Genomic DNA, 58,845 nt, shown 5'->3' with positions numbered 1-58,845 from the left:
ATAGGTGTGGAATGTTAAACAGCTATAACATGTTAAGTCTTGCATTCAAAATCGTTAAAGTACAAGCAGCCTAGTAGCATCACAAAAAGGTATTAGCACTCAATATGCAATATATCTCATTTCAGAAAGAAACATAACTATTGGTTTATATTTTGTTGTTCATTTAAATTCTGGATTATATGTAGGCCTATAATCTAAACCTGTCAAGTAAATAAAGAGTAGTAAAAAAGAAAAGTATAAACATGCCAATGAAGATTTATTTTAGGCCTATATAGCATATCAATGAAGTCTAAACTAAAATATCTCAACATTGTAATTACGCAAAGTATTTGAGTATGTGTCGGCTGTTAGTTAAATTAAACCACTATTCGTTGGTAAAAGAAAAGAAAAGAATATTAGAAAATTCAGGTTGTTTATTTTCTAATCGGAAGTCGCATTGTTGAAGAACAACCGTGCTCCTCGGATCTCCGGGACAACAAGGTGCACGCACGCTCAGGCGCACGCGCGCACACACACACACTTAGCGTAGCGCAGCAGCAGGGCAGCGGGCAGAGAGGAGGACAGACAGGGACTAGCAGGTGGGCTGCTGCCGGTGTTACCCACCTCTACAGCTCTTCTTCTGCCGCCAGATACATTATTTCCGTCTTTCGTTTTGCTAACCTGCCGAGAGGAAACACAGAGGACGAGCTGTCGGAGCGAAGTCGCACTTTGAAGGACGTAGACAGAGAAAAAAGAGACACTAGCTGGGACTGATAGTTAAACGAGAGGTTGTAAAGTGAAAACGACGCGACGTGAGCTTGTTAAACTCGGTAGTAGCTGCTGTCAGAAAGCATTAGCAGCTACACCGAGTCCATTAGTTGTTGAGTGAGTGTGTCTGCCGAGGGCTGCAGGTGTTTTTCTTTCCAGAGGTGACATGCAGGCAGTGAGGAAAATGGTCCAGTGTCCCGTTTGACTCGTTATCCTTCACTCTGACCGTAAGTGACCATGAAGGACACGGGGGAATCTAAGGAACAACAACTCACGGTGAGTTTAAACTATGTCCTATTAAATGTAACTTCCTAGGCAGGGGTTTTAAATATCCCGAGTTTTAGCTTAACATTTCCATCATGTAGTCTGTATAACAGTTTCCCCTTTACTCAAACAAGCTGTGTTAGTTGTCATACATTTGAAACCATTACCATGTTACACCAAGACATCTGCTGCAAACTGGCCACTTTATTCAATAGGATTGCCCTATAGCAACTAATGCAATCCAATTGAACTTTTCTGTGTTAAATTCTACTTATATGATGCCTATAATTTGACTTTAACTTTAACTATACATTTATTTGTTGTTCCTTTACTTTTCTTTTCACTATATATGTAAAGCGTCTTTGAGCACCTGTAAAAGCGCTAACAAAATTAATCTATTATTATTATTATTATAATGTTCAGTTTTTGTTGAAATTGTATGAAATGTTGTTATAGAGGTCATAGTTAAAGTTGGTTTTGTATGTTTGTTGTATTTCAATAAGAGGTAATGTTTGTTTTACTTACAGAAAACACCTCTTAACATCATGCAGTCAACACCAACACAACTATGATCTCATAAAACATACTATATAATCACAACTTGTATTAAATGCAAAGGATATGAACAATTCAAGATTAGAAGCATCACAAATGTAGACTTAATAAAGTGCATTTCTCAGTTTTCTTGTGATATTAACTGCAAGATGTTTCTTTCTAAATTCCCCAAATCATCCATTGTTGGTGTTATATTTGATATTTCCGAGCCGTTCACTACCTGCAGTGTGTTCCGCAGCTCATATCTGAATAATTGAAGTGGCTGTTTCAGTTGCCTGGCCTCTCTCTTGTCCAGCATGTAATACCCTTTCTACAGGGTGCTGACGGAGACAGGGCCTTATTATTACCCCTTTGCGTGCCCCATTTGAACCGTCTGTCGGGCACATACATGCCAGCCTCTGGGTACATGAGACTCCTGCTTTGATTGTTAATGTATATTTTTCTCCCTTTTCCACCCATTTAAAAGCCTTCATACTCATCTCTGAATGTTTGCATAGGAAGAAACCATGCAGGGGGAGAAAGTGTAACACCAGTGTGGCCAGGCATTGTGTATTGATCCATACAATTAGTCATTTTGTATTTGTGTTCCTAATTGAAGGTTTAAACACCCTCTGAAATTACAGATGTCTTTTAGTGTTGCTGATTGTGAGGAAATGTCATCATTCTAACTCTCCACATTCACATTGCTCACGCTGCGAAGCGATTAGAAGTGGAATGTGAAGTTTAATTGGATAGTCGATCCATTCAGCCATCGGTTTTCTATACCCGTTTATCACAATGAAGGCGGCACTGCTCTCAAGGCAGGGTACACCTTGGACAGCCGATTCAGTTTCCTGTTTACAATGTTTACATGATTTGTGTCTGTGGGACTGGAAAAACAACGTGTGAAAATGAGGACAATATGTTAATGTCACAGGAAAAAATCAACCAACAAAGCTTAGTTTAAGCACAGGAAATGCTAGTGATTATCATCTGGTTTAGTGGATGAGAAATTGTACATCATGTGCTTGACATTTTAAAAGATTAGTGCGTTATGCACTTCCAGGAATTTGCTTAAAATTCATGAGGATATTTAGACTCTTAGTCACCTCCCCTAATGGAATACAGCGAATACAGCGGCTATAACCTACATCTCAAATCTCAGACATAGATAATCTCAATGTTATCTTCAAGGGTTATTTCCTAAGACTTGACAAAGCTCCTCAAGGCCACAAAAGACCTTATTCACCAGGTTTTTCACAACCTGTAAACTCGAGTTCAATGTCAAAAATAAACAGATTTCCGCTTTGAGAAAACATAGGAAACACATCTATATGCTGCAACTGGCAGATACACTAAACATGTTCTCCTGCGCCACATTTTCTTTCAGTTCAGAAGCCATCCAAGAAGCGCTCTGAACACATGTACATATTCAGGTACAGCTCCGAATCAACAGACACCAGGCGCTCATCCTTGTAAATAAGAACTCATTTATTGTAGAAGCCAGGGTTCTTATTTGCCGCCAATGTTATTCCTACTAGTCAAGGCAGAGGTCAATTGGATGTCTAACCTTTGATTTCAGCAAATTGAATACCTTTGTGTTGATTAAATACAAAGAGGACTAAGTTATCTCTGTGTGCCGCAGGTTGCCTTGAGGATCCGACCTGTGAGCGATGCTGAGCGGGAGGAAGCGGCTACGACCGTGGCTCACAGAGTGGACCAACAGGTGAGAGGGCCTCCTTTCTGCTGCTGCTGCTGTGTGTGCGGCAGTAACCTGTTCACCCCTGTGCGCACACTGTATGTTAGTGAGTGATGGGGTCAGGGCATGTGCTTGCGTGGGAGAGGGTCAGGTCTCTGTTTCAGAACTCTTGTCTGTCATGAGGCGGCACAGATAAGATATCTGCTGGGACCTTGGTAAAGCCGAAAGCTCCTTTTCAAAACCAACTCATTTGTAGAGCTCAAATGTCAAATTTCATTTGTAAATGAATGCTTCATGACTCACAACTGTAGCACACAGAGTGACCTTTCTAATGATAGAAAGCCTGCAACTCTTTCAAAGCAGACGACTGAGAGCCTCGCCATAGTGACTGCCCCGGGTTTAATTGGACATCAACCAGCGCAGAGCTGTGTTACGCTTCTTACATTACAACTGCAACTAATCATCTCTTTTACCATATTATCTCATAATTTGTGTTGCGATGTATGCCCTCTGGGTCTTTCACACACCAACCCTCACACTTGTTTTGTTATTTAAGACACTGCTGTTGTTTACTGCTTGTTCTTGCAACCACTATCTGCTATCTACTGCAGTCAACACAGCATCGCTAGCTGTAATTCCACCTATATGTAACACATTATAAGCTGATTGAAGGATTATTAGATTACTAAATCCCTATAAAACTATTAAGCGATTACAAAAAAATAATCAGCAACTATTTATTTGAATCCATAAATAAATTAAGTAATATGTTGAGAAATACATTTTAAACCAGCAACATAATCAATGTATTAATATCTAATGGAAATAATGGACCAGACTTTCTTTCAGCATTCTGTATATTTCAATGGCCTGATATGCTGACATTTTAAAACAGATGATGCCAACAACACCGTGACTGGTTGTTCATTCTATTCCCATCAGCCTTGTTTAGTTTTCTCCTGACACGAGATGAGATGCCTTTCTAATTTGTTTGGCAAGTTAACTGCTTTGATCGGAGCCAGATTTTGCTTTCCATTAGAGTAAGCCATGACTAGAATATTTCTGAATGAACAGAATGTGGCTATGATGGCCACAGCCATGCACCACCGCAGAGGGCTAGTGTGACGGACTGGATCACAGAGTGACGGCCACACACACACACACACACACACACACACACACACACACACACACACACACACACACACACACACACACACACACACACACACACAACATTTCCTGCTCTCTTCCGTTCTTCATTAAATAAGGTTAACCCATCACTAAACGTCCCTTTTCCCCCCTCCCTTTCTGTAGCGCGATGAGTGCACGCTTGTGAGTCTACAATTATTTAAACATACATTAAACTATAGTACACGATACTTGCGTGACGGGCAGTGAACGGAGTTTCGCCGCCGTCTCCCCAGCAAAGGGGAATGTGGAAAAGACGGAGGCGCATCACTTCCGTGGTTTAAATATGATGTCATGAACCATGCAATTTATTATTTCTTTTTGCGTTTATTAATTATGGGGGATGATTGTGTTATGAGATAGCTAACCTGTGTATGTTTGGGGCGGATAGTTGTTCTCATGTTTGAGGGGTTAAAATGATGTTGACAATGTGTTTTTGAATTAATTGTGTAACCTGTTGACGGTAAGCCTGTGGGGAGGGGCTATGGGTTCACAAGGGACGGTGTTGGCCCTGGAAGATTCATTCGGGAGATTGTTGCAGTGAAGGCAATAGCTACAGTAGTACGTGTTTACTCCATAGATGAGTGATAGACAACCTCATTTGGTAACTTTGATTTTGTTTATTTAAGTTATACTGTTTCAATATTGTCAAACAGTATATCTTTTGTTGTTGTTGTTAAATAACGTTTTTGGAGCTTAAATCAACCGACTAAGCCTATGTTTACATACGGACAACTAGAACCCTGTCTTATATGCTGTACATTACACTAGTAACAATGGACTTTAGATGCATCTATCTATTCTAGTAATGATAACAAGAAACTAACTACTAACACAACCGAGGTGTTTTCCCATCGAGGTCCTTGGAGCACGACAACTTGACAAAATAATGTAATGATGCTGTTAGCATGTGACCATATGAGCAGGACATGCAAGCTCCATAAGGTCCCTGTTTACCAGCAGCTCTCACTTTTCAACCGTCCCTCTTGGAGACCATTTAGCAACAACACCGGTGTGACTCGTGAGTGTGCGATATGAAGGGAGTGTGAATGATAATGAGCATCGTGACTGGGAACCTGCTGAGGTGTCTCCCTGCTCACTGTAGGCTGATTGAGGCAGTAGTGGGCATACTTATGGTGGGCAGTTGAATCCAGTAAAGTAACAGCATGGCAACAGCTGACATAGCTGCTCAGATGTGCCTTGGTGTAACAGTGCTTGAGAGAAAATGATCATGTAAGTGTGTCATTTTGTTGGAGCTGTTCATACTGATGGAGGATAGTACTAGAGAACACTTCTAGAAACAAATAATCCACGGGGGTGAGACTTGTGTGTCCGTCTTCTCAGAAGTAATTCAATTACATCATATCTTAAGGACAACATCAGCACTTATGTCTGCGACGACATAATTAAAATTGGCTTGGACACAGGGGATTAGTGTATAGCGGTAAGCAGGTAGATATGGTGCTGACACAGCAACCATAACAAGGCATTGTTATTGTCCCCAGCTCAACCAAACCTCAGCTAGAGAAGAAGTGTTTGTTGCGTGTTCCATTTACCTTGCAGTGTATTGATTTGATATCTGGATAGCATAGCTTTTACAGTAATTTGATAGGATAATACTTTATTGTCAGATCAAGTCTGGAATTATAATGTTTTAGATCAAATTACAATCACTGAAGACAATCTTTCCAAGCACCTTTAAAGTGCATTTGAGGATAGCTAAATGTGTTTACCTATTACTAGCACTCCTGTCCGAGCCACCACACATGGAAACATTAACCGTAACTTCAATCCCTCCACAAATACACAACACTGTGTACTGATTACTTTGTTTGCGAGACAGGCAGACGAGCGATGGCCATATGGCCGGGTTGAAGCGCTCAGACAGATTAGCGGTGTGCCGGTGGCTGGCTTGGCGGACTGGGTAAGAGTACACAGATCTCCTGGCAAAAAAACAGACAACTTGACGCTGACTAAGCCCGTGTGGATGAGCTCATTGGACGGGTTTTAGCTCAGGTTAAGCCTTCTACCACCTGCTCTCTTTCTCCCTCTCTGGCCTTATTCTTTCATCACTGACAGCCTCAGGGGACACTGCCTTTCATGGAGCACCTGTTATGCTCAATGGGCTTTTATTTGTCCTTGAGTGAGCAGTACACAGGTCTAAGTTATCAGAGATATGAATGAGAGGTAATCAGAGGTTTGAATGAGACATTGAACGGCTCAAGTTGAGCTTTTTTCAGTGCCTTATAGTAACTATAACTAACTAACTATATGGCTTTTTAGCCATGCTGTACAAACACAAGATGCAATATCAAAGCATGAAGTGAAATGTAATGAATCAACTTGATTTCAAAAGAAGCAGGGGCAGTGAGCTAATCTTTTGGATGAGTGTAATGTAAGAACACACAAAGTGTTCTGATCAGCCCAACAACCAGTGTTGTCGTGAACACTATGGACAGTGAAAAGGACAAATGACCACCCATGGAGACCAGATACTGTTTCGTAATAGCCATTACAAGAAGTTACAGTTGGGCTATATGTTGTATCGCTTAGTATTTTTTTAATCTAGACCCTATATTTCCATGTTGTTGTGTCTTGTGACAGGCCTATAATAAGGATGTATTAGTTTAAAGTGGTCCAGTATTGAGTGAGAGTGCTGCAGACTGACAGCCTGGGGCGATCCTGCATGTCAATGTGTATCCACGAAAAGGGCTTTTTTTGCTTATTTTTTTAATAAGCTTAGAGTTATAAAAAAGATAACAAAATATTGGATCCCACAAATATAGCTTGTGGGCAAACATAGTGCTAACAAAGTGCCATAACCCTACCAGTTATCTTTGTTATGCAATGGACAATGCACACCAATCAAGAAATCATTTTTATTATTTAATATCAAAAAGCTTGGGTTCTGTTAGAATTGATTATCAGAATAATTGTTGTTTTAAACTTAGACCAAACTCAGAGTAACCCTTGTCTGTTGGGCAGTGTTTTTCCATCCCATGTTGGAGTAAAAGCCCCAGAGAGGTGATATCATCCTCCCTTAAGAGGTTATCAGGAAGCTATGTTTATTCCCTAAGGGATAAAGACGATGGTTCAACCTCGTAAAAGAGGCACAGAGGGCACCATATTATATCACCACCGATTAAACCCTTCTTACAAAAGATTGTTGTGGAAGCTATACGTACTTGTTAAGGATTAAGAGCATACATTAGACGGGAAAACTGATCTGAATTAGCTATATACTACAGAATGCACTTAAATCCTCAAAGCAACTGTTTACTGTAGCTTGAGTACACTTGGAAACAAATCCCAAGTTCCTTCTTGCAAAACAATGAGTTTTTAAAGTCTCGTCAAGGTGTGATTAAGTCAGTGCGTTTATCATGTTGTAATGTATTGATACAAACACATCCAAATGTCTTTCTAGAAGCATTGAGGATTTGTCTTCCTTAGCCCTCAAACTTGTTAAGCATGTCTTCGGCAGGGTTGGCCTGTCAGTAGCACACAGTGGGGAATGCTTTATAGTGAGGCCTTGTCTCCATGGAGACTCATAGACAAGGTCAGGGCCATTGTTTGTTTTTATTCCTGCTTCTCAGATAGACCTAAAGTCCTACATTTAGAAGAAAAAAAGAATCTCACTTTTTTCCATGTCTGCAGATGAATTGGCTGTTATAAATGTGTTCTTTAAAACGTGATCATTTCGATTGTTGGCAGGCTTCTGAGTGCAATTCTTCGTGGGCTTTAAGTGTTAAGTAATAAAAGTCACACAAGGTATTGATGGTGGCATTTCATGGTCAGCTCCTCAGCAGGGGGAATTCTGTTGTGTGAAGATAATGGATAACTTAAGAGCCCTTTTGACAAAAAATACTTTGCCATCTATTCCTTAAAAATAAAAAGAAGAGGTTGAGTGGAAAGAGAGAATGTCAGCCATCAGGAAACTCAAACGTACCATTTGCCTCTCAGTTCCTTCGTAGAGAGTCCTTCAAAAACAATAAGTAGCATTCAACGTGCTCCAAGTAAAAGCCTACTTGATTACAGTATACCATGAATTGGCACATTTTCTGCCCATGTGGAGTACAAAGCATCTCATCTTAAGTGCTCCGTGTTGAGTTTACGCCACCTTCTACACGGGTATGTCTGTGAAAGGAAATTGCTTTCACCTTAGAGGCTGCACTGTAGTTAGCCTGATTCAGCAAGAAAGCAGCTCCGCATGGAAAACGATCTACTTTGATTGAGAAGGGTAGCTTGCTGCAGTCTATTTTTTTTTCTTTCGGTTATACATTTTTTTCAAATTCCAGGCAGCAAGGTCGAGCAGAGAACAATGCTGTGATAAATTGTAAAAGTGTAGAGTATGCCATCCTGACATTAAACACCACCAGATCTTTTTCAATCAAAGTACACCACTTTACAAAACACAGCAATTCTGATATATTTTTTAGAAAGCTTACCACCATACATGTTAATATCAATGCACAATACTGTATCAGTTCTCCAAAGCTCTATTGATTTAGAATTTGCAGTTTACAAGAAAAGATTCTTGGCAGACAGTGGCTTGGATTGCATACAAATGAGTACTACGAAATGTCACATTTTTAGTGGATTTACTTTACCCCTACAATGGCCTACATCATGATATGTATAGGTCGCCAGATTCTTGCCAATACACTGCCTGGCCTACTGCTGGCCTGATAGCGGGGGTAAGTAGATAAGTAATGTGCATCAAAAAGGTCTAAAATCTGCATAAAAACGACCCAGCTCCCTTGTTGTCTTAATGTCGCCCCACTCTTGGCTGATGGAAAATGTTCTCTCCAACACATGCCATTACCATAATAGCCTGGTAAAATATCTGGGTGAAAAAGGGCACACTTGGTCCATGCAGTGTTTTTTTTTACGAGGTGAAGTGTTGAATAGCCTCACGGCCGAACAAGGGAGAGCAAATAACTACAATAGCCATGTCCTTAATAGCAGGGAGATTTACACTCCAAACGCCAGAAACAAACCTGAACCAAAATGGCAACAGCGGAGAGACACAGAAATGGCCAAGAAGAGTTTATTTTGGGTAGCCAGAAGGTAGTACTACTTTTGCGTAAAGCTTAATAGACTGTCTGGTCCCAGAAAATGGATAGCTTTGCTGTTCTCTCGACTCCACTCTACCTCTCGCTACTCTCACTGATTCTCCTCTGATCCTAGTCCCTCCCTCGAGCCTCTTTTCAACAAGGGTAGTGTGTGTCGTGGTGTGTGTGTGTGTGGTGTGTGTGTGTGTGTGTAGTGGTGTGTGTTGGTTTTTTTGGTGATGATGTGTGTGTGTGTGTGATGTGTGTGTGTGTGTGTGGATGCATGTGTGTGTGTGTGTTGTGTGTTTGTGTGTGTGTGTGTGTGTGTGTGGTGTGTGTGTGTGTAGTGTGTGTGTGTGTGTGTGTGTGTGTGTGGGTGTGTGTGTGCTGTGTGTGTGTGTGTGTGTGTGTGTGTGTGTGTGTGATGTGTGTGTGCTGTGTGTGTGTGTGTGTGTGTGGTGTGTGGTGATGTGTGTGTGTGTGTGTGTGTGTGTGTGTGTGTGTGTGTGTGTGTGTGTGTGTGTGTGTGATGTGTGTGTGTGGTGTGTGTGTGTGTGTGTGTGTGGTGTGTGGTGTGGTGTGTGTAGTGTGTGTGTGTGTGTGTGTGTGTGTGTGTGTGTGTGTGTGTGTGTGTGTGTGTGTGTGTGTGTGTGTGTGTGTGTGTGTGTGTGTGTGTGTGTGTGAGACAGACCCCTCTCCATGCCCTGCCTGCTAATCTCGTTGAGAGGGCAGGGCGTGGCGGCTCACAACAAGCATCCTCTGAAGGAGACTAGATGTTGGAGTGGCCCTACAAGCCCTCTCTGTGAACAGCTTTTTCTTTTAAGACCAGGAGACACCAATAACTCAAAATGAGTTCATTATACATAAGAAAACCCCATTATTATACAATCTAGCTGGTATATATCAAGGAGGTTTGAATTGTTCACACCGTACTTGGTGTCTCATGAGTTATCCTGCAAAATACAGGGGGTTGATGAAAAGGAAGGAGTACTAACAGGGCTTTTACTGAAACCCCGTAAACTAATTATGTTACAGATTGCGCAGGCATAACATCCTTTCTATTTTATGGGAAAAGCCACGTTAAGAGCCCATCATTAGGCGCTGTGTTCTGTGTAACAGAATCAGGAGCACAATGTTCCCCTGCTTCCTCCATGACCACCTAATACCTACAAGCAGGAAGCACAGGCCAGCCCCGGGGCCATTAATGTGCCGTCTTCATTGGGCTCCTGGCCAGAAACACAGGTGGCGATTGTTCCATTGCAACACAGCTATTGGGGTGTAAGTTGATCCTCACAAAAAACAACAAGTGATCTCTCATAATCACTTTAAGAAACGTTTGAACTGAATGAGAGCTAAACAATAAATAGGTGTTAAAGGCCACCTATTGTGCAAAATCCACTTGTTCATGTCTTGTATACATCAACATGTGTCCCCTCTGTGTAAAGAAATGCTGAACGTTTCAGGAAAAAAGATTCTCTCACTTTTTGTCCTGATCTATTTCTATAAAAACCTGTCTGAAAATGAGCTGATCAGATTTTGGCCACTTTATGATGTCATAACGTTTTTTTGGCTTGTGTAACCATTAGCCAATCACCAACCAAGGCAACCCCCCCACCCTTATCACCTGAATCTCCTCCTAGAGCACCATTGTGTTCTTTTTAACCAGATGTCTCTCAGAGGGGCGTGGGGAGGGGCTCCTTATTTTCATTATTCTAAAGTAATAGACAGAGAATCAGCACTTTTGAAACAGGGCTGAAACAGAGGGGATTATGGGATGCTACAATGCATGATCTGTTTGCTATTTCGAGCCAAACACTTCAGAGACATGTTTGTATATATCTGAGACCTATAATATATTGATGAAAAACAGTATAATAGGGGACCTTTTAAATATGAAAAAGAATAGCTGAGTGTAGTGAGCTGGATGGATAACAGGTGCCAAATCAGGACAGAGGAAATCTGTGGCACTAGGACAGATTTGAGTGTTTACATCCCATCTCCCGTTTGCCTTAGATTTGAAGGAACCAGTGGGAGTATGACTCTAAGGGGGATTCCTGTGTAACACCCCAGTCATAACAACATGTTGTTTGTCTGGCTTGTCCATGTGACCGCCTTCCCAGAAAATAAAATGATGTCAATATTTTGCACAGTACCTATGCAGGAATTAGCAGTGGTTCCTTATTCCCAATGGTGGTAGATCAGAAAAATAGTCATTTTTTGAACAGTTGTTGTTTAGTTGTGGGTAGAGGGGTACCGTCTGCAACTTACTTTGTCCATTCAGATTCTAGTATTTATTTTGCCTGCTGATTTTTATTCTTTCTAATAACTTTAAATGGCATGGCAAACATTTGTGTAACTTCGTAATGGCTTTGACCTGCAGGTGTACCAAAATGCAAGCATTATACTTCACTCGCCCTGAAAAACTTCCTAAGCGACGGCATAAAGTGTTAATGTGTGGGTGTACTGTGTGTAGCAGCTGTCTCTGTGTGCATGGCTCTAAACAATTATGCCTCACACGTGTGTTAATATGGCTGACAAAATAATCAGTTATATAAGACTGATCAGTTAAAGCATTTATAGTTTGGGGGACATATTAGAGATGACAAAAGTGCCATTTCTGGTTGCAAACAAAGGAAGTACAATTTTACAAAAAATCCTGAATCCCGTTTCAAACATTCTAGAGGAGAGGGCTTAAGAGATATCACTTTATTGTCCCCAATTATCTTTTAGCCAAAAAAAAAAATGGAACACAGAATTAAGGTGCAGATAAGGGGTAAAACAATAAAAAAAAACATGATACAATTGTGTAAAATCTTATGCTAAAACCCAAAATACAAGCTAACATGAAGCATCATTCAAAATGTATAGAACATCCGGGTCCATCCTCCAGTTTAAGAACAGACGAGGCTCACAGCTTCAATCAAGGTAGATACATGTTTTGTAGTGACAGGAAATCATACAAAAAATGTGCCAACATATGTCAATCAAACTGTGACCCTAAAACATACGAATTGAAACAGAAACATAACAATATGGTTTCCAGTGCTTTTATACGGTTTGTTTTGCTTTTTGGGCAGACTTACTAACATCTGACATACCAAAATATACTTGCCCACTCAAAAAAACAGCAGATTAGATATAAACTGATTTATTTTAAAGGACACTTGATTTTGACACCCAAATCCCACATTGTCTGTCTATTTTTTACCCATCCAACTGCGAAGGCAAACGCGGCTACGCATCACTCATTCACCAATGGGTAATGTTTAGATGGATTTAGGAACTTCCCTCTCGATTCTATTGGCTCTAACGGTTCAAAAGAGGTGTCAATCATCAAAATCCACCGAGGGGGGCCAGACATATGGAAAATCCACCCAAATGACCCCAGGAGTGTTTTTTTGTTGCTAAATCTCTCTAAAAAGGTCAAATATCACTTGTTTTGCATCAATCTTGATACAGGGTACTTATTATATGTTATAGTTTGGATTCCTAAAGCTTTTAGTCTACTATCCCATCATTTAAGGGTGGTTTTCACTATAAGTAATGTTTTTATTTTGGACTGACACTCATTTACATTTTCTTACTATGTTCAATCTGAATTTACTTTAAAATAAAAAAAATCTATATTGATTCAGACTTTTCTACACCCAACTCACAGGTTTATCTTTGCTTTGAGGAAAAGAGATTATTAATTGACCCCTTTTAGAAGTGAAGATATAGTCATTTGTTCTGGGAAAACAGGCTTGGGGCTTAACAGGTTAAATGGTGTGTTCCATTAATATTTGTATACTGATAACTCGCCACGTTAACCTTTCATTTGTGAAGAATCCAAAGACTAAGAAAAGTCTAATAACATTAGCCAAATAGAGGTTTTTAACAACAGCAAAGCCACATTCTGTACAGTTAAACCAGGTGTAATTATTTTGGGCGTTTGCTCACTATTTCCCAAAAATATGCGATTGGATTCTTTGTTCACCGTGGATGTATGCAAGAAAAATAAAGTTTCAAACTTAAAGAAACATGGTGCAAATTACAAATTGTAACTTTTTGTGTGGAGTATTGGTTAAACACAATAATTATGAATATTCTTAATGAAACTACTAAGAGTTCTTTGGATGCTGTCATCGCTTTGATACTGTAGCTCCAAGTTAATGACGTGTGACCAGATGGAAGTTATTTACTTTCATGAAGATAAGATAAGATAAGTCTGTTGTTTTATTCGACTACAAAAATCTATTATTCACATCTTTTGCTGTCAGTCGCTTAGCAACGGTGTCTTCGCGAGTTGAAACCACCTGAAAGTGAAGCATACTTACTTCCATATACAAAGAAACTCACTTGTTTTATATGAGGGAAGCAATTATTTCTGGCTCAGATGTTTTTAGCACTGCCAAAACTGTTAAGCCTTCATTTACCTTGGCAGACTGTAACTCCAGCATTATAGGATGCTCCTCGGTCATTATTGTTTTCACATTATAATGACATGTTATAAACACCAATGCACATCTAGACGGACTAAATGTAATGAATCAAAATACAGAATCAACCAAAAAATTATTTAAATGTTCAAGTAAAGAACGCATGCTTTGATTTATAGAATTTGACATACTGTACGGAAATGAAGAACACATATATGTCTGAGTTCTCTACGTTTCCAGGTAACCTGATTTGAATCCTGAGATTTCCTTCTTTGACCTTCCTCCGCCAAAAGTGCAGCCTTAAGGCTTCCTCTTTACGCCTAAGATGTTCTTCTGGCAGGCAAAGGGCCAGCCTGTGTCTCGATGTTGACCCATAAGACCAAAGAGCTGTAACTTGATTGTGCAGTGTGTGTGTAAGTCTTTGAGTTTTTGTCTTAGCACTTAGCGATTGCCCTTAATGGGTGTTATGGCTGAACTCCAGCCTCTGAACTCAAGGCTTCCTCTGACCTTGAATAGGCAGTCTCTGGCAAGAAGCTACCGAGCTTTCCTGCCAGTTGATGTATCCTTGGATGTTTGTGGATAAATAAAAGCTTTCCTGGTAATCAGCCTTAGTACCTCCTCCAGGCAGGTTGTGCTTTTTGGATTGCTATCATTTAAAGGTGAAGTGTTAACATATATGCTATTAATACCAATAACCTTTTGGCATTAATGGCAACAGTAGGGAACCCTGCCTTCACCCTTCACATTTTCACACTAATTGCTATCCCAAGGCTTCAGTGAATTGCTTTCATCGATGACACATTTCTGCTTTGTTCCTGTTATCCTTTGTTGCCATCTGTTCCTTGGCTCTCCAGTATTTCATCTGTGCAACATGCCCTCAAAACTGAAATGACTAGGGGTAATTAGCAAGGGAGAAAAGGGAGAGGTGGCAGAAAGAAAGAAGAGCCATTTCTCGGTTGTTGATCAAGATCTCTTGTTGCATGAGAGGCTGGGAATCCAATTGTAAGTGTGTGTCTGCAGGTGCTCAAATGAGTGTCCGTTTCTGAATGACAGCGACCCCGTCTGACTGTACTAATCTGGCATTCGTTTGTCCCAGCCAGACGTCTTATGTGACCACAACATGAAGAGCAGACCTTGCTATCAAGCACCCTGTATCAGGTACACTGTGAGCCCCTGAAACAGGATATACAGTAGCATTGTTGGGGTGCAGGGAGGGCAGCTCTGAGGTTTTCTATCAGATAACCGGCCGCGATTGTGCCCTTTCGACTTTCAAAAGCTTCGGTTGCATTTTCGAAAGAGCAGCTTGAAAGGTTGCCCCGCAAAGGTCACCGCTTAGACCTGATTGCTTTCTTTTTGTGATCCTTTATTCTTCACCGTATTCTTGACTCAGCGCACAGGTGTCATTGCTAAACGACTCGGCGGTTATGCCATTGTGCAACCCAAAGATAAGGGACTGGGTGGAGCACAGAGAGCCCAGCTGTCCACACAGTTCAGCCATTTCCTGGAGCATCAGGTGGTCATTTTTTGTGGGAATACAACTATTTGTTTTTAAAGGATTTTATTTGGTACACCCTCTTCCTGATCCCCTGATTGCATATTTTTCCTTTTATATCAGCTTGTCAATCGAAGGTATCTTTAATTTATTCTAGGATTACAATAGTATAGCCTTGCTGGAGCCTTAATGATGATCCCACTATTTCACTGAATCACACAAAGCAGTTGAAACTGAATTGGAAACAACAATGTCACATGGAGATGTTGGGGAAAACAAGATGCACGGACATGCATTTCAGATACAACACACTGATAAATGTCCCGAAGATAAAAGCCTCTTTGTCTCTTAATCTCTCCAAGACATGCTTCTTGGACCCTATTGGCTACATGATGTCACCTAATCACCTCTGACACCAAAGCAATAAAGACAAGTACAAATGTAAGCAATAAAATGTGATGTGTATACAGGTGGTATCGCTTTGATTCAGGCACGTCAGGCCTCTTTGTTTTTTCTTATTTTGATCGGGATATAATTGTAGCAGTCATATTTATCTGAATATATATCTTGTTAATTACAATTAAAATGTTGAGCAAGATATTTCTTTAGTTTCAATCCAGAGATCAGATAGATTCGTGATTGTGATGATAATACCAGTCAGGGAACGATTCATTCAGCTTCTAATCAAACTGTGCGAGCTATGACAGTATAAGTGATGGCCAGTGAATTGTAGGCCTTTTATATAATTGAAATTTCCAATTGCCCTTTTGTATTTTTATTAGTGATCCGAGCCATCTTTTAGGTGTAGTGAAACCAGTGCCTATAAAGCCGTTGATGTCTACACGACTTCTGACTTTTGTTGGTCAGCTTGGCAGCAGTTGCCACTTGGCACACAACAGTGGAGCAAGTCAGGGAGAACCAACCCGGGCCGGCTGGCTTGTGAAACCGTACCACATCCAGGCTTTGAATTATGGATCTGTGTTGGGAGCTAGCAGCGCTATAATCAGCAGGATGGCCAACCAAGTCAACCCTGCTGCTTTAACGACCTGAACAGCAGGGCCTGTGGATTAGAAAAGCCATCAGCCAAGAAAAGGCGCAGGGCGAGGGTGCTCCATCGCACCCCGCTGCTTTTTATGGCATTAAGATCGCCTCATCATGCTAATTGGTTTCATGTCGCTGCATAAGCAAGCTGTTGTTTTGACTTTGGCTGATCCTTGGGAGGATATGAATATTTTAGGAGCCCTCCTTTTTTTCATAGCCACGGTGTGTAAATTCACGCTGCGACCATTTGTTTTGGCAGCCCCCGGGGTCATGTTAAATTGACTCCAGCCCTGCAGCCAAATGAAAAGTGGCTGAGGATTGTGACGTCCATTGTGAATAGGGGACATCGTGATTAAAAGTGATACAAATTGACATCACGTTTACAGAGGCTGTCAACCAGGAAATTACTTTCCATTTTGCCCCATGTGGTTCTAAGGTCCCTCTGGCCGGCTTGTATCGAAAACTGACGTCTCCTTTAGTGCCGACCATGAATTAGTCAGTGGTCAGCCAAAGAGGGCTGATTGGTCTCATTAGAAAGGGCAACCATACTAAACCCAATTTAGACCCGAACGGAAAATCTGACCTTCTATTAACTGGACCGTAGATGAGAGATACTTATGTCTTTACTAATATGCTAATCTTTCCTATATACCCTCTAATATTCTGATCTTTCCATGGTCCAGGTTAACAAGCTGAACCAGTGAACCTGTCTCTGCCTTCTTGATAGAAGCAGAGTTATTGTAGCTAAAGGTCAGGACAGAATTAAACACCACCAGGGCCATTTGGAAAATCACACTGAAGACTCTACGTACACTGTTTCTACCTTGTATCGTAGTTTTAAAAGTGTTCAACAAAATCATAATCTCGACTGGATTCCACCATTGGAAGGTTACACGATTAACAGTAGAAGGAACATATAAGAGGATTAGAATTAGAGAGACATATACAATAGATAGCTGATAAATGGGCTGCCATAGTCTTCCAATTAAAGTCACAGCCAAATGTTCTGGTAATGAATTATTATTGCCATAGCTACAGCTTGCCCACTATTTTGTTCATTAACAGCGACACAAGAACATTTCTATCAGTCTTATCAGGTTCTCTGTGTGTTTGCTGTATTGTGCCATTTGTGTTTATAGAGTGGTTGCTGTGCAGCTGTGCACTCACTCAGAGTTGGATTCATGATTCAGGTTCCACAAACAAGAGGGAGAATCGCTCAGCTTTTCTACGGCTGACTCTGCAGATTCTGACAGCCTGATGAGGACTTGCTGATTTTTGCCACGGGACATTGTTAGCCAGTCCATGTGGAAATACATTATACAAATAATTGGTCTCGTTTTATAGGTTTCCCTTGTTTTGTCTGACTGACAGTTCACACCCAAAAGATATCCATTTTGTTGTCAGAAAACAAAGAAATGTAGTAAATAGTCCCAACTAAGAAGCTAGAATCAGTGAAATATGCGTTTTTTTGCTTCGTAAAAAAAACGAAAAGACTAATCAACTGGCAAAATTGTTAACCTGTCGATGGATTAATCGAATAATCGTTGCAGCTATAAAACGTACTGTTGCACTCTGAATCTTCTCTCAACATTGCTTAACCATCAACCTTTTTGTCAGTGTACACACATGCTGCAAACTTAGAGAGTCGCCATTGCCTGTATTTTTTTGACTGACCAGCACTTGTGGTCAGTCATGCCTCTTGTCAACCTGGTTGCACAGACTTGCTTGTAGTATAAAATTCTGCTTTCTGAGTTGCTATGTGTCTATGAGTACAGTACATGTTTCTATGCAACTGTGTGATAAAGAGTGTGGGAGATTTACTGGTTTCTATGAGACGTCCATGTTTCCAAATACTCCTTAACCTGTTCTGTACACTAGACGTCAACCCTCAGGACTGACCCGTACTTCACCCCAGGCTCTTTGTTTCTTAGAAGCCTCTGAACTCAGAGGACAGTCAACTGTGAAGGGTGCCAATGTTGGCAAAGTTTAATCCAGGGAGGTTACCTGTAGTCCATTACTGGCATCAAAATCCAGCATCAATGCCCAGACATCCAGTCCTATGTTGCCACACAGTGTACTCTCATCAGAGCCAGCATCTTACAGTCTTACCAGAAGACTTATTAGTGCTATAGAAACTGCCGCGCACCAGCTGCTGCATGTGGATGTTGAGTGGAGCTCTGGAAGGTACTGTAACTCAAGAAACACGGGCGACAGATGGGACTAGCGGTGTTATCAACACCCTCGCCTTTAATGATATTCCCAAGTGCTTTCACAAAGACACAACTGTGCATGGATGAGCACACTATTTGATACCTAATATACATGCAATAATGTAAGAGCATTGTCGCATGCTTATCGGCTTTCTCAAGAAACACCTTTACACACACACACACACACACACTCACCAGGCGTATAGTAACAGGCTGAACTATATTATGTTATTACAGTAGATACATTAATGAACAAAACGTTACTTAATGACAGCCTTGGTGCAGCAGTTCAGTTTATGTGTCATGGTAAATAGGTATTGTATGAGCCATTATTTCGTTGCTATTGCTCAGTTTGCCAAAAAAAAACACATAAATAACACTTGAAATGCAAAATTGTGTCTCCATCAAAATCGAAACATATTTAAAGACATCACGTACAGTTGGAGGCGATGGAAAATATGTGTACAAGACCTTCTACTGTTTGCTAAATGATGGTTGTTATTCGCTTATGACAATTAATAGTAATATTATCTGCGATTAAGGAGATGAGATGATTGCTATTGCTCCTGCTGATTATAAGATGCTATATTCCTGCTTTATTTATTGTGTGTTGGGTCAAAATGTATTTATAAATTGTATATACCTTTAAAACCAGAATTCAATTTAACAGCCTATACCAAAGGCAGCCTAAGCTCTCTTCCCCTAAGTCCTTTATGTTCTGCATGTCTGTACCATGACACGTCTCACAGCGGGCTCCTGCTACACATGCTAGCCCTCAACTGCTGTAATGTCCCATTTTGGTTATAGACAATGGCTAATTAGACCACACAACACTGTCTTCTAATAACAAAAGCTTCACATGGTGCTCTGGAGGGGACGACAATAGGACTTCAGCCTGAAGACAACCCTCATCCTAATAGAGACAGATATGAATCCACTTCAGGGTGAACATCCTTGTATTGCTGCATGTCCCTTTTTCATGCAATTAAAAAGATTCTGAAGTCATCAGATCGGCCGAGACTAAGAAGTACTCCTTTGTTCTTTCCTGTGAAATGTGATCACAACTTCCACGTCATTGCATCTGGACGGTGTGCAAAGAAGAGTGAGGGGAGAAAAGAGAGTATCATCAAATGCTGCACAAGCATAAGCTCTTCTTGGAAAAGCAGCATGAAAAGGCATATTTCCTTCTCAGTAAATGAATGAACTAAAAAAGACAACCACGTCATAGTGTTGCTTCAGCTCTCTTCCACCCGTCCGTCTTTCGTCTCCTCTTGAATTTCAATTGAGGGGCTTCAAAGTGAGCGGCTCAGTGGTTGAGGGGGTCATCAAACAAGCTGGGTGATTCAGCATTACAGGCCTCAGAGGGCTCTCCAGGCCCACTGATGAACGGTTCTTATCGGCTGATATACCTGGCAAACTCCCCTTCTCGTATCTGAAAAGGTTCTCTGCGTTCTTGTCTTTATTATTATTATTGACTTTCCCGCCAATTGCATAGCAGGAGTTAGAAACCAACCACTCAGTGAAGAGAATCATTTTCCTTTAGCTGTTGACAACCTGTCAAGCCAATTGCACCCACTCAATGATTTGTCAACAGCAGTAGAATATCGCGCTGTGCCTTTCCCGACTTGAAATGTTCTTCGGGACAGCTGGGATTTACAGATGATTGTCGGTAAGGAAGAGGCTTTTGTCAAACAGCACAATCGAAACAATGAGACATCTCAATCTGTTTGTGAACACATGTACTGCTCAAACTGTCCCATGCACAAAACCAACATATTTGTTGTAATTGCAGCTGATCACTCTCCTTTAGATGCTACTGTATGAAGGCTCTTGTCCTTGAGTCATTGTGTTCTAACCAGCATTCAGTATGGCAGATGGCTCGAGTGGATGCCCATTTGCTTACATTCAGACGTACATGCTATGAAGTGTCCCGGATCTGAACGGAGGCTGTTTTTGACAGCCTGTCATACTTTGGCACAAACAGCTTCTATTGACATTTCCATTTATTTTAATGACATCTCTTACAATTATTTGTGATATCATGTTGGAAAAAGAAATACTGACTATAAAGAAGAGTGCATTGAAGTTAATTTGATAGTTTGTATATTTCAAGTTCAGAACAATACCCGCTTTTATATGATTAATTACATACTGTATAGTTTAAAATAAATTCAAATGGACACTTTAGGGACATGACGGGGTACTCATGATCTGATCGAGCTGTGCGGTTACATCAAATCGAAAAAAAGAGTTGGAAACCACTAATAAAAACATCTTGAGACTTATAGCAGACTCTAATAATTAGCTGATCAGATAATTATTACAGTCTGATGTCTTTACACTTTCTTGATACAGGAAGGAAACAGCATCTGCAACCAATAGGGAGCCATCTGCATTTTGTGTGAGCTCGTCCCAACAGCTGATGCTCCAGCTGTGCAATGTACCTGTTGATTTATTAATTATTCTACAGCTATCATCATAACGCACATTATAATCCAAACAAACAGTAAAAGATAATGGTAGCTCCCAGGGAAACTGTAATTGTCTGATCTGTGAGACAGGGACTTTATTTGGGAAAGGATGTTCAGTGGTGCTCAAACTGTCAGACTTTCAGTCATTTACTTTTCCAGGATGAAACTCAAGTCACTGAATTAAGGGGACATTTGCTCATTAGCTCAATTTACCATTGTGATCGACAAGAGACATATCATCAAGTTAATTGGCTGCTCAGACGTCAACATGTTCTTGAAGATGTAACACCTTAACATCTCCTCATACCATGTGCCTCTTTTTTTCTCTTTCCTGTCTTTTCCTGCTCTTCATCATTAGATGGTGGTTCTGATGGACCCCATGGAGGACCCGGACGACATCCTGCGTGCCAACCGCTCCAGGGAGAAAACCTACATGTTTGATGTGGCGTTCGACTACTCAGCCTGTCAGGTCGGTCAAAAGCACATTTTTCAAATAGAAAAATACACATTTTAGTGTTCTGGCTTGCTATAAACCGTAAATAAAATCTAAACATATGCCGCACATTATTTGAGTCCCTACAAATATTTTTCTCCATCTTGTGCAGGATGAGGTGTACCGAGCTACCACCAAAGGGCTGATTGAGGGCCTCATTTCAGGCTACAATGCCACCGTGTTTGCCTACGGACCCACAGGTTTGTGAGTGTGTGTTTGTGTGTGTTGCTCTAACCCACAGAGTTAACTGAGTACTCTGTCTGAACAGAAGTGTATCATCTACCAATTACATGTGTTAGCTATTGATGCAGAAACTCTGGTCAACAGTAGAAGGGTGAGTCACTGAAAACACCTAGCTTTAAGCATTTCGCTTTTTTGGTGTGTTTTGGTTCAGAATCACATATTTATTATTTAGTTACCGATAAGCAGAGATGGCAAAAGTACACACATCCTTTACTCAAGTAGAAGTACAGATACTCGTGTTTAAAAATACTCTGGTAGAAGTACTAAACTTCTTTACTCAAGTAAAAGTAAAGAAGTATTGGCTTCGGAATGAAAGTACCCATAACTACCAACTGTTTTATAGAGTAACTGACCTCCCTTTATATTAATAGAACAATAATGTCATTGTTAGCTAATGAATGTTTCCATGCTGAACAACAGCAACATGACAACGTTTTCATTGGTCCCTCTTGTTTAGAGAAGACCAGGAAATGATGGATACACGGATCGTGTTCAAATCAATAGGGACGCAATGACTCTAAATAATAATGATCACGCCACCAAACACACATTCAAACTAAAGGAACCAGCCTGTTTTGAAAATGTAAGAAGTATAAAGTACAGGTATTTGTGTTAAAAATGTAAGAAGTAAAAGTAAAAAGTCGTCAGAAAAGTAAGTAGTGGAGTAAAGTACTGACACCAGAAAAATCTACTTAAGTACAGTAACGAAGTATTTGTACTCCACTACTTCCCACCTCTGCCGATAAGTATGACATTTTCAAAATTGCATTAACTCCCTGTGTTTTTTACTTTTAACCACTAGATTGACCCATTATCACCTTGTTAATATTCTTATTTAAACGTTTTCCGTTTCTGTTTCCAGGTTGTGGGAAGACATACACCATGTTGGGGACGGACAAGGAGCCGGGCATCTACGTCCGAACGTTAAACGACCTGTTCCGTGCCATTGAGGAGACAAGTGACGACATGCTGTACAGCGTCTCCATGTCCTATCTCGAGGTACAGATTCCATCTTCCACAACTTATTCTCAACACGAAAATACTCATCCAGTTAAAGCAGTAGTGATGCAAAATAGATCCTCATTACCCTGAATCAGGGCTCCAAAGGTTACAGCCATTAACTTGATTGCTCACTAAGAGTTTAAAGATTCACATCTGAATAGTTTTTATCTCCGTTTCTGTCAGCGACACAATTAGAACTTCTTCTTTGTCCGTCATCTGTTCACACTGATAAGATCTGAGGTTGTTAGCTAATGCCAATTGCAGCCAGGTGTCCATTACTTTTGCCTGGCATTCATTTCACATCTGAAATGACCCGAGCTAGCATCCACAGCGCTGACGAGAAGCCCAGACACGGATAAAAAGACTTTTCAGAACGTGGTAAATCCACACTAGTATATGTGTGCTGTTATACGCATGTGTTTCTTTTATATCTTGTCTTGCTGCCTTTTTTATTTCTATTATAAACTACTTTGAATTGTCTTCTAAATTGCTTTTGAAAGGCGCTATACCAAGGCAAGGCAAGGCAAGTTTATTTATATAGCACCTTTCAACACAAGGCAATTCAAAGTGCTTTACAAAAAACTAAAGACATTAAGAAAATGGCATTTAAAATCAGTCATTAAAAAGAAAAGATAATAAAATAAACATTAAAAGAAAAAGTACATGGATAAAAGTTACAGTGCAGTCTAAGATATGAATAGTTCAATTAAAAGCAGCGACAAAAAGAAAAGTCTTCAGCCTGGATTTAAAAGTAGTCAGAGTTGCAGCGGACCTGCAGGTTTCTGGGAGTTTGTTCCAGATATTTGGAGCATAATAACTGAACGCTGCTTTACCATGTTTAGTTCTGACTCTGGGGACAGAAAGCTGACCAGTCCCTGAAGACCTGAGAGATCTGGATGGTTCATCATTTAGCAGGAGGTCAGAAATGTATTTTGGGCCTAAACCATTCAGTGCTTTATAAACCAGCAGCAGTATTTTGAAATCTATTCTTTGACACACAGGAAGCCAGTGTAAAGACTTCAGAACAGGAGTGATGTGATCCACTTTCTTAGTGTTAGTGAGGACTCGAGCAGCAGCGTTCTGAATTAGCTGCAGCTTCCTAATAGATTTTTTAGTGAGACCTGTGAAGACACCATTGCAGTAGTCGAGTCTACTGAAGATAAAAGCATGGACAAGTTTTTCCAAATCCTGCTGTGACATTAGTCTTTTAATCCTAGATATGTTCTTTAGGTGATAGTAGGCTGATTTAGTAACTGTTTTAATGTGACTGTTGAAACTCAGGTCAGAGTCCATGACTACACCTAGATTTCTGGCTTTATCTGTTGTTTTGAACATTGCACACTGAAGCTCAGCGCTAACTTTTATACGTTCTGCCTTGGCTCCAAAAACCATTACCTCAGTTAATTTGCCTTGCCTCCTGTTGCCTTGTCAAAAACAATTAAGGCTATTTTGTGTTTACCTTCTTTCTTCTTCTAAAGGCAAAAGATCACAGGCTTAAAACATCAGTGCCACTTCAATGAATCAAACATTTTGTACATTTGTATTCTGAGCAGATATAACAGTAGCGTTGCTTTTCTCTCTTTTATATTCTTAGAATACAAACAGACTATTGAGTGGTGGTTTTCTCTCATATGTGCTGTGGACTATGGTCTATAGTGTTTACATTGTGTTTTATTGCACCTTTTTTCACAGAAAAATATACAAGACAAATTGAGGCAAAGCATTGAATCACTTACACTTTTTGTCAGACCTTTTCGATGAAGTTGAGCATAGTTGCATGAATTTATATTGCAGACATTAGAGGGGGCAGCAATAATGACCCTAATAGACCATTACTCAAAATGAGTGAAGAGGTTTATTTTTAATTCTCATTATCTTTTATTTCATCACAGTGAGTAACAGTGCTGTAGGTGTAGAGGTGATTGTGTTGGGGTGAGGAGTGATCTGTGGTCCTGGTGGCTTAGTGATTATCTGCCTTTGTCACTGCATGATGCTGCCACTGATAGGCACTGATGATGGCGGTTTCTCTGCGTGCCTGCTGGCTGCGGTTCCAAACCTCATTACTGAGAAGCAGGTACAGCTCAGACTGAGTGTTTGATGACAAAGCCCTTAATAGCACTGGATACAATGGAGCTGGTTCATCTGACTGATAGCAGTAACCGAGCCTCTTTGGTGTGGCTTATAGTGTTTCCACTAAAAGAGGTAACTTTTGGCTTTTCTTGACTTTATTGGTCAATTTGAAGTTTGTATAATCATACTTATCTATTTTCAGCTTTTACTTTGTAGGTAGCAGAGTTGTTTTTATAATACAGGCAATATGATATTGTGTTAACACTGGATTTTTCCTTAATCAGAATCTAGTTTTGCTCCCAAAGTCATTTTGAAAGGGATGGCAGCATGAATATAGAGAAGAATGACTCAGATTTGTTCAAAGGTATTCTGTCAGGAAAGCAAATGAGAAAGCAAGAGGAACAAAGACAGATAGAAAGATAAATATACCCTTGTACAAAATGAAAAATTAGCCTTTATCTGAAAATGAAAATGTTTTTTTTTTGCTGGGTACCGATTTTGCCTGCTGGGTAGAGGATTAGCTTCAGACATGGACATTTCGTTTTGTGTTTTCATGGCCAAACAGTGTCATTATATTTAATGATTGACATCGTGTTTGAAGCTCTGCTCTTTAGTAGCTGCCAGAGTAAAATGTTCCCATTAAAATGACAACCATAGAACCTGAATGAGCTGACCTGTATTGAACTCTCCGGGATCAATCCTGACACAAGTGTATGTGTGTGACGTGTGTGTTTACTGTTTCCAGGGAGCAATCTGTTGCCACCGCTGCCTCGCCACAAAGAGGTTAAACGCCATTTTACAGCCTGACTGAGCGAAATGCGCACATCAGCTCCCTTTCTTCTTCAAATCACTCGCTCTTTCACACGTGCAATCTCTAAAACACAGAAACACATTCTTTACCTTTCACATGCACACATTGCTCCCTCTTCTTTCTCTTTTATGTTTCTTTTTATTTCCCACGTCTTCTCACACCAGGAACCTCAATGGAAGAAGAAGCCTTTTAGCTACTGTATGCTGGCGTCACGGACGTCATTGGGGTTGTTTTACAAACAAATAATTAATGACATTCTCACTGTACTTTGTTGTAGTGCTGATAACGCATGTTACCATGATAAACTCTGACATTGAACATTACCTGCTTAACATCTAAATGTCAGTGTTCTCTTTCTTAACATGTGAGAATGCTGACATTCGACATTAGCCCAAAGCACCATCAGCAGTGTTGGAAGAAGTACAAAAAACTACAGTCTTAATTTACTCCATTACAAGTAAAAGTCCTGATTTCAAAATGTTACTTAAGTAAAAGTACAAAAGTATTAGGATTAAAATATTACGGAGCCCTGGAGGGTTCATAGAGAGAAAAATAAATAAAACGTGGCCACGTTTTACTTTCTCGTGCGCACGCTTTAGTAACTCGTGCGCACGCTTTAGTAACTTGTGCGCACGAGTTACTAAAGCGTGCGCACGAGAAAGTAAAACGTGCGCACGAGTTAATAAAGCGTGGCCTCGTTTTGTGTGTGTGTGTGCGTGTGCTGTTCGTGGTAATTTGAAAACAAATGCCGGTGGTGTCGGATACACACACACACACACACACACATCATGCCAGGACATCTCCTTCATAAAGCGAGGGGGAATACTCAGTTCGATGTGTGTATAGGTGTGTGTGGTTAAACGTAGCAGCCTCGATCTCTATTCAGCGGTTCTAGTGAAGGGAAACGCAGTGAAGTAAACAGTAAAAGGCACAGCTCTTTGCAGCTGGTGCTGCTCTTCTCAGATTCTGCTGAGTTACACGTTACTGCCTCCAGTGCCCTGTACGACGAAGCCAGTTCAACAGACCCTGGACCTGGATATGTTCGATTTACCCGGCTTAACTGACCCTAACAAACGCGATGTCGATAAGCGGTCCTACGAAGCTGGTTATCAACTCAGTAAATCAACCAGGGTTTCTCTGTCCGGCTGAGAGCGCGCTCACGTGAAAGGGACGGGGTTAGCAACATTTGACCAATCACAAACATGGAGACGCGTGCTGACAGCGCAGCGTCATACTTCATGAATGAATAGTGTAAATAGCAAATCCTGCTTCGTAGTACAGGCCACTGGTGCCGCTGAGATTTCATAAAGTGAAGGAGGTTTTCCTTCTATAAAACAGCTGTGCGGAGCAGATACTGTGAGTCACAGACAGGAATCCCTCAATTTAAATAAAACGAGGCCACGCTTTATTAACTCGTGCGCACACTTTATTAACTCGTGCGCACGCTTTAGTAACTCGTGCGCACGAGTTACTAAAGCGTGCGCACGAGAAAGTAAAACGTGGCCACGTTTTATTTATTTTTCTCTCTATGAACCCTCCAGGGCTCCGTAAAATATACTTCAAGTACGAAATGTAAAAAAATACTCTGCACAATGGCCCATTTCATAATAACATAAAGTATAGCATTATTATAAGCTGTGCATACTTTTTTTTCACAGTATTATATTATTGTGGTTAATTTATCCTGTTTTTATTCATGTAAGAGTAGTTATTTAGATATGTGAAAGGCTGTGTAGATTAGTACAGTATCATGTGTTTTTCATATGTAGAAAGTAACTATGAGTGTTAAATAAATGTAGAGGAGTAAAAAGTAAAATATTGGCTTTCAAAGTGTTATAGAGTAGAAGTTTAAAGTATTATTACATGGAAATACTTAAGTAAAGTACAAATATGTCAAAAAAAGTACAACTATTGAGTAAATGTACTTAGTTACTTTTCACCACCGACCTATCCACCTGGCTGTGTAGGTAACAGCTCCCCCTTTCAGAGTTTTTGGCTGAAGTCAGTTTGACAAATAAAACCTGTCCTCACAGCTCCGACCTCACAGGTTTGATGTCCAGTGCCCTTTTCCAGGATGTCACTTCCTGCACATGGCTTTTATGTAGTTTGAGGGGCTTTTGCAGCACCATCAAAGTCATTTCAAAATTGCTTTTTGAGAAATAAAAGCACTGAAGACGACTAATGAAAGCCTGCCACCCAAATTGGTGTGGTTTCAAAATGACAAGTTGCTGAACATATAGCACTTGAAGATTTTGTACCAGGCTTGAAAGCCTGAATGGAGCATTTTCAGAGGACATCAAGCACCTCCAGTTGATGTTTAACTGTAACTCTAAGGAACATAACTTAATGCGCTTTACTTAGTTTATTTTGATGGTGCATTCAGCTGTGAATTTATTATTTCTATCCATGTCTTTTTAGATCTACAACGAGATGATCCGTGACCTGCTGAACCCCTCCTCGGGCTTCCTGGACCTGAGAGAAGACTCTAAAGGAGTGATTCAGGTGGCTGGCATCACAGAGGTGTCTACCATCAATGCACAAGAGGTTAGACAAGCCACCTTACCCTGCATGTTCTCATGTATTTCAATGAAGACATTCTGATTACAACAAGTCTGCCTTTGTGTTTTCAGATCATGGAATTACTGATGAGGGGCAACAAGCAGCGTACCCAAGAGCCGACCGCCGCCAACCAGACGTCGTCCCGCTCCCACGCTGTGCTGCAGGTGGCCGTGAAGCAGCAGAGCCGGTGTCGAGACATCCTGCAGGAAGTCCGCTTTGCACGCCTCTTCATGATCGACCTCGCCGGATCTGAACGAGCGGCACAGGTGTGTGTTTACATCCCCAGTCAGGAGGAGAGTAATTGGCGGAAATTTCGTTTTACAGGTGTTTTGTTTGCAGATTTCTACGTGGTTGCAAACACTTCTGTCAACCATTCTGCCAAACTGAAGTTCAAAGACTGTGTTTGTACAGCTCTTTTAAGCCTGTATGGACACATTATACATGTACAACCTGAAAACTACAAGGCTCTGCTTTGTGAGAGTCTGCTCACTGGGGATGCTTGGCAGCCTATCTTTACAACAGACCAGAGGACTGAGGTTCCCATAAACCTCAGGACACTTTAATGAAAGCCCCTTTATATCTGCCATTACGGCCCGCTATGCACTTAATTAAACTCCAACCTTTTGGCAAATGGGTTGACGTTAAAGTGCAACACAATGCTTTGCAGTTTCACCAAAGCAAAGTAAAAGCTGTGGAGTGGAAAGTATGTGTATTTCCACTTTATACTCCACTTTTTGACAACTTTAAATACTACTCACTTTTCAAATTCAGATTTAACATACAAACAATAACATTAACATCTCGCCAAGCTTCAACAATGAAATATAACTTGCACATACATGAATCACCAACAATAAACTAATATATAGTATAGCATTAAATCCCAGGAAACATTTGCTGCATTGGGTACTTTTCAGTTCTCATAACAGCTACTTTCTTATACTGAGGAAAATCTTGATTTACCCAAACATTTTTGTTTATTCCTTTAACCAGGTCGACTGTAACCATCATGATGTCATTTTCCCTTTCTCTCTGTGATCATTGAAGGAAGGTTTCTTTCCCGAAACATGGATATTTTTTGCATTATTACTTCTTTGATTTTTTTTTGCAAGTGACAGGCAAAGTAAAAAAAATGACATGCAGTATCTACATGCCCTTTTACAAAGTAGGACAAAAAAAAGAATTGACGACTGAAGTTGGTAAGGACTTTCATGATTACCAAATAAATCACAGCCAGTTCCGTGCTGTTGGCTGCTCGGTAGAGAAATGTGTCTCTGGTGTCTCACAGGTGCAGTCGATACTTCTGTAGAGAAGAGCAGGACTGTGTGTCAGACAGGGAAAATAACTACCTGTGAGCCCATTCCTTTTCTGCACTACATATTTTGCACTGACCTTCTCTTTTCAAGCACTCTAGTGAGGATGTTAAAAAGTATTTGTTCAGTTTGTTGCTGGAAGTTTTTTTGAGTTGACTCTGCTTTTGTTGGCAGATGAGTGGCTTGTTATTTATGCCATGTTAACACTGCCACCTCACCGCACATCATGAGAACAACATGCAAACGAACAGAGAGGGAGAGCACTTACTTAACATGGAGACCTTTTGAGAGGCCTTGCTATTGATGAACAGCACATGTGGTGGCCTCCATTAAGAATCGAGCTGAACAAGAGTTTTGTCACTTGAAGCAGCTTTGAACATTGTATGTGCTCCTAAAGAAGAAGAGTGAAAGTTAGGGAGGTAATGCCATCTCCTGGGCAAGGATGGAAAATTGAAAGAAATCCAAGAGCCGTATTTAGAGTAGGATGCCTTGGAGGTAAAGTCCTTAAAGCCCCTGAAAATAATTAAATGATGCTCTGCTATGTTGAATATGTGTGACTCGTGTTAAAGAAAACACTGATTGGTATTATTTTTTTGGGTGTAAAATCAATGAGAAGGGGACAAATAAAAAAACTCAAACATAAATGACTGTGTTCATGTTGGATCCCATTGCCTATGGTAACAAGTTGATAAATAAGTTATTTTGGTCATTAAGCTGCTGACATTAAAGTTACTGGTTGCCATTTAGCTTCAACCTGTGTTTCATGTTTTACCCCTCCCTGTATGTCCCTTCATTTCGTTTACTCTAACAATAAGACCATGGAATGCACAAAAAATACGAATGTATATGTTTTCTCACACACATCTGTCTATCTATCAGACTCAGAATAGGGGTCAGCGATTGAAAGAGGGGGCCCACATCAACCGCTCTCTCCTCGCTTTGGGCAACTGCATCAACGCCCTGAGCGAAAAAAATGGGGGCAAGTACGTCAACTACCGAGACAGCAAGTTGACTCGATTACTGAAGGTACAGCAATATCATTTATAGGGAACAAACTGTAGAAAATACCCTCACTGTATGTGTTCATTCAGAAGTTATTTATTTATTATTAATTCTTCTGATGGCTTTGATTGACAGGACTCGCTGGGCGGGAACAGCCGGACGGTCATGATCGCCCACATTAGCCCCGCCTCCGTGGCTTTTGAGGAGTCTCGTAACACGCTGGCGTACGCTGACCGTGCCAAAAGCATACGCACACGGGTGAGAACTCACATTTGATCTTTACGCCTTATCTCTCTCTACTACTCGTAAAATTAGAAAAGACTGGATTTCTTGATACAATGAAATGTTTCATATAAATACTCCTTCACTGTAAAATGTCTTCGTTTGGCAGTATCTTGCCATTTGTTTTAATTTTGTAGGTCCCACTGCACCTATATCTTTGTAAAGTAGATTGTTAAGGTTTATTAAGACGATGTATTGCTATTTCAGTGTTGTAGTTCAGGACCAAATTAAGCTACTTGGTTCGAATTTTAAGAGCCATGTAAATATCTAAAGTATTCTAATCCTTGTATTTCTCATCACTTTGTGCTTCAGGTTAAGAGGAACCTGATACATGTGTCATACCACATTGCCCAGTACACCAACATCATCTCAGATCTGCGCTGCGAGATCCAGCGTCTCAAGAAGAAGATTGCAGATCAGGCGAGCCGCCAGCTCAACTCAGACCGGGCTGACATCCGCCATGTGCAGGGTAAAGTCTTTTCCACACCGCTTCCTGCAGTACATGAAGAATATCTGCCAAAAGAAGCTCTAAAATGAATATTCTACAATGCTGCTTCCTTACTCCTCGCTTTTTATCGTCACCTTTGATCACCTCTCGTAGCTGAGGTCCAGGCCCACTCCAGCCAGCAGAGTCGGGCGGAGATGGACCAGCTGAGGGAGCAGCTCTTGGATGCCTTCCGCCAACAGATGGAGATCAGGAGGAGCCTGATGGAGCTGGAAAACAACAACATGGAGATCCAGATCGACACCTCCAAACACCTGTTAACTATTGCAGAGTCAGTGTTAACATTGTATATCTTCCCTATCTGATAGCAAACATACAGTAATCTTTAAGAACAGAGGACAGAATTATCAACCAGATGACATATCATTATTCATGGCAGTTTAAATGTTTGTTTATCTTTCTTCACTCAGCTGGGAGCAGGAGCGGAGTAGACGCAGGAGGAAGTGGCGGGCTGAAAGGAGGAAGGAAAGTGTTAATAAGGATGAAAGTGAGAAGGACTCTGATTCCTCCGAGTCTCCTCCTGACAGCACAGAGACCCAGGAGGTGGCTATGGCCCGGGAAAACCTTGTTACACTCATGGCAGAACAGAAAAGGATCCACAAACAGAAGGTAGAGGAGACATCTATTAGATACTAAGCACTGTATTATTATACCTTATAAACAAAGTGTCTCATACCGTTCTTCTCATCCTCAAGGCATTACACGAGCGCAGATTTCTGGAGCTTAGGGATCGGGCCCGGCGATTGGAGGAGCTGCTGCCACGACGGGTGAGCTCAGAGGAGCAGCGGGAGGTTCTGTGTCTCCTCTGCAAGGTCCACGAGCTGGAGATCGAGAACACAGAGATGCAGTCCCACGCACTGCTCAAAGACAACGTCATCCGGCACAAAAACGTTGTGGTGCAGCGCTTCGAGCAGCACAGACACCTGTGTGACGAGATCATACAGCAGCAGAGGCAGTTCATTGATGGTGGGTATGGCAGCAATAACTCCAAAAACGGTTTAGCCCTTATACATCAATTTAAAAAAGGTTATCAGAAATGCCTGTGTCAAAAAACGGTCATACTGTAAGCAAAGCAAACAAAAAATATGCAACTATTTGGATAGAAAACATTCCAAACTTCTGTTGGTTCCCGTTTCTCAGCCTTAAGGACGTTCTGCTTTCGTTGCTGCTAGATAATAGTAAACCTTATATATCGGGGCTCTGAAATGTTTGTTCGACAAAACAAGGCATTTGATGACAATGCCTGAAAGTAATCAGTAGATGAATTGAAATAGAATAGTCGGTTGTTAATTTACCTGAACTGTGTGTTTGTGTTCCAGACCACAGTCTGCTCATGCCTCCACACCTCCAGGAGCTGTATGAGATCTACATGAGGCAGCTAGATGAGAGGAAGCTGGACCGAGCCATGGCCCTGGATAAGGTGACCATCAGACACACCATCAAGGTAAGTCAAATGTATTTAAACTAGATGATACAAACATATGGTTGTCTATACGAATATCATCACTTATAATTCCTCCCAATTATTTCAGGAGGGCTCTCTACCAAAGATCACCCTGCCTGGTCAGGGTCGCGACAACACGCAGGACATGGATTCAGACCAGGAGAGTGTACGCAACATGTGCTCTGATAGCAGGCGAGGCCAAGCCAAAATCCGTAGACACACTCTGCCCCCCATCCTGCACGAGCCTGAGCTGTAAGAGCTGGTTCATATGTTTCTGTTCAACAGCTGATTTTATATAAACAGCAAAAGTCACAAAATGTACATATTACAATAACAATAGCAAAGTTAATTTCTCCATTTGTTCTATTTCTTTTTCTGTCAGCGACAATAACAGAGTTTTCAAGAGCAGCCCTCATGCCAGGCAGTTGAAAAACTCGTCTGTAATGACCCCCCTTCCTATCCACATCAACGGCAAGGGTAACAGAGAGGTGAGGACTTTTCTAACTCTACTTATAATGAGCAGCATTCGTTCTGACTCATTCCATTTCAATAGCTGTCCCTGAGCTTTTGACTTCAAGCCATACGAATTCCTCTTTGAATTATACTCGCATATATATTCCCTCAACAACTTCATTTGCAGCCCACGCACCCGCACAATGGAGAGCTGTCATGAGTATTCTCTCTCAACTCTCTTTCCATTCAGGGTTTTTGCTTAGCTTTCCATGTTGAAACTCACAAAGCAGCAGAAGGATATCTTTGTACGGATAAAGCTAACAATTAATTTTCAAAGATTCATCTGCAAATTATCTTCAAAATTAACTGATTCATCGTTTGGTTTGTAAAATGTCACAAAATAGAGATTAATGTCCATCCCAGCTTCTCAAAGTCCAAGGTGTCTTTTACATAGCCAGTCCAAAACAATTATTTTGAGAGGCTTAAAACTGAATTGTATGACATTTTTGCAAATAATACATCTTTAACAGGTTATCACCAGGCCTTTTAAAGACCAGTAAAAAATTATTGAAAAGTAAGGAACATTTCTGCAAAATGTTACAATTTAACACCTGGTCTGTCGTTTTTTGATGAATTAAATATATAATTATATATCCATAAAATATTTTATATAAAAAGTATTTATAAAAGTAAGGCACGGACCGTAAATTAACTCAATGATAAAAAAAACGTGTCCCTGAAGTTAAAAGGATGGGAACCACTGAGCTAGTCGACTAATGGATGCAGCTCTACATATTGGTTCCAGGCTTAAGGTAATATTACCTCCATCTAATTTCCTCTTGTGTCAATGAGTCAGCAGTGTGACTCATAGACGAAATGAAAAAGAGTTCTGAATGCTAGAATCCAAGTGCCCTATTCAAAGAAACATGTCATTTCCGAGAGGCACAGAGTTGATTCATATGGCTCTCAATATGACCCTGACTGAAAGCAAAGTGACTCTGTGACCACCTCTGGATCTCATGTCTGCAGCTGCAACCTCTGGCCCCTGAGAGCTCTCTGAGCTACACCCACCTCAGCCACAGCATCAACAGCCACCTCGACTCGTCCCCCGAGAGCAGCGAGGCCGGGGCGGAGGTCGCCCTGACTCGAACAGGTAAGATAACAGAATATATTCAGGACAGGTTAGTGGAGCGACAACAAATATCATTAATGAATTGAGAATGTTCAACTTATAGTCTTTTAGCACATACAAATATGATATGAAATTAATCTTTTTCAATCTCTGAACCGTTAGCTGTGCCCATAAAATGTATTTTTTTCTTAAGTTGCCTTTAATGTGTGGTACAGTGGGTCAAATATAAATCCCTGTGTCTCTGCAGAGCGGCAGCAAATCCTGAAAGGGGTCCAGAACATCGTAGTAAAAGCAGCCCGTCGTCGCTCCAAAGCCCTGGAGGCGGACTCGTTACGGTTACCCCCTCCGCCCTCCCCTCTGGACCCCAAGAAGCAGAAGAGCAGCCTCTCTTTGAGTGAGGCCCCCCCCAGAGGTTTGCCGATGCGACGTGGCAGGCAGCCCAGCCCCGAGCTCAGACACGCCACCTCGGACGACAACCTGTCCAGCAGTACGGGGGAGGGGCCTGGCCTGCAGGTGACCTGGACACGCCCACCCAACCGCCAGGTCCCGATCAAAAACCAGACGCCCCGAGAGGCGGACTTTGAGGCTCGCCGCAAGAAGAGGCGTTCCCGCTCTTTCGAGGTCACTGGTCAAGCAGTGAGTATTTTCCAAATGATGCATGCACAGGAGACAATGATGTATTAACATGAAATATTAATGCAGAACAAACAAAGCAGCCATTTCTTTATGGCCGTTAAGGGTAAGAAAATGTCAGGCAAATTGCAACCAGCCTCAATAAACCATATCAGGTTGTGACATTGCTCAAGGATGAACTGAGCAAACCTAACTAACTAACCTAACCGAATTAAACACGTTTTTAGGCCACATCCCAGTAATGCATATGCTGATCATGACACTTTCACACAAGATTCCTTAAAGTATAATAAGGTGAAGTAATAATGTGTTATGTGGGATGACAAATGTGTTTAATAATTAATAGAGGCTTCCTTTAATATTTTGATTAGCTTAGTAAAAATCGATGCAAATTGAATGAGTAACATTTTAGTACAAAATAAGAAAAGCATGATATAATTTCTCCCTCTTCTTGTTTACAGCTGCCTCAAACAAAGACAACCACAGCTCAGAGGTTCCGCCCTCTGGACAGCACATCAGACCCCCATCTCCATAACAACGGGCCCCCACAGGCTCCCATGCTCCGCCCCCAGTTCAGAGGGGTCCCTCCTCTCGCCAAAATCAGGGCACACCACAACATCCAGCAAACAGGTGAACCACCTTCACTGCCAATGTAAACAAAGTATTGTCCTCAGGAACAACTTTGTATTGAGTATATTTGTTATGTCCCTTTCTTTTTACAGGCTCAAACACAGAGCCCTCCACAGCCCAGAATAACCTGAAGCGGGGATCCCAGCTGCGGCAGCCCCAGCCCCTCCTCTACATCAGCACCACAGGGACCGGGGCGCAGCGCACACGCAGACACTGAGTCAGCACCCCAATTTATCCTCAACACCAGCACTAACACCCAAACCCGCCCCCCAGCCCAGCATTTAACCCCTGAGTGACCCACATCAGGCAGGACTGTGAGGCAGTATGACTGAGACACCTCCACGCAGGTCTCCTCTGTGCTTTGCTGTGGACACTGAGCAGCGGCGCTCTGAGAGCCATCAGCCTGCAGACGCCAAAGATTGTTCAACATAAAGTTCTGTTTGGTTCTGTCCAGTGTTTCCACTTTAGCTTGCTGTCGTGCTAAATTGTGTTTGGTATCCTCAGGTCAGGATAACGTCAAGCTCACTATGAATGCAACATTGTACTAATGTTTGTGTGTTATGAGAATATATGGTTTGGTAATGTTCAGTGCTTGTGATAAGGGCCAGCATTGAGTTAATGGGGAATCATTAAGACTTTGTAATGGCAATGTAAAAACTGCATAATAGGAAATGGCCCGACATCAAATTGTTTCAGTATCTTGTAGTGACGTCCCGATTTAATGACATGCTCATATTTGAGTTAAAAAATCTTCTTGATTGTTGTGCCCGTCTGGATTCAAACTCAATGTTGTGTTCTCACACGCCCGGGGTTGATGCCTTCTCTTACCCAAACATGACTGTTTAATGTCATGTCTGTTTGTGTAGATGTATAGTACCACAAGTTGCTTTTCAAGAGTAGTTGGCTGTTTTTAATGAAATATTTAACTGTTGCCTTTACTTGTATTTTGTTGTCATCGACATTGTTTTCATAATTACTACTTTCTATGCTTTATTTTGTACATTTTTTTTATTTGTACCTAAATAAATTCAAAGAAGATGAGAAATGTTGCTCCTTGTTTCTCTGGTACAAACACATTATTAATTGGTTCCATTTAAAAACATTTTGATTGCAGCCAATGAAAATGTGGGACCAGGATTAAAATGAGTGTCAGTTTGTAATTGTATTTTTCTAAATAATGAATCTGTGCAAATGAATAGTCTCGCATCTGTTACCATGACATTTCTAAGTCATTTCTACAGCAGGAAATGTTTACTCACATTATGCTTTCTGCTAATTGGATGTAATATTCTAAAACGTCCCCTAGAGGGTGAACAGTCACATATGGGCAGAAGAAATTCAGCATCCAAAGGAAAGTAGGCCATCTGATGGACCATTTCTGCACATTTGTTATCCTAAAAGAGGAATTTGAGCTGTTATTTAGCTTGTTTTAGCATTTATCATTCAATTTGGAGGATTATAGTCATTGTATGGCTGATATTGAAAGTTACATGTCCTATTTAGGATTGTTTTGAGTCCTTACATCTGGCATGGGCACCCTCGCCTGCACATATAATTGTAATCACAAATGCGTGTACATTTTATGAGTGAAAGGGCGATTTTATTTAAATATATAAGGGTGTTCGCAACTTCGCATCACTTGTCAAACTGCTTCTTCCATACTGCTGCACCAAATACAAAGTATCTTTAAGTAAGTATATAATTTTGCAAATGGTTATGTACGCACTTATATGCTTGAAATAGACTTCTTCGATATATTTGTGTATGAAAACACTTGTGAAATAAGTCCGAAAGGAACAAAAATAATATTTTCATCCCATTGTATGAAAAAGACTACGTCGGAAATCCCGCCTCCTCTAAATTACTGACGGCATTTCTAACCAATGAGGAGTCACATACTTTATGATTGATGTATCAATCGACCAATCAGCGGAGAGATTACGGCTCTCGGGCGGTAGTGCACGTACAGCTGATTTGCAACCCGCCGAAGCTACAGCGGAGAAGGAGGAAAAATGTCGCTGATGTCGATACGGACCGTTCTAGGATCAGTGGCCTTTTAGGAAAACTCTGACGGCAGTTTGGTGAGTGGGGCAGCCGTCACTAGTTGCATCTTAGGTTAGCGGTTACATTTGGGCAGTCCCGTCCAGAACCGCTATAGTTTATCCCGTTTTGTGCAAAGTTTCGGGCCTGCCGTTTAGACATACCCAGCAGCAGCCGCCCATGGCAGCCATGATGAATGTTAGTTACGATAAATGAAGCATTGTTGATATAATGCGTCGATAGTTGATAAGGTTAGCTTTAATGTCAGCTTTTTCCTTATAAATTAATCCTACAATTCAAAATGAGCAACTGTGGTTATTAAATGTTTCCAAAATGAAGGAAAGTTTTCTTGTTGAATGATATATTCGAAAGTTATTAATTTGTACACCAGAGCTGCACGTTCTGAGCGCGAGACTTAAAACGAGTAATCACTGTATATTTAGATGTACAGTAGGCCTATATGGTAATCAAGCGCGTTTTGCATGGGCTGATTCTCTGCGCCATTTATAACGTTTTTTAATTACATTTTATTGCGTGGTTACTTGGACAGTGACAGGATACTAAGTTGACCTGAAATAGATCCTGTTCATACGTCTCGTCCCAATCTCTTCTTTCAGCCCTGGCTGCGCTGTAGCTGCGAGTAAAACAGACAACAGGAGTGATGTTGACACAGAAGCTGACCTTTAACTTGCCTGCTTAGCCCTTTGCAAGGTCCAATTTAAACACATGCCATGCCAGGCGTACATTTTCCTTTTGTATGGTGCGTAATTCACCTGGATGGGTTTTTCCCACCGAGAAAATCACATTCCTGCTGTGTCTTTTTCATTCAAGTCGATGAATACAATTACAAATATGTAGTGTCATTGTGACCCTGACTTCTACCAAACCACATTTACGGAAACTCACTTTGGACTCAGTTGATTTGTCTTGTTCTCCAGATAACACTAACTCTTTATCCCTCAAATTAATGTTCAACCTCTATTCATACTTTTGCACATGTTCCATCATGGGCTTGTATTTGATAAAAACATATAGTAAAGTCTAAAGAGAATAACATTGAAAAAGAACACAATTAGATGACCAGAACCAAGTATCAATGGTGTTATTGGTGATTTGTATTCACATTTGTTTAAAACAATTTATGTTTGTATAGTTATTTTACATGTGTAACATTTGAAATACTGCAGTCTAAAAAGAAAAGACCTGGATTCAAAAAGGTTACCAATGTATTAGTGTTTTCATATAGCCTACTATGAGAAATTAAATTGCTCATTATGTAGAACAGCTCAAATCAAAATATAAATAATTTAACTGGATTATAATTATGAATGTGTTCATCACTTAATGTTGTAGCTGGGTTAGGGTAACAACATTTGGAACAAAATCCTTTTGCCTTTTACTATTCCAAAAGCAAATCAGTAATTATGGGTGAGTTCTCCGAAAACAATTATTATCATAGCTTCTAATGGATTGACTTTGACTTTCCCACAGGCGAGTTAGTAATTATAATGTTATTTATTTATTATAGATTAGTATCATAATTAATAAAGTCAACAGAGCTTTAATTTTGAATGTGAAGCAGCTCAGTGAGAAAATTAGAAATGATTTGGTACTAACCAGGTTTTTACTATGTTTTTCTTTCAGAATGAATCCTCTGCTGTGATGTTTCCATGCTGATACTGCACAGAAAGTGGAACGCTCTAACAGTTTCAAAGTGGGAGGTTTATCTGGACTGTAGGGAGAGTCAGTTTACGTTTCCTTGTCTAGTCAGCTTCAGCCATAACAATTTAAGAACAGAGGAGGATACTGTAACACTACATGGGCCTCTAAGGTGATCTGATCATTAAAGCCTCTGGAGCCTCCTCCCTCAGCTAGAAAGGTCACATTGCAGCAAAGACATGGACCCAAATACTCGGGTGGTGGGCCTGGACGCCCAGGGGAACATGGTTTTCACCGTGGTCAAACCCGTAATGGGCATCTTCCAGGTGGCTTCAGAACAAACTGGCAATGTGGCACATGGCAGCATGGGGCTCCAGGGTTTATCTGAAAGCACATTAATTCTCCCTCAAATACAAGGCCAGCTTGACCAGAACCAGATGGAAATGCACCATTTACAGTCTCATATTCAGATGCCCCAGATGCAGGTTTCTGCCCCCGAGCAGACAGAGGTTGTGCCCCAGAATCAGGACCCGCCTCCAAACTCAAGCACAAATCCAGAATCTGCAACCCACATGCCTTTTGCTGAGGTGTCGTCACTTCTGGATCCCAACATGAAAGGATCTAAGGCTCGTAAGTGGCCCGATATGTAATTGAAAACATTGTACATTTCAAGTTTAACGCATTTATGATTGACATTATTAAACACGATTAAGTCCATGCTGTGCTGATTCCCATCCCACTGTCTTGATCTGTTTTTAAGGGAAATATCTAATCTCGTATGATGAAATCAAGCGACGCCTGCAGGCCCCGGAGAAGATGTCGCTGCGCTCCCTGGCAGCGTACACTCGGGTCAGCAGAGGCCCGGCCAGCAAGAAAACTCTGCTGGAGTCACTGAATGTTCTCGGCCTCACACCAAGCACAACTACCTCTGTTTCTTCCTCTTTCTCCAAACTCACTGAAGGTGACACAGATCTGTTAAAGGATGTGTAAATGTGCTGTTGCTAACAAGAACGCAAAAGACTTAACTGTGGTTTAATTTGTGTATGTGGTAAGGCGACACCCGAGCACTGTGTGACGATATGAAGGACTTTGCCCATGACTACATCGACTACAGCAACATGGCTAAACAACTCATCCCTGAGACCAACACAGTTCAACACTGGTCCAAAATAATTGAAACTAAGTACGTACTACATGTCCTCGCCATAACCTAGCCTTCAAGAAGTGCAGATGAAGACCGTAATAACACTCTTTTTTTTCTTAGGAACCACCTGGTGGACATGAGGAAGTGCTTCATGGACCCGGTGAACAGCGGTGCGTTTGATAACGTCACTCACGGCCTGGGTCTCGGTATGTTGGACGCAGCCCTGGACATGGTCATTATGGTTATCGAGCAGCAGATCCGGATCCTGTCCGGCGCAGCGGCATCAGACCCGGCTGACTCCGCTCCGCCAATGCGCCGTATCCGCAGGCGCCATCGAAAATCCCGCCCGAATGACATTGAGTCCCCTCACAAGGCGTCTGCTGGGGTCAACGAGAAAGGGAAGGTCATTTCGAAGGGCAAGGCTCGAGGCAAAGCCAGGAAGAAGATCAGTCAGGAGAGTGCAGCGGCTGTTCTGATGGAAACCCAAGCAGAGCAGTGCCAGCCGGATGATGCGCAGGGTAATGTCCTCACTCTGGTGTCTGTTGGATATGAGACTGTCTCCAGTGGGCTCAATACAACAGGGATAGTTGGACACAATGTCACATGACCAGTCCAAAGAACCAATTATAGTCCCATTCAAAGGGATGAAACACAGGCTCTGCACACTCTGTGAAAAGAGATCACAGCTATGGCGGGCTCAGCATCAACGTATTATGTTACATCTTGAAAAAAGACTTGGAAATGCTCTAGCTTTCCTGCAGAGCGTTAGATAAGAAGATGTATTCCACTTTGTTGTCAGTCCGTATTCTAAATATGTAGCTGGGAACAGCATGTGGTTCGCTTTCCTTAAAGGCTGGAAACAGGTCAAAACAGTTAGTGTCTGACCAAAAATCACAAAGTCCACCTGCCAGCAACTGAAAGCCCACCCAATTAACACCTGACATCTACTTTGTTAGAACCACACACTAAATTCTGAAGTGTAAGTAGTGGTTTTACGGTTTGGTATTGTGTTTTCTACACTTTTTTTTGTACAGAATAAGTCATGTTCAGTGAGCCTTAGCAGTTCAGATTGAATTGAATTTGGACAAAGCTAGGCTATCTGTTTCCACTCTTAGCTGCTACTACATATTTCATGTACATAAATGAATGTGGTTTCGATCTTCTGGTCTAACTCTTGGTCAGGGCCAGACTGGGATAATAAGTCAAGCAAGGAATCTTACACCAACCCGGGCGAATCCTCACATTTTTACTTGAAATGTATTTTTCTGGGTAATGTTTATGCCAGTGAAATATTTTTTTGTTTTTAATATGCTACTAAAGAAAAATCTGCCAAAAAAAAACACAACAAGAATAAAAAACATCTTCAGTTTAAAATATTCAACTGCACTTCAATAATCAATGCATCAGGAATCATGAGTTGATTTTTGAGCATTCTTGGAGTGTGTATTTGACACCAGGCATTTCCCTAGAGCTCTGATTGGACCGTCGTTGACGTCATGAAACTGGTAGATCTGTGTTAACGGAGACATAGCATTGATGTGTGGAAGCCATGTATGAATTAAAACAGAAAACGGAGTCAACTAGGGAGAGGAGTTAGGATACTATAGTGTGCTATACCATCCCTGGTGTTTTTTAATACTCTTACTATTACATTGAACACTAATCCTGTCCCTTGCTTGTGAGCAATTGCGCAGTATTAACCTGTATGTCTCTTTTAATATTTTATTTTCATTTAGAAATGCAAAATGAAATGGGTAAATCAATAACACTTTTCCCTAAATGCCGAACCATCCCTTTAAGTGAATCCTCTGTTTCTTTAGTAGCAGGTTTCATATGTGTCGTCGAACTGAATGCAGTTAATTTTTTTAAACTATGTTTTCAGTGAGAAAAAATACAGATGTTTGTAGACATGTTGAACACTGAGGACCCTGCCTGTGCTCAGGTGTGCCGCTCATGACTTAGAACAGATAGTATCAGAGGTCTGGATTATATTTTCTGATGGTGGTACAATGTCTCCCGTGTCCCTGTTGTATTTATTGGTTACATTTCCAATTGAAAATATTTTTGTTCTGTACTAGATTGTTGATAAAAACCTTTGTTTTGACTGGAATCTCAGGATTTGAGTAAAATATAAAGATTGGATTTTTATAACAAACTCTTGATGCTGTTATTGTCTTGCGATATTGATATCATAAATATCGCATTTAGCCGTGCCTAAATAGAGAATGGATTGAATTTAAAAGTGATTACATTGTTTTGAGTTTTGGGGAGATTTATTTTTTAAAATCCAGACGTCAGAGATGGATAATATTCACTTAACAAATTGTAATGATGGGTCAAATCATCATTTACATTAGTTGAATTGTATAGACATCTGGCTTCAGAGTTGCAGTACATCTTTGTTAAACATTTTAGGAAAAATGCCATCTAATAATACACTTGTGTACAAAAACGGATGCCAGTTTCCCACCCGTGTGTTTCTCAGAATTACTCGAAGCTCGCAAGGCATTGTGGGAGATGTTAGGGTGGTAAGAATACAACCAAGCGCTAATACCTTAACTGCTCTCACACCTACAGTACACACATGCACACCCAGGGAGGGGGGGGGGAGCTTTAGGGAGGATTTGCTTATATTAACCCTGAGAGTGGACAGGGCCAGGCAGAGTACAAGGAAGACGGACTCAACAGGCGTGTAAACAGACATCTGTCTTATTTATACACAACAACAGGGCAGCAGTAAAGAGAGAGCCATGTGTAGGTTAAGTCGTTTCCTCAAATCAACAGCTGATGACTCCAAAGACCGACACAGCAAGAAAGAAAACTGAATATGTCGACCTGAGAAAGTTTCACCAGGAGATGGAGCAGAATGGGACACCCTAGTATGCCACCCACGTACAGCTACCCAAGTCCCTGCAGCAAGAACAGTAGATCCAGCCAAATACAACCCTACACACCAAACGGTAAGTGGAGACGTATAGTTGATGATTTACAGTGTGAAGTTGATGTTAATACAGTAATGTGCATGCTTTATGTTAGCACATGGGACCTGCTTATGCAACCAGACGTATTGTTGGACAGAGAGCAGCTTCATTACACAAGTGTTTGTCCATTAGCCACACCCCCAAAGTGTGGCTCTGGGTCCAATTTGGAGGGACCATTTGTGGTGGTTTTGTTTTTAAGGTGTATGTCCTATGATACCGTTGCAGCTTTCTACATGCTATTACCTATTTGTATACCTCCATCATTAAAAAAAAAAGCATGTTTTCTCACCATTACATAACAGTCAGGATTAGGGGTGAAGGGTTACCTACAATACACAGGATATCATGATGTTATATATCATTGTAAAGCTTGGACTAAATCCGTTACCAGTCACATTTTCCTGACCCTGAGGACAACAGAATGTGATCTTTGGCCTTTAACACCCCAATCTGGCAGATCCTGAATATTCACTGCATCATTATATAATGTGCCTATAGATATTTCTTCACAAACATCTTCAAAATGATATATTTGACATGATTAAAAACAATCCAAGGTGTATATTTAGGGACTGAAACATTCGATCGGTCAGTATGCCACGTTGGTTGTGACTGAAATAAGTAGCAAAAGATAGCCATAAGACTTTGTAGACACATTTAGGTCTCAACAGGATGAAACCTACCAACGTTTGAGATCCACTGACTGTCTCAAAAACGAAATAACTATTGGATAGATTGATGAACTTTAAAACCTTTTAATATCTCAACATGTCATCATTAGATCAAAGTTTGAATTCGTCCAGTACCTTGGTTTATGACCAAATATTTGCTTAAATAATGACACACTCACCTTCCTCGGTTGTACGCTGTTTAGTGTTTATTAGCACGTTAGCATGCTGTGGTTGTTTTGAAAGTAGGATATATAGAAATAAATCGGAGCACCACACAATTATTGAAATTACTTGCATGATTCTTCACTCCTTGTTCATAGAGATTCCCATTGCTTTTACACTCCCTATCATGTTGATGTGTTTATGAGCAGCCCTGCTTCTCTCTCACCCACCTGTAATAACTTCAGATTATTCCCACGCACAGAATCCTTTCCTTATTTTCGCCCCGTTTTATAACTCTTAATACATCTCCATTTCCCCAAATCTCTCTCCAGACAACCTGAACAATGCGCTGGGCTCTATCAGAGTCCTGGGGTTGGAACTGATCGCACACGAACTTGAACCACATCTGAACACAGTGCTGGCCAACATTAAGGAGAAGAGTGAGTTCATTCAATTCTTAACACTGTGATATGTCACTAGTAATTGTATTCCAGGCTGTGCTATTACTCAAGCCTAGACTTAACACTTCATACTACAGCACTAAATACATCAACACATGTCACAGAAATGACAAGTTTCATTGTTGTTTTCTGGCCTTTCATTTGATGCTTATATTCCTGCTACCACATATGTACATATTGATGTCTCTCCATACACCTATACAATTCATAAGACATCATTCCTCCCACTGCTACTGGCAGCTTTATCATAAGAGCTCCCCATTTTAAAACCTGGAGCAAAGCGCACACCGGTGAGGGCTGAGCGGGGATCAGGTGTATGACAGTTGTAAGTCCTCGCTAGACGCTAAGCTGTATTTGTGTCTCCCAGCAAAGAGCAGCAGGAGCATAGAGGAGGTAAAGGCGGGTTACAGAGATCACATTAACAGTGAGGCTGAAACAGATTCTATTCAGTTTGAAGATTAAAGACACACATCCTATCGATATTCTTGATATTTAAAGCCTCATAATTCCTCGGCTGTGGCGTGTTAAATGACAGGATTATAACATGTTGTGTGTGACTGTGTTGTTTACATGTGTATTTCTGCGTGTGTCCAGAGAAAGGCGCTGCTGAGCAGGTAGTGATCAGTGGGATCTTGCCCATCCTGGCCCTGTCTCTGAGGAGCAGGGGGCCTCTCACTCTGCCCACCGCTAAGCTTGTGGCTGAACTCGCCAAGGAGTGTGAGTTATTCAGACAGATCATTTATTAATACATAGTTTCTTATTCAAGCCCTTGATTCTTAAAAGTACATTTCCTGTCAGTTGCCCTTAAGGCCTGCTTCTCTGTTCTTTTATATCTTTGTATTAATGTGGTTTTATGTTAATTCATTGTTTGTTTGTTTCCTGTCAGCTGTGGTTCGTAAAGGTTTCGGTGATGCAGGTTTAGCTCCGGCTTTGCTGTCCGTGCTGACCAGTCTAGACCAAGAGCTGCTGCTCCACGCTGCAAGAGCCATCTCTCGCATGTCTTGTGACAGCTGTGAGTACATGTCTTTAAAGGTTTCAATCTAATGCATCAGAATAGGAATCTGCTTTATTGGGTTTTCACACTAAAGGAATTTGCTTTGTTATTGCAAAAAATAAAAAGCATTAAAAAGCAATAAAAGCACAATAGGGCGCCTTTAAAAGATAATAAAAAAACAAATAAAAAAGATGTAGAATCAACATAAATATAGAATGCAAGGACAAATACAATTACATAATTTAAAAAAAATACATTTAAAACATGTTCAAGAAACTTAAAGTGTTAAATAATACAAATAAGAAAAAACAATGAAATGTACAAGAAACATACATTTATAAAAGAACTCTAGAATACAAATATGAAAAAAGTCATTTCAAATATGAACAAGAAACATAAATATCAGATAAAAGAGAAGAAAATTAAAATACAATAACAGTTGGAAAATGTACAATTGCGAAATATTTGCAAGAAACATAAATAAAAAATACAGTAAAAATACGGAAAAACACTTAAATATCAGAATTATACAAACAAAATGGATAATACAATAAAATATAACCATTCCCTTTCCTCCCCTTTTACATTTTTTGACATTATTCCAGGTTTTTTTCAATTGCTATGAAGCTCTCTTACATCTAAACAACTATTTTTTATTTGGTTCTATGCCTCCAGCCAAGCTGCAGCACCTGCTGCTCCGTCGGGGTGCGGTGCCTCGCCTGGTCGCCATCCTGCTCCGCTTCCCTGACAAAGAGGCCCTGGAGGAAGTGTGCCTGCTGGCGCTCTGTAACATCAGCGGCATGGGGGTGGCAGAGGAGGCAGGCATGGTCTGGGAGAGGGGTGCATCTGTGAGGCCGGGGGAGACTGTTTTTCATGCCGTTTCTCCTCACACCTGTGATGTTGCCTCTTCTGTGACTCTGGTGTGTGTGTCTCAATGGGCCCCAGGTCAATATGCGGTCAACATTGAGGTTTTCCAGCGCTGCTCCTCCTCTTTCTGGAGCCTTCACGGGAACAAACGGAACGCTCGTTGGTTTCCTTTCTCCAGATTGGGAAGCTTTTCTAATCTGTTGAAGATGATCAAATTCTCTACAAGGAGTGTTCCTGGAACCAAAAGTCTGAGGAATCGCGTGTTTCACACTTTCCTCTGACAGCTTATACAACTCTGAAGAAGGGACTACTACAACCTCTCTGAACACTTCACCAGTTATGGAATGTTTACACCTTATACACTTTTTGTAAAGATTTTGTCATATTCTCTAAAGTGTTAAATGTCTCTTGTCTATTCCTGTTTACTTTGATCTGGCTGATGGCAATGTACATCCTCTCTGAACCACCTGTATTACTAGAGTTTAACACTAGATGGCATGCATGTGCTTTGTGGAGACACATGTTTGTGTGCATTGCAATGCTTAAGAAATAGAACACCAGTTTGTGACTTGCACACATGCCTACTCAGATGGACTGAACTTGATAATGACAAGCTGTCTGACTGCACATCTCAGTAGCTATTCTCAGATATTTACATAGATTTAATTTGGTTACTTTACCCTACTGTTGATGTCATAGTGTTGAATTGAGCGCTTGCTCTTTGACTGTAACTCTGTTAAATACAAAGGCCGACACAAAGATAGACACAAGTGTATCTATCCCCTCTCTCAATCGTTCTCCTATTTCTCTTCCTCTAATTACCTCTCTTATTGCTTCCCTCCTGCTCCAGGCGTGCCAAAGCAGGGGCACGCCCTCTAATCAATTCTTACTTTATTACTCTGGGAGCCACTTAAATATTTCATTTGATAGAGAACAGGCTTTGGAGTTATTTACAGGTGGACAATAGGCCCACACACCTATTCTTGATCTGGTAGATGACTGTACACTTGTTACACAGAGTACAAAAACATATTTACACAAGAGCATTATGGACAGACTAACAGGAAGCGATATTCTTATAAGGTGACAGACTGTAATTAGTGCATTAGCGGCTGTAGTATCTGGGAAAAACCTTTGTAAAAAACCTCTGTAATATCAAAACAACGTGTCTAGGATGGCAAGACTAATTCCTGTGGGACAGGGCCCAGGAACAGTGCTAGAATTAAGAAGCTCAAACCTTTTGAACCGGAGCGAATATGTCGGGTCCAAGAAGATGTAAACATCTTCTTCGAATCCCGCCTCAGCCGCCACTGCGTCAGGCCGTTGTGTCCTTGGGCAAGACACTTTACCCGCATTTGCTCCTGTGGGTAATGTCCGCAGTAATGACTCTTACATGTCTAATATGTGTAATGTGTACTTGTAAAGCGCTTTGAGCACCTGTAAAAGCGCTCTAATAATTTTTTTTAATGTAGGCCTATTATTATTATTATTTGCCGATTACTCTCACATGCGAGTGCAGTTGACATGCTGGTTTTAAGGTTTGTGTAATGTGATCACAATTCAATTATAAAAACGCAGCTGGAAAAACAGAACCATTAAAGTGAATATTAAATATGTAAATGTTTGATCTAATGTCCTTCTGTTTTGACAGCTTTTATGTTGGATACCTGTTTAAGCCCCTCATGTGTAGCCACATTCACAGCTGCCATAGCACTAGGCAAGTGATTTCCCCAAAACATATATATCTCAATCTGTTTTTTTAACAACAACTGATAATATTCTGAAGGCATTTCCAGAATAACCATCTAGATGAAAAAATACATCTGTCTGTTAGGCTACATGATAAAATACATATTTTTAACACATTTTCCAAGTTGTGCCCCTTTCTCCTAACACAGTTGGCAGATCTCTAGACATTAAACATATCTTTGATTAATCAAAAAACAAAACAAAAATATGAACCCGAGTTAAACCTTGTAGGCCTATACATTGATTTTTGCATTTAAAGAGAACCCACACAGCTCTGTGAACACAACGCTAAAGCTGGCTCCTCACTCACCTCACATGCTTAGTCAAGCTAACTAGCCAGCGAGATCGCTAGCATGCAGAGCTTTTATAAGGCTAAACAAGTTGGAGTTGGATACCTTTTTCTGTCTACTTGGTTTATTTACGTTGGATAATTCAGAATTTCTTTGACATTTGGTGTTGAGCTAGCTAACATGAGCTAATTAGCTAAATGTGGTAGCAGCAGTGGAGCTAGCTTGAAAGAGTCATTCATGTGATGCAGGTGAGTTTTAAAGGTCCCATGTCATGGCCATTTCTACTGATCATAATTCCATTGTTGAGGTCTACTAGAATAGATTTACATTGTTCAATGTTCCTAAATCTCATTGGTTTCTCATACAGCATCTCTGTATAGTATGTGTATTCACTCTCTGTCCTACACTGCCCCTGCCCCCCCTCCCTATGAGCCCACTGTGCTCTGATGTGTGTGTATGTGTTACAACAGCGTTTGTTAGCAACCGGAAAAGGACACCAGTAATGACAAACAGATGAGAATGCTGCGTGGGGTCTGGGTGCGGACAGTGTGAGCTGGTTTACTGGTGTCGTTTCCTGGTTGCTGCGTGGGGTCTGCGAGACAGCGAGACATCGCGAAACTCGGCCTGAGAAATCCGCGGAGCCGCTGCTGAGAAAAGATGTGTGTGTGTGGTGTGTGTGTGTGTGTGTGTGTGTGTGTGTGTGTGTGTGTGTGTGTGTGTGTGGGTGTGTGTGTTGTGTGTGTGTGTTGTGTGTGTGTGTGTGTGTGTGTGTGTGTGTGTGTGTGTGTGTGTGTGTGTGTGTGTGTGTGTGTGTGTGTGTGTGTGTGTGTGTGTCTCCACGGATTGGTCCATTTGGACCTGGGTATGGTCACGTCACTATACTTGGGAAGAAAAAAATGGAAAAAGAAAAATGTCCAACGAGACGTTCTGGGGCAGCATAGACAGGTATTTTCTGTGTTAGAGTTTTACTCCCTACAGGGTGTACTTTGAGGGTTTTTGACTCTGCAGACCGTTTACATGCAGAAAAACCTTCATAACACACAAGGGGACGGGTAATAACCGGAAAGGCATGACATGGGACCTTTAAGGAATAATCACATAAAAAAAAGTATGATAGGGAATATAACAAAAAAAATACATGTATTTGTACATGTACACAATGTATCTTATTTAATTTATATTTAACACTTTTTAGTTTTATGTGGATCAGGATTTATAAATGCGGAAATGTTCCATATTTTATTGCCTACTGCTTTCAACAAAATACATTTTACAAATACACGTCTTTGCATGAACACATGATGCGTCAAACACAGAAAGTGTTAAATCAATAGCTCCTCTCCCACTCTGTAATAGGAGGCTCAGGAAGCTGCATATATTACTTTTAATATAAGACTTATTAATAATGCATGATGAACTTTGCATTATATGCCCTCAAAGCCAGAGAACATAGCTGGAGCCTGTTGTATTGCTTGTCTTTGCAAATTAGTCATTTCAACTTTAATTCTCTTGTTGATTTCTGCAGAAACAACTGTGTGTAATTGCATTAGGACTTCATGGGGCTGAGATTCTTATTACTGCTTTTGTCATTTCTTTATTGTGGCCTCGGTTATTTTTAGCCTGTAGCATCCTTCAGCGTAAGACAACAATCATCCACCTTGTGGACAACACATACTCACTCTGTTGATATGGACACACAAACAAACCACAACATATAGTAGCAAGCACAGAGATACCAAACACAGTGAATGCGAACATTTTGAAAGAGCCTTCCTCAGGGGTTTGCCACTTGTCTTTAAACATAACAGGTTTGATTGGCAGGTGGATAAAATGATGGACCCCTGATTCTCTGCCTCTCTGACACACGGCGCCTTTGCAGCTGGCCCAATACTCACTTATTGACCTTTGTGACAGGTTGAGGACATCAACAGAGAATACAGAATTAGCATTTACGAATCGATACCTATGACAAGCAGAAGTGAATTATTGGACAGATCCACTTAACTGTGTTGCGTGCCATTCTTGCTGGGGACAGTGTTGGCCTCGGCCTTAGATAGAAGAGCTTGTGAGGAGAGTTTAAGCCTCAAGCGATTGGGAAGTGATATTGACAGTCTTTGAACAAAAACACCTCAAGAACAATAAATGGTATTTAATGCCATCTACATATTTTCAGAGAACTACATCAAGTACCGTGTATGATCAAAGACCAGTCATTAATGTCACTATGGGTTTGGATTTTTTTTAAAAAGTCTTAGAAATGATGTTGACCCACCGGCATCTGTGTGAAAAATGTAAATACACTTTATTACTCCCCACACATTGTTGGTTATCTTACATGAACCATTTAGGGGAAAACATCGTTTTCATATGATGGTGATTATTTGTATTGTGTAAAATATATATTAACTTCCCTGTCATACAGTTGTGCTAACAAAATCGCTTTATACATCAATGATACTGATTCTACTACAACTCTGGTACACTGCTCGAGATTATGCTTGATGATATGGAAATCAGTGGCGTATTCTCTTTTTTACAGTTCGGGTAATTTACCTATGCGGTGTGTTGCTGCCACCTCTCCCTTATTGTCATTGAGCATTTTAAAAAGGGTGATACAGCGCCATTCTGGTGACACACAGTACTGCACTTTCTGTAAACTAATCACGGCCGTGATGAGGCCAGGCGAAATTGGCATCCCTTGGTGAAAAAAAATTGAGGGATTGACCCTTCAACTGAGGCCACTGCCTCTCTGTGATTATTCAGGGTAATGCAAAGGGAAGCCACCCAGCCTTTGGCTACCCACCAATGAAATTGCATCAACGTCTACTGACCATACTTGCCAACCTTGAGACCTTTCAAAACCACCGCGGTGGGGGGGGAGATTAACATTAACATGCTTATTGTAGTTGTAGGTGCAATGCCTTGCGGCCTGTAGCACCATCTTTGATGGAGCATATGTGTGGGCTGGACCTGTATTTTACAGGAAAGGAGTGAGCAGAGGGGAGAGTTGTCGATTCTTGTTCAGTTTTCTTCCTCACCCTCTCAGACTTTCATTTGCGCGCGCTACTAAAGAGACGCGCTACCCTGGAAACCAAACAATGGTGTAGCTGTATTAAAGTCCGAGTGGAAACAGTCGTGAGTAAATCTGATTTTGTCAGAAATTGGGAGAAATGCGGGAGAAATATGACCCCGGGAGGAAACCGGGAGAGGGCAATGAAATCGGGAGTCTCCCGCGAAAATCGGGAGGGTTGGTATGCTACTGACATCCACATGGTTAGCATGTAGGCTAACATCGTAAGCATGTGCTATGGATGTTGGCCATTTTGAATACTTATTAAAAACACCTTTTTCTAACTTCACACTACAACAGCAGCAAAATTAAATTGGACCACAGTTCAACTCCCAGACTATCAGAGATATTGACTCTAATGTTGTCGAGGACCTAAATGCTTTTGGGAAATTCTACGACGTGCTTATTGAACACTTCACCGATATGGAGAATGGCCTTCTTTTACAATCTGGGTGAGTGGGAAACACACCCCTTCTCTCTCTGTGGGGTTACTGTTTACTAACCTGCCTACTAGCTATTTGTGCAGTGTCTGTTGCTTACTGTGGCCTGCTGACTTGGGTTTAGCTTGTTTTATCAGTCCAAATTAGTTATTTTATTGTAGTTGTTTACACACATAAAATCAGCACCATGTGCCTATATTGATGATATTGTTCATTTTTTTCGTCACTTATATACTTGACGATACAATTATTTCTTGGCATTTTCTATTTAAATCTTTTCAATTGAATGTATCCGTGTTTTTTTTTAAAATGTATTTGGCATTTTTCCCTGCAATATATAGAATAAATCAAAAGACTTATGATATTGTTGTGACATACCATGCTCAGACAAATATGTTTGACCTTTAAGACATTTTGCTGGCATTCTATGCTATGACATTTGTTATGGTACACTGTACTATAAACCTTTTGGATTAAATACTTTTCAGTTGACTGTACTATAACGTGACTTTTTCTATGACTTTAAAAAACATTAAGACAAGACATATAATGTGGAAGAAATATATCTTTGGATTGTATTTCTTCCTTGTATTACAGCATATTTAGCCATTAAGCTGCCAACATTTCAGAAGACATCTACCTCTTTTAATACCAACAGTGAAACAGTCAATTGAAATTTCATCCAGTCAGCTGAAAAGCGAACACCTGTTGCTGCCCAGCTACGGTATGATGCAGCACAAGGTTATGACAAGCAGATGTTAAACTGAACACCAAAGAGCCCGCCGTGTCCCAGACAGCTTATTTTTACCCAAAGAAGTCAGAGAGCTGAATGGTCGTTTCAAACGCTGGCTCCTTCACTTCTATTTCTGTACCCCACATCACAAGCAAACATGGCACAGATGTAGCTCTCCCCTGCTGCTCTGAGCGACAGAATAAGGCTAGTACTGGAACAGGCATCAACAACCAGGACCAAACACTGAGGCTGCACTACAGGCACGTGCTGTGTGTGTGTGTGTGTGTGTGTGTGTGTGTGTGTGTGTGTGTGTGTGTGTGTGTGTGTGTGTGTGTGTGTGTGTGTGTGTGTGTGTGTGTGTGTGTGTGTGTGTGTGTGTGTGTGTGTGTGTGTGTGTGTGAGAGAGACAGACTGTAACTCTGTGCGTGTACTAGCGACGGGTTGGTGGTAGAGGAAGCCATCTGTCCTGGCCTATTAACTCCATCACAGGAGGGACTTTTACACACACACACACACACACACACACACACACACACACACACACACACACACACACACACACACACACACCCACACACACACACACACACACACACACACCACAGATGGTGTAAAAAAGGACAGTGAATGGCTAATCGTGGACTTTGTTTTCACTCGCTTTTGTTTTGTTTTATGGCTGTTTTGAGGGAAAATTGCATTTTGACACTATCAGCGGGAACATGGCAGAGGGACAGAAGGAAGGGCAGAACTATGGCGCACAGAGATGACATGGCAGATGGTTGATTGAGATTATCACCATGGGAAGATACACCAGGAAGCCAATTAGGGGAGGGGGGCGGTCAAGGAGGGATCAATTTCTGTGTATGTTCAATTTGAGTCTTACAGTGACAGGATTATCTGAATATATTATGATGTGAAAGGAAACATTTCCTATCTGCATGAGATTGTGTGTGTGCGCGTCTGTATGTAAAGATACCTAATTGTGTGTTTTTTAACCTGTGGAGGTGTGCAGTGTGTTATTAATGATACGTTTTAAGAGCTGATAATGGTTGAGACCTCTGGGATGATTTTTAATCAGTCAAAAGATAACAGGAAAGTGTGTGTGTCATTGTGGGAAAGATGGTGTGTAAGGCAGATGAGAGAAAAACAAGTAAAGAGACAGTTAAAGAATACAGGACAAAGATAGAAACAAAATGCAAGATGAGTCACTCACAAAACAAACAGCAAAGGAAAGCATTGAGACAGAAGTGAAAATAGAGCGCAGACTTTGACAACAGAAAAGGCTTCTTATAACTTTTTTTTCAACCTCACAGTTTTTTCCTGCATCTCAATTTTCTGCTCTCTGTGTCGGTTTCAGTCAAAGTCTCCCTCAGCCTGTGGGTAAACAGTACAGTATGTGTTGCTCTCATTCGGCTGAAACAGGGCAGTGTAGGTAAGCATAGCTATCACTTTGTTTCTACATGACTAGAGGTTCCCTGGCAACTTGCACCTTTGACAACAATTTTTCCCAATTTTTTATCGTGTCCTTTGGCCTTTTTGATGTGGTGGAAAATGTTATCAAAAGTTCAACTAAAATGTAATGTATATAACAGCAGCTACGTATGGATTAATGCTGCGGTCCAAACAACTCGGAAGTCAGAATTTTCCCAGCTATAATCTTCCACTTCTGACCAGACAAACTAATGTTTCCTTGGCATTTGAACTCTCCACATTTCACTTAGACATTTTTAAAGTTGTCCAAAATACTTTTGTGCAAGCTTACTTTTAGAGATTGTTTATGGTAGTCATCCACCTAATATCATTGGCAATGTATTTTGACAAGTACTGACATACCAAACAGGTTATATACTATAAGATAAGATGTACTTTTAACGCACGCTGTATGCTTATTTTGTTTTCTTTATGAAGTCAGTGTAGTTGGATTTGCCATGGTTTACAAGTAGGAAATCCAACTATGAATGGCTTTCTATTACTATTTGTAGGTCAGCAAATGTTGAGTTCTTAAACATGGCATAAGTATTAAATGGGTCCCATAGAGAACCGCAGTGACGCATCCTAAAACCCGGAAGTAAGTTAGCATTGTTACCACTTCCGGTTCCTTCGACAAAAAGCAATGCATTTTCTCCTTAGGATTTTGGAAAATAGCTCAAAATAAGGTCTGTGTTTGACACAAATTGAAGAGACAGATCACGTTTTGTTCTACGACATTAAATACATCAGCAGTGACCCCACTGGTGATTTTTGAAGAGATTTCGTGTCTGAAAAACAATGGTTGTTAACATGTGGCTGAATAGGACTACAGAAGTTGTCCAGGCCGTTTTACGTCATTACACTGAACACGTAAACACTCCCACTAAGTTTGTTTGCCCTGTTCTGCTTGAAAGCAAGTACCGGCCTCCTGCAAACTGTTAAAACAAACGCTTCAACTTGTACAATTTTGTATCTGTATTTTTTAATATGGATCTTAAGTCAGCGTGACATTGAAGCAGCGACCCTGCTGTACAGTAGTTCGTTTATAACATAACGTTAGCATTTTGCTTCTGGCGACTAGATTTATGATTGGAAAATTATAATTTTAGGGTAGACATGTGGATATTATCCGGCTAAACAAAACGTGATCCGTTTCTTAAATGTGTGTCAACCACAGACCTTATTTCGAGCTATTTTCCAAAATCCTATGGAGAAATTGCATTGCATTTTTGTCGAAGGAACCGGAAGGAGTTTACTTCCGGGTTTTAGCACGTGTCACTGCGGTTCTCTATTCTGCTAATGTTGCAGGTTTCATTTCTTTATTTAGTGCCTCTACTGTGATTTGTTTCCATGCTTTAATGTTCAAAAAGCGCTTTTTCTCATGCTGCCTGTGCTGCAGCACCTCTTTTCACCCTCTGTCTGAAACCAGAGCCCAGTCTGCTCTGATTGGTTAGCTGGCCGGCTCTGTTGTGATTGGTCAACTGCTTAAAGATGTCCCCCCCCTATCAAATACAATGTGTTGGAGAACTGGACAACAGCGTGAGTGTTACATAATGATGTCATTATGTATTGGAAGTAAACAAAGGAGTACATTAGAGGGAACTTTGGAATTGTAGCTTTTGCAAACCATTTACATGCACATAAACCTATACAACACACTACAGGAAAGGGAACATCCCAAAAAGCATAATAGTGCTCCTTTAAGGCTTCCCTGGTACATTCACTAGGAGTTAGGAGCCAGCAGCTCCTAAACATTAATACAACTCTAAATTAAAATTAAGTGTATTATATTGTAATGGAGCTTGGCTTAAAAGCAGACCAATTAGTTTCCACATGGAGATGCAGGACTTGTCAGTGAATGTGTGAGGGCAAGAGGAGAGAGTGAGAGAAGCAGGGAGGGGGGCTCTATGCTAATATGTGTCAGTGCTGCTCACATCCTGGATGTGTTGGGCCTGAAGGAGGCAAAGCTGAGAGTGAAAACCCCGTGTGACCCCTGGAGGAGCACTTGGCCTGACACTGCGATGATTGACTGCTTGGCAGCGATGGTATGCAAATGTGTTTAATTTTTTCACAGTGCCAGGTTTAAATTTACACAGAACATAAATGGAGAAATTAAATATGTACCATATCAGAGCCATGCTACAACCCTCCCATCCTCATTATGACACATTCAGTCAGGCAATTAGAGACAGCTCCCCTTGTCTCTAATGTGCTCTTGTTCCTAATGGTCCCCCTTTAGGTCTGAAGCTCTCTTTATGATAAAGGGAACCTTACAACAAACTCTTCTTACACATTTGATCCAATCAACATCACATTTGGTCAGTAACCTTTTAAGACCTTAAGGGGGACTGTTGTGACTCGACAGATATGTTAGGTTTAGTTATGTTTTACTATAGTTTATAGTTTTTGTGTTTTGATCTTGTCACTTCCTGTTTTTATTTTGAAAATAATCTTTCCTGTCATTCCAGATCCCACATTTCCTGCCTTTGTGGGTTTCCCGCCCCTGAGATTGCTTGGCCCTGCCCTGATTGTTTTCACCTGTGCCCATCCCCCTCACCTATATATAGCCCTGGTGTTTCTTTGTTCCTTTGTCAGTTCGTTATGTTTCATGTCGTGAGCACCTAGGCCTTTTGACTCCTGATACGTACCTTGAGATTTAGACCTTTTGCCAAGTGAGTTTTTGTGTTGCTGTACAAGTTAGTTTTGGCTGTTTAACTACTTTCTATTTTTTGAAAGTACGATTTAGTTTGTGTTATTAAAGAACATTCTATTTTTGGACAACTGTCTCCGAGTCCTGCTTTTGGGTCCTGCGTCCTGTATCTCGGTTCATAACAGTACGAACTGACCAACATATGGACCCAGCGGATTCAGAGACAGTGAAGATAGCTCTGCGAGCTCAAGGAACGAGACTACACCAGCATGAGGAGCAGCTGGGCACCATCAACCTGGGGGTGAGGGACCTGACCGGCCGTCAGGAAAATGTTCAAGCCTCCGTCAATACTCAGGTGAATCACCTTGCCGAACAGCTGCACCGTGTCCTCGCTCACCTGGAAGCTGGTTCATCCCCTCAGCCTCCTGCTGTTGCTCACACACCAATTGCTCCAGCTGACCATGTGCCACTCCATGCTCCACCGCCTCGATTCCGGTGACTGTCGCCCTTTCATTGTTCATTGTGATCTCCATTATAAATATAACCCTGCTGCATTCCCCACTGATCACTCTAAAGTGGCCTTCATGGTGAGCCACTTAACGGGGAGAGCAGCGGCCTGGGCTACGTCCGAATGGGCGAGAGATTCACCGACCTGTAATTCTCTGGATGTATTTACAGACACTCTCACCAAGGTGTTTAATCGCACGGCTCCTGGAAGGGAGGCAGCCAGAGCACTGATGCAGATTAAGCAGAGCCAGCGCAGAGTATCGGACTATGCCATTGAGTTCAGGACCCTTGCAGCAGATAGTGGCTGGAATTCTTCAGCACTGCTCGACGCCTTTTTGTCTGGTCTTTCAGATTCCATTAAAGACCAGCTAATACCTTTGGACCTCCCAGAAGACTTGGATTCTGTCATTGCACTGGCAGTTCCAATAGACAATAGACTGGCCGAAAGACAAAAAGAAAGGTTCAAGAATGTGGCACGTCTGCCTCGACACCAAGGGGACACACCAAGCCATCGTCCCGCCTGGAGACCTCCTGCCGATACTCCTCCTGAGAGAAGAGTGCTCCCTAGTGTCTCAGAGGAGCCCATGCAGTTGGGTCGGGCAAAGTTGACTCCGGAGGAACGTCTTCGGCGCATTCAGGAGGGCAGGTGTTTTTACTGTGGGGAGCAGGGGCACCTCCTGGCTTCTTGTACAGCAAAAGATCGGGCTCATCAGGGACGAGGAGGAGCCTGGTGAGCCGACTGTCATCTGGATTCCCTCCTCGTACGTTGACACAGGTACAAGTAAAAGTAGACAGACATGTTTTTAACTCAGGGGGTTCTCATAGACTCTGGTGCAGATGAAAGTTTAATGCATTGGGGGTTGGCCAAGAAGTGGAACTGTGTGGTAATTCCTTTGAAGCAACCGTTAAAGGCCTCTGCTCTGGATGGTCGGTTATTGTTTACTGTTACCCATTGTACTATGCCCATTGAAATAACCGTAAATGCAACACATACTGAACACATGACTTTCCATTTATTTGATTCTGCTCAGCATCCACTTATTCTTGGTTACCCATGGTTAGTCAAGCACAACCCACACATAGACTGGAGATCTGGGAGAGTTAAGGGATGGGGAGAGGACTGCAAGCATTTCTGTCTGAGAGACAATAAGACTGGTGACAACACTCCCCATGCTAGAAGGATTGAGACCCAAGCTGTTGTTCAGATTGCATGTACAGAAATGACTGAGGCAAGATTTCCCTGACAAGTCCAAGGTGCCCAGTTGCT

At 41.2% G+C, this 58,845-nt stretch overlaps 3 protein-coding genes across 3 annotated transcripts; all 3 read left to right on the top strand.

Annotated features, from left to right (window-relative positions):
• Positions 1–521: 521 nt before the first annotated feature.
• kif19 (kinesin family member 19) lies at positions 522–36,750 on the top strand. The gene is made up of 20 exons (XM_034214015.1): positions 522–1,023; positions 3,191–3,271; positions 21,477–21,587; positions 21,724–21,811; positions 22,717–22,853; positions 28,156–28,281; positions 28,368–28,562; positions 30,489–30,635; positions 30,747–30,869; positions 31,206–31,362; positions 31,495–31,669; positions 31,809–32,007; positions 32,094–32,364; positions 32,718–32,842; positions 32,931–33,094; positions 33,225–33,330; positions 34,325–34,448; positions 34,675–35,063; positions 35,522–35,690; positions 35,783–36,750. Exons 1-20 carry the CDS (start codon positions 985–987, stop codon positions 35,905–35,907), a joined length of 3,051 nt encoding a protein of 1,016 aa, XP_034069906.1. The 5' UTR covers positions 522–984; the 3' UTR covers positions 35,908–36,750.
• Positions 36,751–37,638: 888 nt separating this feature from the next.
• Positions 37,639–42,681, top strand: si:ch73-127m5.2 (uncharacterized protein LOC561202 homolog). The gene is made up of 5 exons (XM_034214001.1): positions 37,639–37,771; positions 39,375–40,019; positions 40,150–40,350; positions 40,443–40,572; positions 40,654–42,681. The coding sequence occupies exons 2-5, from the start codon at positions 39,629–39,631 to the stop codon at positions 41,138–41,140; spliced, it is 1,209 nt and encodes a 402-aa protein (XP_034069892.1). The 5' UTR covers positions 37,639–37,771; positions 39,375–39,628; the 3' UTR covers positions 41,141–42,681.
• A 445-nt stretch (positions 42,682–43,126) lies between these two features.
• si:dkey-21e13.3 (uncharacterized protein LOC100150043 homolog) lies at positions 43,127–48,289 on the top strand. Its single transcript, XM_034214575.1, has 5 exons — positions 43,127–43,493; positions 44,680–44,787; positions 45,403–45,525; positions 45,695–45,820; positions 46,478–48,289. The coding sequence occupies exons 1-5, from the start codon at positions 43,400–43,402 to the stop codon at positions 46,948–46,950; spliced, it is 924 nt and encodes a 307-aa protein (XP_034070466.1). The 5' UTR covers positions 43,127–43,399; the 3' UTR covers positions 46,951–48,289.
• Positions 48,290–58,845: the final 10,556 nt, after the last annotated feature.

The sequence above is a fragment of the Gymnodraco acuticeps genome, unplaced genomic scaffold (assembly GCF_902827175.1).
Source record: "Gymnodraco acuticeps unplaced genomic scaffold, fGymAcu1.1, whole genome shotgun sequence".
Lineage (NCBI taxonomy): Eukaryota > Metazoa > Chordata > Actinopteri > Perciformes > Bathydraconidae > Gymnodraco > Gymnodraco acuticeps.
The sequence above is the reverse complement of the archived record's forward strand: the minus strand, read 5'-3'. Positions and strand labels throughout refer to the sequence as shown.

Excerpts from the sequence above, each read along its gene's own strand:
- si:ch73-127m5.2 (XM_034214001.1), top strand. The coding sequence starts at position 39,629 with ATGGACCCAAATACTCGGGTGGTGGGCCTGGACGCCCAGGGGAACATG. Across the intron at positions 40,020-40,149 it reads CATGAAAGGATCTAAGGCTC|GGAAATATCTAATCTCGTAT; the intron begins GTAAGTGGCCCG and ends TCTGTTTTTAAG. Across the intron at positions 40,351-40,442 it reads TTTCTCCAAACTCACTGAAG|GCGACACCCGAGCACTGTGT; the intron begins GTGACACAGATC and ends GTATGTGGTAAG.
- kif19 (XM_034214015.1), top strand. The coding sequence starts at position 985 with ATGAAGGACACGGGGGAATCTAAGGAACAACAACTCACG. Across the intron at positions 30,870-31,205 it reads CCAAAAGCATACGCACACGG|GTTAAGAGGAACCTGATACA; the intron begins GTGAGAACTCAC and ends TTTGTGCTTCAG. Across the intron at positions 32,008-32,093 it reads AAAGGATCCACAAACAGAAG|GCATTACACGAGCGCAGATT; the intron begins GTAGAGGAGACA and ends CTCATCCTCAAG.
- si:dkey-21e13.3 (XM_034214575.1), top strand. The coding sequence starts at position 43,400 with ATGGGACACCCTAGTATGCCACCCACGTACAGCTACCCAAGTCCCTGC. Across the intron at positions 44,788-45,402 it reads GGCCAACATTAAGGAGAAGA|AGAAAGGCGCTGCTGAGCAG; the intron begins GTGAGTTCATTC and ends GCGTGTGTCCAG. Across the intron at positions 45,526-45,694 it reads GGCTGAACTCGCCAAGGAGT|CTGTGGTTCGTAAAGGTTTC; the intron begins GTGAGTTATTCA and ends GTTTCCTGTCAG.